The following is a 72,089-nucleotide window of genomic DNA, read 5'->3' as shown; positions in this document are numbered from 1 at the left end:
ATGCCCGCCTGCGTCGTTCGCCTCGTCGGTGTCGAACGACGCGTCGTGTTGTCGTGGTCGCACTTGCATGGTTGGTGTAACTTGGACTGCTTCGGACTTCTCGGCGGCATCGTCATGGTACGTTGTAGAACTTGATCCTAGAAGTCATTGAAGTTGAAGACCTCGTCCGCATCGAGTGGTGCGTGCTTGTCGATGTAGGGGTAGTGGTCGTGGTGCGGCTGGAACATCAGCTTGCCCGCTCACGTCGTCGATGTCAATCGGCGTGTAGTGTTGGTGTACGTGCGGAGCCATTGTCGTCGATGGCGTCCAGACTCAGCCTCTTGTGGTGTGGCAGCATCGTTTGGTGTAGCCTTGTGCTCCTTCGGTGTAGCGGTAGTAGTGCGGCCATCGTGTGGCCAGACTTTAAACTGCATACTCGACTTCGCGCCGCACCGTAGGTATCCCGGAAAATACGCCAGCATATCCAGAAGGATACAGTTTTAGACGGTGGCCGTCCAGTGCCGGCACCATATCTCTGGACTCTCCAAACTGCTACGTACGTGACTTCATGCATGACGCATGAATTTTCACGCAAACAACGTACTCAAGGCCACACTATTATTTTCATCTTATAATAATCAACACACATGTAATAAATTCATATACATGCATGTCTATGAGATGTTTTAAATGACCAAAAATCCTTCAAACAAATGCCCCCCACTAAGGCGAGTCTGGATGACGCGTAGCGAGTCCGGACTCAGCTTGGTGAAGAAACAAATCAGATATCTGGGCGCAACAAAGAAATTGCTGCCGTATCTGTCATGGACTTTCATAACTTACCGGATCGCAAAAGCATAGCCTCATCAGGAGTACCATATATACCTACATAATGCCGTACTTTCCATAATCACGATCTTGTTTGCTTGTCGTTCCTCACCCGCGCCGTCCAAGGAAATTGGTGAGTACCGGCGACCTAGCTCACGTTGGGTCACGGTGGCGACGGCCGCATAGGAGAGTGGTCTGATCGGCAACGCCGCTCTCAGCGACCTCGCGGTGAGCGTGAAGAAGATTCATCACGCAAGGATGAACCCAAGGCTCGCGGTGAGCATCTGAATAGGAAGCATCGCAGCCTCGCGGCGACCATGATGGTCAGAACGTTCCCCGCCAGGACGGTGCCAAGACCCGTGGCAACCGTGGAAATCAAGATCTTCAGCGCAAGGAGCATCCAAGGCTAAGGATAACGTAAGCCACGCGAAGACCATGACGGTGAAGAAGCTTCGCACAAGACGACTCCAAGCCCCGCGTCGACCGTAACAGCGAGTCCAGACCCCACGACACAAGATCGAGTAACGCAGGTCTCACAACAACAACGATATATAGACACCATCGCAAGATGGTTCTAAGCGATAACGACTCTAACTCCCCAAGCCAGAGCCACACCCGAAGCGGAGACTCCGCAAGAGCACATGTGACTGTATGAACCAGATGTGCTTGGCCAACCTTCTTCCAAGCCAGCTTTAGGCAAGAGGACACACGAGGAGACGGGCGTCGATTTCGTACACGAAGAGGAGTCACCCGAGCGAACGAGTACCGAGAAAAAGACCCGCAAGCATGATAAAAGCGTTGAGGTCAAGACCTCAAAGGATGATTAGAGCTACACCCTGGCGCCCCCCCTCAAGCCAGATCATTATCAAGCTTCTTCTGAGAACATTAAACCTGCGAAGCTATCTGATGCTGCGCAGAAGGTACATCTCTGATGCTGCGCAGAAAAAAATTAAACGAAGGTTGGACGTACCTTCTGCGCAGCATCAGATAGCGGCACAGGTTTAGTGTTCTCGGGAGAAGCTTGAGGGGAGCACTGCCAGGGTCCGCCAGGGTGTAGCTCTGATCATCCTTTGAGGTCTTGCCCTCAACGCTTATCATCCTTGCGGGTCTTTTTCTCGCGACTCGTTCGCTCAGGTGACTCCTCTTCGCGTACGAAATCGACGCCCATCTCTTCATGTGTCCTCTTGCCTAAAGCTGGCTTGGAAGAAGGTTGGGCCAGCTGTGCGTCGGCCGTCTGGTTCGTACAATCACTACTAGAGAACAGACTTTAGAACGATGTTTTAATTTAGCATTAGCCTCGGCATTTTTTTTTACCCCCGGGACTAAAGGTTCCTGCCCAACGGTCGTCCGCGGGGCAGGGATCTTTAGTCCTGACTGGTATTACCAACCGGGACTAAAGGTTTACCTTTTGTCCTGGTTGGTAATACCAGCCGGGACTAAAGCTTTTAGTCCTGGTTTGGGTGATGCCCCGGGAATAAAGATTAATCTTTAGTCCCGGTTTGGCCCCCTAACCGGGACTAATTATCCCGGTCTATAGACCAGCTCATTTCTTCCTCCCCGAGCCCGAGCCATTCCATTCAAACTCACTGTCTTTGTTCTTCAGCTTGCTGTTGTTCTTGCTCTCTCCCCCTCCATTGATGTTGCTCTTCGATTTTGGAGGTAACAAACTTAATCCTCTTATGTTTTATCATTAGCTTATCGCATTTTGCGATGTAGATGCATGTGTAACTTTATATGTTGGACTTTATTATGATTTTATATGTCATTTTTAGCTCAAAATCACATGATGATTTGCATATATGTTTGGATAAACAAAAGTTAAATTAGTTCATCAAAATCACGCGTCGCTCGTCCTCGCTGGAGCACGCGCCATCCTCGTCCCCGGCGGCATACGTGATCTTAGAATTAATTTTTCCATGAAATAAAAAACTTAGAAAATTGTTAGAAAATTGTAGAAAATCCGTACTAGTTGAACTTGCGGACCGTGTTCAGCTCGGCGGGCATGTTCTCTGCCGAGCGGTAACGGACATCAAGGAGGAGCTTTGATTTTACGAGGGAGAGCGGCAACGGTCGTGGAAGACCGTGTTCCCTTCCTCGTAGAATCGGAGCTCTTCCTTGGCCAAGTACGGTGTCGTCCGGTGGAGAAATGCTCGCCGAGATGATCACGTAAGGAAGGTCAACTAGTACGGATGGTTATTTATTGAAACATGTTTTTGAGATATAATTTGATGTATATTTAATAACTTCAGACATACAAATGTCATCTACAAATGTTACTATCCTTGGCAACCTAAACGCCCGCGAACTCGCCGATATCGAGCAGGTCACTTAGAATTATTTTTTTCATGAAATAAAATACTTAGAAATCATGCCTTTTATTTTTTAGAATTAAATTTTCTATGAAATGAAAAACTTAGAAAATAGTTAGAAAATTATATAAAATCCGTACTAGTTGAACTTGCAGACCGTGTTCATCTCGGCGGGCATGTTCTCTGCCGAGCGGTAACGGACGTCAAGGAGGAGCTTTGATTTTACGAGGGAGAGCGGCAACGGTCGTGGAAGACCGTGTTCCCTTCCTCGTAGAATCGGAGCTCTTCCTTGGCCAAGTACGGTATCGTCCGGTGGAGAAATGCTCGTCGAGATGATCACGTAAGCAAGGTCAACTAGTACGGATGGTTAGTTATTGAAACATGTTTTTGAGCTATGTGATTTCTATGTCATTTTTAGCTCAAAATCACATGATGATTTACAATAGTAAAATCACTTGATAGTTTGGTATTTTACTATTATACATAGTACATATTTCATGGTTTAGTTAGATAAATAAATAATTTTAGTTTTGTTTAAATATATTATTTTAAAAAATATGAAATTTACACTAGTTTGCAAAAATAAGTATAGAAAGTAGATGACAACTGGTACCGGATCCTCAGCCTCTCGTTCGGTTGCGAAACGACTGAGGCCAGAACTCCCTCTCATTATCTACGGCAAGTGTAAGCAGAAGATTGTGATGGAGTACCGAGTCAAAAGACAGAGACCCAACAAGGGTCGTGTTTTCTACAAGTGCCCGGATCACGATGTGAGTTTCTTACGCATTTGATTATTATGGCTAATTGACCTGCTTTTCTTGAATATTTTGACTAAATATTTTTTGACTTTAATTTCAGTGGGAGGGCAATGGATGCGATGGTTGGTACTAGGAGGAAGATTATGCTACATACGTGCAGAATTCGGGTGCGCTTGAGGTAGCAGCTGCTGATGATGAGGTAGTGAGCCAGCAGGAGAAGCTTATTGATATTCAACAGACGAATGATTTGTCTGTTTTAGTTACGTACGGTCACGAAATAATTATATTACTGAAGTGCATTGTAGTTTTAGTTTGTTTAGTGATAGTTGGGATTGCTTATGTTGTAGCCAGGCTTAGTTAATTAATCAACCATGTGCGTGTCATCTATGTTGTGTAATAAAATACATAATTATGTTCAAGGTTTTCATAATTTGTCGTGTAATGCAGATTATGTCACGCCATTGGATGTACAATGCCGATTGTCGCTCCCAAGACTTTATTGAGGGCGTGCACTATTTCTTAGGTGTGGCCGAGGCAAATAAGCGGGATGGTTTCATATGCTGTCCATGTGCCATATGTAAGAATTTAAAAGAATATTCAAGCTCAATGAGTCTTCATTCACATTTGCTTAAGTCAGATTTCATGTCAAACTATATATGTTGGACTAAGCATGGAGAAAGCGGGGTCATGATGGAAGAAGGTGAAGGAGAAGATTTAGACATTGATGACATTATTGCTCAGTATGGTGCCTTTGATGATACTACAATGGGGGAGATGAAGAAGAGGTAGCGACAGAAGATGATCTCGGTGATGCTCTTGGCGATGCCATTCGTGATGCACAACAAGAATGCGAAAGTGAAAAAGAGAAAGTTAAGTTCGAGCGCATGCTTGAGGATCATAGGAAGTTGCTATACCCGATGGCCGAAGAGGGGTAAAAAAAGTTGGGTACAACACTGGAATTGCTACAGTGGAAAGCAAAAAATGGTGTATCCGACAAGGCATTTGGGAATTTATTGAACCTCATAAAGAAGATGCTTCCGAAGTCAAATGAATTGTCCACCACTACGTACGAAGCAAAAAAGGTTGTCTGCCCTTTGGGATTAAAAATCTAGAAGATACATGCATGTCCTAATGACTGCATCCTCTACCATGGCAATGAATATGAGAATTTGGATGAATACCCGGTATGTAAAGCAGCGCGGTATAAGATCAGGCGTGATGATCCTGGTGACGTCGAAGGTGAACAATGTCCTAGAAAGAAAATCCCTGCCAAGGTTATATGGTATGCTCCTATAATACCACGCTTAAAACGTTTGTTTAGAAATAAAGACCATGCAAAGTTGTTGCGGTGGCATAAAGAAGACCGTAAGGTAGACAATATGCTGAGACACCCAGCTGATGGGTCCCAGTGGAGAGCGATAGATAGGGAATTTCCAGAGTTTGCAAATGAGGCTAGAAACTTAAGGTTCGCCTTAAGTACAGATGGTATGAATCCTTTTGGGGAGCAGAGCACTAGTCATAGCACTTGGCCAGTTACTCTATGTATCTACAACCTTCCTCCATGGTTATGCATGAAGCGGAAGTTCATTATGATGCCGATCATCATCCAAGGTTTGAGGCAACCTGGCAACGACATTGATGTCTATCTGAAGCCATTAGTTGAAGAACTTCTAGTTTTATGGAACAAACTAGGTGTACGTGTCTAGGATGAGTATAAACAAGAACACTTTGACCTACGAGCAATGTTGTTCGTAACAATCAATGATTGGCCTGCTTTAAGTAATCTTTTAGGTCAGACAAACAAAGGGTATAATGCTTGCACACATTATTTTGATGACCTTGACAATATATATTTGAAAATATGTCGAAAGGTCATGTACCTTGGCCATCGTCGATTCCTTCCTTTGAATCACCAAGTAAGAAAGAAAGGTAAGCATTTTAAAGGTAAGCCAGACCATCGGAAGAAGCCTCATAACCGAACCGGGGAAGATGTACTCGCAATGGTCAAGGATGTGAAAGTAGTATTTGGAAAGGGACAAGGCAGCAAATCTGTTCCCAAAGATGCTAAGGGACACGCCCCCATGGGGAAGAAGAAGTCCATCTTTTGGGAGCTACCCTATTGGTAAGTCCTAGAGGTCCGCAACACAATCGACGTGATGCACCCGACAAAGAATCTTTGTATGAACCTGTTAGGATTCATGGGTGTGTACGAGAAGCCAAAGGATTCACTTGAAGCACGCCAAGACTTGCAGGGCATGAAAGAACGAGACAATCTTTATCCAGAGAAGACAAATGATAGACGTCATTACTTAAGTCCTGCTAGCTACACGCTTAGCAAAGAAGAGAGGGACAGTATGTTCGAATGTCTAAGCAGCATCAAGGTCCCATCGGGATTCTCCTCCAATATAAAGGGTATAATAAATGTGCCAGAGAAGAAATTCCTAAACTTAAAGTCCCACGACTGCCACGTGCTTATGACGCAATTGCTTCTAGTTGCTTTAAGAAGAATTCTACCTTCACATGTATGTCTAGCCACCGTGAAGCTATGTGCATTTCTCAATGCAATTTCTCAGAAGGCAATCAATCCAGTGGAACTAGCTACTCTACAGAATGATGTGGTTCAATGTCTTGTCAGCTTTGAGTTGGTGTTCTCTCCCTCCTTCTTTAATATCATGACACACCTCCTAGTTCATTTGGTGAAGGAGATTAGTATTCTTGGACCTGTGTTCTTACATAACATGTTCCCCTTCAAGAGGTTTATGAGAGTCTTGAAGAAATATGTGAAAGTATGTTCTAAGCCTGAAGGAACCATCGCCCAGGGCTATGGAACAGAGGAGATCATTGAGTTTTGTGTTGACTTTATTCCTGACCTTGCCCCGATTGGCGTTCCTAAATCGCGATATGAGGGGAGACTTAGTGGTAAAGGAACTTTAGGGAAGAAAACATATATTGGCATGGAACACGATTATTTCAATAAAGCACACTACACAGTTCTTCAGAACTCGTCATTGGTGCATTCGTACACCGAGATACATAAGGAGTTCTTACGATCCAAGTTTTCAGGGAAGACTGAAGCTTGGATTAGGCGTTAGCACATGGAGAGTTTTAGTGGTTGGTTGCGAAAAGAATGTCAGGGCGATAACAATATTGATGAGCAACTGTATTTGTTGGCTAGGCAACCATCGTGGCATATCCTCACGTACCAAGGGTACAAGATAAATGAGAATACATTTTACACAGTTGCCCAAGATAAAAGGAGCACCAATCAAAATAGTGGTGTTCGCATAGATGGCATAGATCCAAATGGGAATATACAAATATATTATGGCCGCATAGAAGATATATGGGAACTAGACTACGCACCTAATTTTAAAGTCCCTTTGTTCCGGTGCTAATGGGTGAAGCTGACCGGAGGAGGGGTAACAGTCGACAAAGAGTATAGAATGACAACAGTGGACCTCAACAATATTGGGTACAAAGACGAACCATTCGTCCTTGCTGCCGATGTGAGTCAGATGTTCTATGTGAAAGACATGTCTACAAAATCAAAGAGAGAAAAAAACGAAGACATCAACTTAATGATCAATGAGCCAAAGCGCCACATAGTTCTTTCTGGGAAAATAAATATAGTGGGAATTGAAGACAAGTCAGACATGTCAGAAGATTATGAAAGAAATGTCCGAATTACACCCTTCATAGTGAAGAAAGATCCAAGCATCTTGTTAAATGATGAAGACACTCCATGGTTACGACAAGATCATAACCAAGGGTCATACATCAAGAAGAAATTCACTGTTGTGCCCGCATGATGCAACGATGCACTGTTGTGACATAGTTTTAGAAAGTCTACATGAGATTCAAGAATTTATGACTAGTGTTTGATAAAACTTTCTCAAATTGGAAAATGAGCTATGTAACAATTGTAGATCTTGCTGAGATGATTAAACTTGGTATTCAGAGTTTTTTCATCTGAGGTCATTTAGTGTCTCATTTGAGCAAGTTTGACCAAGTCAAATTTGGTCAAATGAAAAAACAACACTTTGACTCTAGTATTATGAACTCTAAATGACTTCAAATTGAAAAGTTTTGAATGCCAAGTTTGTTAAAATCATCACGGTCTACAATTGTTGTTTTGGTCAACTTTCCATTTGAGATAGTTTGGACGGTTCAAATTTGTGATTTTTAAATTTCGACGCCTATAAACTATTTTTCGGAACCCTAGATTGTCTCAAATTGAAAAGTTTTGAATACCAAGTTTGTTCAGCTCATCAAGATATACAATTGTTGTTTTGGTCAACTTTCCATTTGAGAAAGTTTAGATGGTTCAAATTTATGATTTTTAAATTTCGACGCCTACAAACTAGTTTTCGGAACCCTAGATTGTCTCAAATTGAAAAGTTTTGAATATTAAGTTTGTTCAACTCATCAAGATCTACAATCCTATCATTTTGGTCAAAAAACCGAGAAAAAATTGAAACATTGACATTACAATAATGTGATAATAAATTTCCATCCGAATAATATTAGTTTTATTAATTTTAAGTTACAAATATATTTTTGCATTAACAAAATACTTAGTATTAGTAACATTTATATTCTATATTCATAAAAGAAATTAAAAACTTTAGGTTACAAAATTTTCTTATTTATAATAAATAATTAGTTAATCAATAGTATTTTTTAAAATAAATATTGCAAAGTATTGAAGTTGATATAGAATTAATTAGTATTAAACAAGAAGAACAAAATCAAAATCCTGGGCCTTTCCAATTACTCTGGTGGGCTGCCAAAATTTTTAGGCCTTCAGTCCCAGCCCAGGCCAGGAACCGGAACTAAAGGGTGGGCGGAATTGCCCGCCCAAAAATACCTTTAGTCCCGACTGGTAACACCAACCAGGACTAAAGGGTTGGACCTTTAGTCCCGGTTCGGCTTACCAGCCGGGACTAAAGGATCTTTAGTCCCGGTTGGTGTTACCAGCCGGACTAAAAGGTCTCGGCCTATATATATTGAACGGTTCCTCTGTTCATCTTCTACTTTTCGATCTACAACGTCGATCTCGTCTCTGCCGCGCCCGGCCGCGTCGAGCTCTGCCGCGCCGCCGTCGTACGTCGTCTACCCCCGCCCGGCCTCGTCGTCGAGCCCCGCTCGGCGGCCGTCGAGCTCGTCTCCGCCGTACGTCGTCCTCGCGCGGCTCAGCTCGGCCCCGTGGCCGGCCAGCACGCCCGCCATCCACCCGCCTGCTAGCTATAGCTCGGCCATATTTTTTTAGATACTTTTTTTAGATAGTTTTTTAGATAGTTTTTTTAGTTAGTTTTTAGATAGTTTTTATATATGTTAATTAGATTTAAATGTATTAAAATTTAATTAGTACTTTATTTAGATAGTTTTTTTAGATAGTTTTTTATTATAGTTTTTGATATATTTAGTAATTATTATTCTATCTCTCTATATATATGTGTTAGATTTAATTTTGATTTAGTAATTCTATCTATGTATATATGTTAGGTTTAATTAGATTTAGTAATTAATTCTATCTAGATATATGTGTGTTATTTTATTTAATTGGATTTAGTAATTATATTCTATCTCTCTATATATATGTTAGATTTAATTTTGTTTTAATAATTGACACATGCATATTTTATTAGTAATTCTATCTCTATATCACATGCATATTTTATTTTAGTAATTCTATCTATATATCACTTGGATATTTTATTAGTAATTCTATCTATATCACATGTATCTAGAGAGAGATTCTATATGTATACATATATATGTACTTAATTATTTCTATGTGTATATATACATGTACTTAATTATTTCCATGTGTTGAGAGAGAGAGAAAATTGTATCTAGAGAGACATTCTATGTGTTATCACATGCATATCTAGAGATATATACATATGCACTTATTTCTATGTGTTGAGAGAGATAGAGAAAATTGTATCATTCTATGTGTATATATACATGTACTTATTTCCATGTTTTTGGATCCAAAGTGTTTTTGATTCGATTCCAAAGCCTATACCTTATTATTGTTTATCCTTATGAAATATTATGTGTTATTATATTTAATTGGATTTAGTAATTCTATATGTGTTATCACATGTATTTATGTTATGTGCCATAGTAATTCTATCTATGTGTTATCTTGAAGATACAAATGGCTGCTCCTGATGATAACTTGAATGATGACATAATGGCGGATATTATCAACGCCGGCACCAATGCGGATGTAGATGACACGAGTCAGTACTTTGCTGATTATGAGGATATCCTAAATATCCCGGTGGTTGAAGATCAACAAATTATCGCGTAAGAAAATACTGGCGAGGTATATTCGATTATCTATCATCTCTTATAGATGCATGCGTACGTATATTTATTGTTAATTGTTGTATTTCTACTCATGTCGCCGGTCTCTGGATCTACATCAACCACCGGCAAGAGTAGGAAAGTCCGAGGGCCAAAAAAGCCATTAGAGGGCCGGTTCATAATATCAGAATTCGACACCGATACCAGCAAACCATTGGGACCACATGCTCAGACATATGTCAATCAATGTGGGTTTATTGTAAGGGATAGGATCCCAGTTAGTGCTCGTAAATGGAAGCAGAAGATATCCGCTCCTAATGTTAGTTTTGTATCTGATCGTGACAAGAACCTAGCTTAGAGAGATATCACTCAGCATTTCACATTACAAGCAGATGATACTTTGAAGGAGCTAGTGAGGGATTGGACAATGAAGAAGATGGCAACATTGTTCTAGAGTTGGAAGAAGACATTGTATAAAAAGTTTATCTTGAAGAATGATACGCCGGATTTCAATGCTAAGGCGTTTGTCAAGTTGGAGTCCCATTGGGATGCCTTCGTAGAATACAAGACATCTTAAGAGAGTGAGGAACGTGTAATGAGGAATCGGTAGAATGCTCGACAGAAGCAATACCATCATCGCATGGGATTAGGTGGTTATAGGAGTGCTATTCCCAAGTGGCAGAACCTAGAAGCAGAGATTACTACCAAGGGAATCATACCTGAAATAATAGAGAAGAACTGGCCTCAACGCACAAAGAATTGGTTCTACGCTCATGGGGGAAGCCTAGACCCAGACACTGGCAAGCTAATTTTTAGCCAAAAAATTGAGAGCAACACAGAGACTAGCTCGTGCTAGGGAAGAAGTTGATAGTGGTGTTTTCAAGCCCAACAGAGAGAAGGATGAATTGACATATGCCCTAGAGAATCCCGAACACGGTGGTCGAACAAGAGGCTATGGGGCTGTTCCGTGGCTACAAGCATTCCCAACAGACAAGGATACCTACAGAAGCTGCCAGAGAAAGAAGGATGGGGAGGCAGACCGAATCCATGTATTGGAGCAATTTGTTAATGAGTCACGACAAGCATTGCTTGAATCACATGAACGAGAAAAATCTCTTGAGGCAAGAATGCAGGAGGAGATCAAGAGGCAAGTGCTGCTAGCAATGAGTCAAATGCAATCGCAATCAACGCCGGAAGTCACCATTAGCCCCGTTGGTCAGATGAAAAGCAGTTGTGCTTCCATGGAGTTGCCAGTTATTCAAGATGACGCTGGGTTGCGCTTCCCTGTTGATGACATTACCGAGCCTCTAACAACATGTGAGCTGCACATTCCAGATGGTAATAATGCATCAATCATGGTGGCTGTCGAGGTTGTATCTCCAATAGACCGAACGAAGACACCAAGAATCCATGGGTCAGTTATTCAATCTAGATATGCTAGCGTCTCGGTCGATAGAGTGCTCAAAGGTTACAACAATGTTCCTCTTGACATTGAAGACGGTGATGGGGAGAAGACACTAGGAGAAGCAGAGAAGACATTTATTCAATGGCGCAAATGCTTCATCATCATTCCTGGGGCGCCACCGCTTCCCCTACCTCACCCTAGGTACGAATGAAAGTGAATGAAATATTATTTTCCATTAATTTTCTATTGGCTTAAAAAATAATTGACTCACAACTTGTTTTTGTAGAAGGGTCTCCCCCCAGCCTAGCCTAATCATTCATTCCCCATCTCATCACAGCGTCGCGGGGGGCGAGACGACTTCATCCCCTCGGCGATCTCCAACTCCTACACCGGCCCCATCGCCTCCACAACGATCTCCAACTCCTACACTAGCCCCACCGCCTCCACAATGATCTCCAACGCCTCCACGCCGATCTCCAATACCGGCCTCATCGCCTCCACGCCGGTCTCCAACACCGCCCCCACCCCCTCCACAGCGACGCACTACAGAGACGTCTAAGGTCCCGGTGGCAAAGAAGACCCTGAAAAAAAGAGTTATTTCTCAAGAAATACTTCCTAAAAAGACTGATGAGCAAATAGCAGCCAAAGAAGACAAAAAAGTGAAAGATTTTTTTATAGATATCGAAAAGCGGAGATAAGCAAAGCTTAATGAGAAGCCGTACTTTTACATACCACGAGATCTGCTGAGGCAGAAGGTCGAAGCTCACAAGAAAAAGATGCTTAAACTTCGTAAGCCTCCGCCACTATCAGACTATGACCGCTCCCTTGTGAAGTCACATGATGAAGATAAGAAAAGGAAAAGAGCATCAGGGAAGGATGTCCCACAACTCGGACAACAGAAGCAACCAATGCAAAATCTTGTTGTTGCTAATGAATATGGTTCCAACATAGAAGTCTATCGACCAAACAACTCTAGAGAAGTGTCGGTTCAAGACCTTAATGCTTTTTTTGAACTAACTGGTTTAACCTTGGATCAATTGACGGGCAAAGCTCCAATCTAGAACCTGGAAGTTGATACCTGGAAGACTTATAAATTTGGCAAAAGTCTGTACAATCCTACGGCTCTGAATGGATTGGGTACGCAAATGTACTTGCTCAATAAGTGGTACATGCAGGCGTGTGGCAGGGGTGAGGAGTGAATCTTTATCAGATTTAGAGACCATCAGTACTTCCGTGGCGATGACATCTTACATATTAGTTTCGAAGAATTGCATCAACTATACCACATGGACGCTCTGGACAAATCAATCATTAGCTGCTTTTGTTTGTAAGTGATTCTTACTTTTATTTAATAAACTCACTTCCATGCGTACGTGTATATAATTATCCTCACATGTAACTTATATTTATATACAGATTCCAGATGTCAGAGTTCCAAAGAATACAAGACACCAGTGTTGGCTTCATTGATCCTTATATCGTATTCAAAATCGATATTATTGTCAAGGAGTAGTGGGTATCTGAAGCACAGAAGAATATCATGAGGTTCTTCGTGAAGCAGCATGACAAGACAACAATACTTTTCTCGTACAACTTTGAGTAAGTGTTAATAATAATGTAGTCTACACATTTTATGTAATATCAATACAACTTATATGCATGTACGTGTGTGTATAAACCAATGCAGGTTTCACTGGATACTCATTGTCATTGAGTTAAACTCAAGTCGGTTAGTAATCTTGGACTCGTTGAGAAAAGAGCGGGCACTATACTAAGATATGATAGACATTATCCAGGGGTAATTTTGATCTCTCGCGCACAACTATTATTGAATAGACTTTGCCATAATTTATTAACGATCGTACATTATTGATCGCACAGGGTTTGGAAAGAGTTTATTCGGCAACACCACAAGGATTGCAAGGCACCACTTAATGTAGTTGAAATACCAGTAAGTTATACTATATATACTTCCCCACGTGTTTAATTACTATATCGTACTTCAATTTACGTGTGAGATGATGAGAATAATCTTCTTCTCATACAGTGGTGTTTGCGGCAGCAACCAGGTAATAACTTGTGTGGATACTACGTTTGTGAATTTATCACTACGCACATAAGAAGAACTCCTGAAGATGTCCTCAGAGTACGTATATATCAATTTTTTTATTTATTTTTAAATGAATATATATATATATGTATTAATACTTTTCCTTTTATTTCAAATATAAGACCGAATGGTTGAAACAAAGGGTCATGCAAAAAGACCATCTGAAAGCAGTTCAAGAGTCAATAGCAGGATTTCTTCTAGAAAAAATGCTAAATCCCAACGGCGAGTTCTACTTTGATCCTAAGGAATAAATGATGTATATTAAATGTTTATTGATATCGTTATTTTCGAGAACAAGATTATGAAAGTGTTGTATATATACATATATATCTATAATATATATAGTTTCATACTTTATTCGAATATAATAATGCTCGAGATGAGAATTAGATGTAATTATATGCGTGCGTGTATTTATATTAGCAGCGTAGAATACGTACATAAAAACATATTATATATTAAACAAATATGTGTAACTGAACTGAAAACAAATTAAACAAAAAAAGAAAAGAAAAAGAAAAGGAACCTTTAGTCCTGGTTGGGGTTACCAACCGAGACTAAAGGGTACGGCCACGTTTGCTCGGCTGGAGGGCCTTTAGTCCCGGTTGGTAACACCAACCGAGACTAAAGGTCCATCTTTAGTCCCGGCTCGATGACCCGGGACTGAAGGTTCCACCTTTAGTCCCGGGATCATTGTCCCGGCACGGTAACCGGGACCAAAGGCCGTTACCGTCCGGGACAACAAGGCCATCCTGTAGTAGTGCACAACCCATAATTACATCGTACTTCATTACCTGGCGGTAGAACGCGCAAGTGGAAGAGGTAACTGGGGTAGGGCTGGGCTAGCCTTGTTGGGTTCGAGGCCACGTAGAAGAAAGATAGGAAATGACCTACCTGTGGTGATGGACTCGGCTGGCTTATTCCTGTGGGCCAAAACAGAGGAAGAGAGTAAGTGAGAAATGAGAACCTTTTCTTTTGTTTCAAAGCCATCAAAAGTAAATTTCCAAACTTATTTGAGATTAAGTAGTTCAATCTTTTAAAATTTAGAAACAAATTAAATATTTTTAAACTCACTTTAATGCTAGTTTTAAACCAAAATATTTTTCAAGCTTTTCAATCACATTTTCTTGTCCTCAGCATTTAGATCGAAGACAAACAATTACAGTGTTGCCAGGGTTGCTTCTCATTAACTAGTGATTTGCGCGCGCCCATGCGCGCGAGTCACTGGCCGTGCTTGTATCTAGACAATGGAGCAGCACTGACAGATAGTAAACACGGTATGCATTTGCCTCCACTTTTTGAGTTAACAGGTAGTCCAGCGGAGTGAGGCGCACAACGTCCGGATGGGACGGACGCTCGTGGTCAAGCATTATAGTTTTCTTTCTTTAGTTCCTTTCTTCAATCTTTTATTTCCCTATTCGTTCCTTGGCTTCCAATGCCATAAACTAGCAATGCGACCCATGGAAATAGCATGTGTCGTAAGCTTTTGTCATTGTAATCTTTAAGTTCTTTTTTTACTTGAAAACAATTTTAAAAAAAGGATTGTTTATTTGTTTAACTATAATTGTCTTCTCTCGATGCTCCACAACAGCGTCTATCGGCACGCGAACTCCATAAAGCTATTGTCTATATATAGCTTGGCTTAGAGACTTCTCCTCTTCCTTTTTATTTCACTCCTATCCTGTGGCAGTGTAATTTCTGCCTATCCAGGTAGCCTTCGGTTCTTTGTTGAGCTCGATAAATTCACTGTCCAAGTATCTCACAAAATTTCTAATTATTTAGCTATTTTGTAATTAATTTCAGGTTTGATTCATCTTGTGCCTTAATTATAGATTCGTAGTTGCATTTTTTTACCTAAACCATTACCAGATTTGTCGGAGTGCTGCTTATGCTTGCTGGGGCCATTGGTTGCCTCAAGTAGCTGCTAGCCGACCTCGTAATCTCACCAACATCAATATTAGCGCAAGCATACAAAATAGAAACTATGCAACTATCGCTGACACTAGTGAGTTGCGCTGATCTCTGGCATGCTGCTTATGCCACTCCAATGCATTGTTGTGAACCATGCTATGACCATGTTTGTTTTCCACTTATGACCACCTTTTAATAACAAAGGAAAAAAATCCAAATTATTTCCATTGTGTTGCTCGTGAACTTCTCACACATGATAATCTCGATGACGACTTTGAGCATCTTATCCTCTCTGTGGTCATCAGATCACCATGACGAAAGACATCAAATTTAGCCACAATCACGGTAATGACACATTCTATTTAATTGTTTCCCCTTCATCAATATCGATTGTGATGTGCTAAAACTTTCCTGCTTGGAACATAGTGAAAGAGTGGATCGACAATCTCAGGGCTACAGCGAAAGGATAGTTTGAGATGGTGAGACTTAGAACACAAGGGGTAAGGAGCGATGTGAGAATTTGAAGTGCTTCATTGCTTTTTATATGGACATGCCAAGAAATTGGTGGCCAGCTTGGATAGCTATTTTGCATGTGTTTATCCCTCCCATAGATGTTTCATATAGTTTTATTATGTTTTATTACCACATGAAAAACTTGAGTTATAATGCTATTTGAATTTCTACGCCATCATCTCTTTCCATACTTCAATCAGTACTGGATTTTTTTTATTTTCTTTAGATATATATGTTTTGATAGATCTAGACTAGTATAATCTAGATCTATGTGATCAATTAGTCGGTTTTGGCACTTGAGAGTGAAAGAGATGACTTTTTAACTTTTCTTATACCAACACTGCCTTTGTAGTAATGCGTGTTTTCCAACATGTTTAAATCAAACTAATACTTTTTCATTTTCAATGTTCAATTTTGATGTATTTAATTATAATTTATGTGGACTATTATTTAGGTATTTTTATTTCCAGTTCATTTGGTGATCAAACCGCTAATTATTTAGTCTTTAAACAAAATTTTCCTTTACTAATTATGTTTTACATGGACTCTTTATTTCAGTATTTTTCTTTCGAAACTCGTATAAAATCAGGTTGCTCTTTTTCCTTAATTTATTATGCTAAATTTACTATTTATTAGTAGTATTATGTATGCTCTTTGGTTTAATATAATCTGTTAGATCATCATAAAATATAACCATGCATGATCTTTTCTTTTTTCTAATTAATGTGGAAATGTTTAGACGCTCTCATCGAACGCAACGGATCCTTTTAACACTGTTGTATTAATATAATAGATAGATAGTTTCTACTGAATCTAAAATAGTATTAGGCTGGAACATTTATTATATATTGTCTTGTTTCTAAATCATAAGGTGTTTTGGCTTTTCTAAATACATTGATTTTACTTGTATCTAGACATAGGGTGTATATCTAAGTGCATAACAAAAACTATGCATCTAGAAATGTCAAATATTGTATAATTTGGAATGGAGAGAGTATTCCATAAGGTGAATGCTGGAATGCTTTTTGTAAAGTTGATCAGAACATTTTTCTCGTAAAGCTGGAGCACTTTTGTCCTCAAACTAGAATGTTTTTTTAGTTAAGCTAGCACATTTTAAATTTAAGTTGAAATGGTTTGCTCAAATAGTTATGAATGTATATCTTCAGAATCTAGAAAAATGTTCTCGTGAACCTAGAATATTAATTCTAGAACTAAAAAATGCCACCTGAATAAGCTCAAGTGAGGTTAAACATCCTGCTGTAAGAAGCACACGGTGGTAAAACTAGACTTAAATTTGGACGCTTGTTTTGAAAAAACTTTCAACAGTTTGAAAGGCTTTCAAATGTGTAATGCGTTTAGATGATGTCAGCTGATTTGTCTCTGCTCGTTCTTTACCGGATGTCTCCGTGTAGAGAGAGACACGTTTCTGTTTTTTTTTTTCTGTGCATGACAGAGAGGAAGAGAGCTACGAGAATGTATTGCCAACGCACGCTGTTTTCCTTTTCGGAATTCCAGGGAAGCACATGTCCGTACCGTCCGGACGTTTTTCTCGGCGGACCTCGATGCTCACCAAGCGAATGTTGCAATATGACGCCGTAGAAGTAGATCGGGACGTCGCAGAAATATATCCGAATGTTGTATATGTTTTAATACGTTGTAGAAATAGATTGGAATGTTGCATATGTTTTAATAGGCTATACATGTATGTTGTAAGTGTCTGTCCAAAATGTTTTATCTGTTTCTTCAAAAGTACGTTGCCAGTGTGTGTTATTTGGATTGCATATGTTTCACACATATGTTGCAAGCATTTTAGCTAGATGTTGCATATGTTTTGCAATGGTTTTTCAAGTGTTTTCAGATTTTTTTCAATTTCAGACACATGCTTTAAGTGTTTCATCTATCTTTAGCTGTATGTTGCAAATATTTTATCTGAATGTTTCAAAAGTAGATCGGGTATTGCACCGTTGCAATGGTGTCGGTGGCTGGCGGACAGCGGCCTGCCGCAGGGCTTCGGCTCCTACCCACGCTTCCTCGCGCGGTGCGCCTCGCCCTCTCCTCTTCTCTCCTCTCCCTCCACTCCCATCTCTTCCCTCCATCTCGTCATAGCAGTTCGAGCTCGCCGGGAAACAACGGAGGGGGCGCATACGGCCCTACGTCCTGGGCTCTGGGCACGCGGTGTTGGCAGGACGAGTCGTTTGGGCATCGCGGAATCTGAGCGGCCGAGGCGCACGGCACACAACAAGAGCAGCCACGGGCTTTCGGACGCGTGCGTCCGGGTGCTAGCACTTACTTTTTCTTTTTCTTTTTTTTAGAATTACTTCCTTTTCTTTTTTCTGACCAGTGCCACGCGCTTGGACGTGGAAACATCCGTCACCCAGCCTTGGGCCTTGCCCTCGTCGCTGCGATCGACCCACATAATGAAATATATAAGGAAAAAGTCTACATTACCTCCCTTAACTTTCGTGAAAATCCGTTTTTCCTCCTTGAACTTTAAAACCAGGCAAAACACCTCCCTCAACTTTTAAAAACGTTCATCTTACCTCCATGGCCCTGTTATAAGCAATTTTGAAGGTGGTTTTATCTTTTTCTTTTTTATTTATTTCGGCTGAATCTTTGAAAAATTATAGTAAATTACAGAAAAATCATAAAATGGAAAATCTAATTTTGTTGGACTTCACATGAGTAGATCTACATAATGAACATATAATATGGTATACTTTAGTATAAAGTTTTTGCTGTGGCTTTAGATCTGTGCTTTTCTGAAATGAATTGGAATAATTCATAGCTATAGTTTCTATGGTCCAATTATGATGAAATTTTTATTGTAGGCTAATTATTGTACGATTGAACTGTAGTAAAAATTTCATACTGATTGGATCATGTATAGCTTAGTTATAGATTTATTTATATTTAACAAGCATAAACCTAAATAAAATCTATAACTAAATTATACATGATCCAATGAGTATAAATTTTTTACTACAGTTTAAGCATATAATAATTAGCTCACCATAAAAATTTCACCACAATTGGACTATAGAAACTGCAGCTATGAATTATTCAATTTAATTAGAGAAAAGCATAAATCTAAAGCCACAGCAAAAACTTTGTACTAAAGCATACCATATTGTATGTTCACTGTGTAGATCTACTCATGTGGAGTTCAACAAAATTAGATTTTCTATTTTATGTTTTTTCTGTAATTTACTATGATTTTTTAAAGATTCGACCGAAATAAATAAAAAAGAAAAAGACAAAACTGCTTTCAAAACCGCTTATAACAGAGCCAGGGAGGTAAGATGAATGATTTTAAAAGTTGAGGGAGATGTTTTGCCTGATTTTGGAGTTCAGGAAGGAAAAACGGACTTTCGAGAAAGTTGAGGCAGGTAACGTGGACTTTTTTCAATATATAATCCGGTCACCCTTGACCAGTGGGCCCGTGGCGGGCTAGTCGTGGTTGAGGTTGAAGGTGCAAGTAGTGCGCAGCCCACTGATTGAGCACTTTACACACGTGCTGAAAACATCGATCAAAGGAAACTCAAAGGATTGTTCTTCCTTCACTACGACTAAAAAAACATTCTATTGTTATGGGACGAAGTATGCTTATACATTCCCTGATTTAAATTATAAGTCATTCCAACTTTTTTAGAGAGTCAAAGCATCTCAAGAGAGAATTATAAAGATTTATAAAATCAAATATGTATATTATGAAAATATAATTAATGAAGAACTAATTATACTTATTTGGTATCATAAATATTATTATTTTATTATATAAATTTGATCAAACTTGACATAAACTTTACAAAAAAGTTAAAATAACTTATAATTTGAGATAAAGGGAGTATATATAAATAAACTTCAAAGCAAACGCACGAGTACACATAATTGAAGTTACACGGCAATTGGTATGCCATTGCATCAAAGAAAACTCGGGTAATACGTACTCCCATGCTTGAGCCAGTCACAATCCTTGACTCTCCGATTGTAGGCTAGTCAGGCGCGTCTTATATCTACGCAAGTCTGTCATATTGAATTAGGCCTTTCTGCAGCATCAGCCGTGTTGAATTTGTAGCATCTTTTTTTTCCCTCTAGCACCACACTTTTTACTCGGAATTGGATGGGTGACGACTTGTGGAACTTTATTTTTATACGTCATCTAGATTCTTTTTACTCGTACTAGATGCTACGTGCATATTTTACTGCCACTCGATTACAAAGAACACAGGTGGTTTTTTTATGACACTATCTAATAGGATAGAATTGGTAGAGAGCAAGAGTAGTTATTCTTTAGTACAAGTTCATCCCAAACTAAGAAACGTAAAGTCCCATACAGTATCCTTCAGAAAAAAAGAACAATCATCCACTGCCAGTGGCCAAAAAGAAAAAAGATTGAACTAAATAAGTGATCCAAAACATTTCAGTGCATAATAAAGTTGCAATAAAGAGACACGATGAGAAGAAAGGAAATAAGGAGAGAGCCAAGCTCGGCGGCGATACGCTCACTTTGGGAGAAGCGACGATGTGGGCTTGTGAAGAATCTCACGCCGTCACTCTTTTTGTCTGGGCCAAAAGCCCACTACGAGATATCCCTCTATTTTTAGGGACGTGTTGGCGTCCGAACATTTGACGGGATAGTATTCCGTCGGACGGCCGTTTCCCGCGCGCGCTGCACAGCTTGCCCCTCGTCCGCTAATTTGTCCTGCCGACATGTGCATCGCGCCGTCGTCGCGTCCGTACAATTCGCTCACAATCCACTCCATTCGCCTCGATTCGACCCACCCCCATCCGCACACCCCACCCCCATCTGTTCGCCCCGTCGTGCCCCTGATCGACGGTCCCCAGCGCGTTGTGCGCCACGTCACTCCCCCGCGCGCCATTCCACGATGCCCGTGCCATACCACCATCACTCCCCCGCGCCACCTGACTCTCCGAACAGCATGAAACACGTGCAACATGAAACACTTGAATGCAACATACGTCTGAAATAGATGAAATATCTGGAACATACACTTGCAACATATGTGTGAAAACATATGCAACATCTAAATAGAACTGTTGGGGTTATGTAAACTGGATACCCCGAAGCTCGGCCTTAAGATTTGCTCAGGATAGTCCAGCTGGCTATAGCCCAGTTAAACATGGTCCGCCTCGACCACCCTCGCCTGAGCCATATCAGGACCGCCTCAACCTCTACCACCTTTCGACCACACACCTCGTGGTGCGTACACTCCACCAAGTACAAGAAGACGACAGCCCCTCTGACCGTCCGGGCCTGGGCCAAAGTGTTACCTCGATCAGTACCCCGCTGACAGACAAGACAATACCAGGGCCCGACAACGTCACCCCGCATGGCTCAGCACCGCCCAAATCCCGTCCAGCCTAATGGACGGTTGTACGTTCCCAATCACTACGGCATGGGGATCACGACCGGGAGCTAGCTCCCCGATTCTGACTGGATCCTTGCCCCCGACCTGACATAGCAAGGTCAAGGCAATGGGATCTCGACCCGGGAAGCAGGCAGCCCACAATAGACGGCCACTCTCCCTGTACAATGACATCACAACTTCTCCCTGAAGAAACGGATGCCAGGACAGAAGCCACTACGACGGCAAACAAGCCATACCGGGAAGGGGAGTTGGTGAACAACCACCACTCCCATTGCACCGCCATGGCCGGAAGAGTGCCACCACCGTACGCCATGCCTTGGCGTAAGGAGCAAGCTCATGACAACCATACCCCGACTTGCTGACAAGACCGGTAGGCTTGCCGACCAAGCAAACTTGCTTCTCCCTCCCTCGGGCTCCTGGCCACTTGGGCTAGGAAAATCCTACACTTATGCATGTAACCTGGCCCCCGTGGCCATATAAGGGGAGCCAAGCTTTCTTCCAAAGGATCGATTTTCCCTTCCTCGAAACCTTTGTGTCTGTAGAACCCTAGCATGCATACCCCCTGTTGTAAGCCGTTTGGAGCACTTTGCATTGAGGAACACGTACTCACGTGTCTCTAGCACTGGGCGTAGGGCTTCGTCCCAAACTAGTATAAATTCTCTATGTCCTGAGTGCTAGCCATCGAATCCCTTGAGTAGCACGACGCTAAGTTTACTAGTCAGTTCTCAAAACACCGACAAGAACACTTGCAACTTGCAACATAAAAACACTTGCTGCAACGAAAGACTGGAATAGATGAAACATTTAGAACATATACACTGTTGCAACATATGTTTGAAACATATGCAACATTCAGATCAAAACGCTTGCAACATACATCTAGAACAGATGAAACATTTTGAACAAACTCATGCAACATGTCTCTGAAACACTTGCAAGACATGTAACATGTGCAACATCCCCGATCTACTTTTGCAACATCCATATGAAACAATTGCAACATACCTGATAGCTCTGAAACGTCTGAAACACTTGAAACATATATTTGCAACATAGTGGAAGGGGAGCGCCTGTGCTGGTCAATTCCGGCTGTCGGGGTGGGAGCCGGCCTGAGAGTGGCGTCGCGTGAGCACCACTAGCATCCAGCATCAACGGCACGTGCGAGCACCAGCGCCACCATCACCGGGCTTGGGTCGGTCGGGCGGGCGGCGCGCACGACAAGTGAAGGACGAAGTGGAAGGGATAAAGATGAGTGATTTTCGTTTAATAAACTTGCGGGCTTAGCGAGCGGTAGGGTAAGCAACGAGACGTTGGGTCTGCGGGTGCATGCGACGTTTTGTGCTCGTGTCGATTTTTTAGAGTTCAACATGATATATATTTTCCTTAAAAAAAACCTTGATATATGTGCTACTCGCAACACAGCTGTTTTCCAACTTTTTGACGTGGGACCATAACTCTGCCTTTCCCTTCCCCATCCCGTCTGCCATGGCGGCGCCGCCGGAGCTCGTCGACGATGCCATCGCTGAGATCTTCCTCCGCCTGCCCCCAGACGAGCCGCATCCTCACAGGCGGGGCCTTCCTCCGCTGCGCGTTCCACAGAGCGGCCCCTCTGCTCAGCTTCCTCGACAACACGATCGGCCTCCACGGCGCCACGGCCCCTCGCTTCTCCCCAACCTCATCCACCTCCCCGTTCCCAGAAGGCCGTTCGACTGCATCTGCTGGGAGGCTCTGGACTGCCACCACGGCCGCGTGCTCCTTGGCCTGTTCGCCGAAAGGGTCAACCTCGTCGTGTGGGACCCTTTCACCGGCGACCACCATGCGCTGCCGGACCCCGGTGTGCTCCCCGGGTACTACAGCGCGGCGGTGTTCTACGCCACGCACGGCGCCTGCGACCACCTCCACTGCTGCCTCGACGGCGGCCCGCTCCGCGTCGTCCTGGCCGGCATGGACTACTTCGCACGAGAGGACGCCGGCGTGCGGGCGCGCCTCTACTGCTCCGAGGCCGCTACCTGGGTCGCCTCCATATATCTGGCCTCCAATTCAAATGTCATGCGGAAGCCCAGCGCGGTCGCCGGGGATGACGTCTACTTCCAGCTCATGGCGGACGACGTGATTCTGAGGTACATGGCCCGGAACCGCCTGTCCACCTTCGACCCTCCGGCGGCGCATGCCAACGAAGGGGGCATCGTGCTCGTGCCCATGGACAGTGATGGTTCGTCGCAGCTGGGGCTCGCCGGCGTCAGGGGCTCGAGGCTCTGCCTGTGGTCGACGAGTGTCGGCGGGGAGGGGAGGGACTGCGGGATGGGTGCGGCGCGGGGACATTGAGCTCATGACACGGATCCCCTTTATGTCCTATAGCAAAGCGCATGTCAAGATGTCCATGCAGCCGAAGCACGGCATTTTGGCCCGGCATGAGCACGGCATGGCCCGATGCATAGGGCCATACCTGGGCCGCTCTCCAGGCACGACGGGCGGCACGGCACGGCCCGAAAAATACTACCGGCCCGTTAAAGGCCCGCTACCCCAATCAAATATATATGCAGATTCTTATCTTCCATAACCCTAACTCCCTTCCATCACAGAAGAAGCAGCAGCCGCCACCTCCCATTCCGATGCCGCACATGCGCGAGCGCGGCTCCGCACACGTGGACGCGCCCTTCTCTTTCCGGTCGCTTGCTTCTCTTCCTCCTGATGCTTCTCTCCAGTTCGCCTCCTCCGCTCCATCAGCCTGCCGGCCATGTAGATCCAGCATTGAGTGCCTCCGGTCGTGCGGATCTGACGACGAGCCCGTGGGAGCAACGAGAGTGCATTGTAATCTTAATTTGTTTCAGCATTGTAATTGCTTGTGGCCTATGGCTCATTGTGTAACCAATGTTTGAGACAATATGAATGAATGCAGAAACAAATTGTTCAAGCCTGTCATTTCTCATGTCCAGAAGCATATATGCCTTCAAACTAGGCACCTGAAACTACGTCATCTTGTTCTTTGAATGCACCAGCTTTGTTGTTTTTTTCTTCTGGGATGAGCTGCTTTGGCCGGTTCCTGATCAACGGCCAAGTGAAGTGGATTCAATTTTTGCAGAGGCTTGTCCACCTTGTACATTGACTGTTGCCTTTGCATATGAGCAAGCAGTCCCAGCATTGGTCTCAATAACAACAGAGGCACTACCTCCAGCTGATGCCCTTGCAGATGCTTGAGCACTTGACTTCGCAGATTTGTGAGCACTCTCTCCAAAAGATATCAACCTCCTCTTATGACCAGACTGCAAAATAGCAAAGCCAATTTAGGAAAACATTGATTTGATTGGACTGTGCAGGAAAACATCTCTTACGACTAACCTGTACAAATGATGAACCCTCAGGCATCTTACTCAGACTTGATGAAGTCGCTATAGATTTTCCTTTGGTTTGATTGGACCGTGCAGGTTGAATTGGCAATGGGACTGACTGACTTATTGCATTAGTAGGAGGATTATGTGACCCAGCATGTTCTTGCTGTTATGCAATAGAGACTAGGTTAGTGTCATCAAAACAGTAAGGAATGAATATAGTGCAATAAGAGGGAAATATTAAAATAAGTAAACACCATTTGTTCGGAGCATGTCCTCGAGTTGTGACCATAATTTTTGCAGCGACCACATCTAATTTTAGTACCAACTTTTGATGACTTGGTTCCTGATTTCACTGGTTCTGAAGGGTCCCTTCTCCTATTTCTCTTTGGCCGGCCTGGCATCTTTTTAACTCTAGGAGGCAATGGTTTGGGATTTGGAGAAATAGACCAAGCCGACTCATGCTCCACTGACTGAAGTACATGTTAGTATGTCTTCTTGTATGTCTCAAGTGAGAAGCACATATTTATGTAATTGTTAGGCTCTTCTGATATTTTGAATAGGGCAGCACAAGCATGTTGGCATGGGATGCCAGAGACTTGCCAGTACCTACATGAGCATGTCTGGCTTTGCAAGTCGACTGTGAACCTCCCTTTTTTCTCTCACTTCAAATCCAGCATCACCATTCCACAAGACATGGCAGTATTGTGTCCTATGCCTAATCTTGTTGAATTTCCTAATATGTTTGGACACACAGCCATTGTCCACCTTTCACTGTTACTCTTATTTTCTTGGATCCTGATGTCCTCCAACATAGTAATGATAGGCTTGAACCTTGATTCAATAATCCAGCTATTGAATGATTCACTCATGTTGTTGTCAACTGATTCACAATTTGAACCAAGTCTAAACCAAGCTTGAGACCAATGGACAGGATCTGTTTTCTCCAAATCCAGCCATCCCCGTGGAGTTTTTGCAGCAAGCTTATTCTTGTAATGATTAAACAATTGCTCATTAGGTGCCTTTGCAATCTTCCAAAACCTCTTTTGGTACTCTTGCAGCCTATGTTTCTTTCTCCAGTTGGCATAGATGTGGCGTGCACACATCCTATGCTCAGCCAATGGAAAAAACAGAGATACTATGCTTAGAAGGCCCTGCACAAAATGGATAGAAATGATTTAAAATCACTAATTTAAAATGGACTGAATTTAAATGGACACAAATTTACCTTCTGTTGGTCTGTTATAAACACCCAGCCTGCTGCTCCAGCAAGTATGTTGATATCTTTCTGGAGATGCCCAAGAAACCAATTCCATAAATCTTTATTCTCATATTCCACAACAGCCCATGCAATTGGGTAAATTTGATTATTTGCATCCCTGTCTATAGCTGATAACAACTCACCTTTCAATGGCCCCTTCAGGAAACAACCATCAAGCCCAATTACTCTCCTGCATCCTTCCAAGAATCCTTTTTTACATGTATCAAAACATACATAAAATCTCTGAAACACATGGTCCTCTTCCTCTGGGTCAAGGGCAACATGCACACTAGTTCTAGGATTACTACGCTGCAACTCCAGAGCGTAGTCAAATAACTTTGAGTACTCACCAGTCTGAGTATCCATTATTTTCTTCATTACACATGCCTTTGCTCTCTTAATCATTGTGATTAACACATCCACTCCCATGTCCTCTTGTACTGTCTCCTTCATTGCTCTAGCCTTCCAAGATGGATTAGCCTTGATAGTACTCTCATATTTGTCACATATCCTACTTGTAGACAACCTTTTATTTTTAAGCTCAGGACAACAAGCATGGTTGGGATTATAAGTTACAATCTGAAACCAATCAGTCCTTGAGTTATGGGAAGCATATAGAAGCCAAGGACAACCTTTCCACCTACAAACAGCCCTAATCCTTTTCTTCTCATTCCTCTTGTATTTGATATTTATCTTCATCTTCAGTGCATACCTTTCTATAGCATCCTTCAATTCATCCTTTCCTCTAAAGCACATGTCAACTGCAAACTGTGGAGTTTCAGCAGAACTGTCAAATATTGGGAACCTGCACTTCCTTCTTTTGAAAACACCATCACTGTCCTCATCATATGACGCATCACCATCTGAATCAAAGTATTCAACACCATCTCCACCTTTTAAGACATGATTATTACTGTCCAATGGAATATCTCCACCTTGTATGCCATCCACCTCAATTGGGTTGTCTAATGGAATATCTCCTCTCTTCTTTACTTCTGACATAAAGTCTTTATAGTTGGGTCTTATCTCCCTAACTTCGTCATCTTCATCAGTTGTGAAACCTGTAGCATCACAACCACTCTGATTCTAAATCTTCTTCTTCTTCTTCTACATTCAGACCATCCTGACCATGAGTTGGACCTTCCAACAACATGTTACCACCCTAAACAAATTTGTCCCTATTTTGGACAGTTTGATCCTCAGCAACAGGTTCTACATGATCCAAATCCATGATATTTTCATCTCGAAATAGGGCAAATACATCCTCATCTGCATACTGTGTTCCAGATTCTTCATTCCCACCCATGTCAACTGATTCAATGTATATATCTATAGCTCTAGCAGTTCCCAACTCATTAATCATGTCCAAACATGACTTGCCATCTACAAGTAACCTCATTCCACTATTCAATTCAGCACCATATGGCAACCAATGCATTCTAACAGATCTAGGAAAAGTTGTGTGATCCAACAGGTGTCCTTCAAGTTCTGGGATAGATATCTTGTCCTTCTCTATGTGAGACGCTCCACAATCCCCATTGCAATACAACATCTTTAACCCATCAAGAACAAAGTCCCCATTAAAATGAAATCGAACTTCCAGTACCTCAAATTCAGACATTGTTTTGCAGCCCTACAGATCAACTATATGGTCAAATTCAAACATTCTACAAGAAAATCAAATCCAATCGCAAAATTAGTGAAGTGCCACTTCATCTCACCTGTTGCAGCAATTCCACACTCCTCTTCCTACCTCGTGGCTGTAGATGAGCCGGAGTCCGCCTGCCCAAGGTCGATGGGCGTGCCTCCACCAAGAGAAGGGATGCGCCTCCACCAAGAAAAGGGTGCGCCCACTGCTGTCCTCCCCATGCCAAAACCCTAACCTACCTGTGCAGCCGCCATGGAGAAAAGAAAGACAGGGCGAGGCCGAGAGGAAGGAAAAGAGACGGACAGGAAAACGCCGTGACCGTCCACGCCAGGTAAAGGAATTAGGGAAGGACAGGTTAGACATTTTCCATGTGCAGCTGTCCACGTGTCCAGCAATCATGGAGAATGAACGAGATTGAGTTGTAAATCAGAAGATTAAGGACTAAAGTGGACGTTTTGATAGTTCAGGGGCCAATTTGAGCCTTGCGCGAAAGTTCAGGGGCCAAAATGGCTATTTCGCCAATTGGTGCTGGCCCAGGTCGACCTCATGCTGTACTTACTACTACTAGCTTCTGCCGCTTCTCCCATCTCTCGCCAAGTCTCCTTACCTTCGAGCATCCTCTCCACCTCGCGCATCGTAGGTCTGTCCATTGGGGAGTGCTGTGTGCAAAGGAGCACAATCTGGATCAGCGATTCTACCTCGGCATGTATGCAGTTCTGCTGTATATCTGGATCGATGAGCTTCACCTGGTTTTTCTCCTTTAGTAGTCCCTTGACCTGCACAAATCACGTATACTCGCTGTTATGCCAACCAAAACAGACATTTTATCACAAGGATACGACTAAAAGAAAAATCTCACACAAAATCAAGGTGTTCAATTGAATTGAAAAAAGAAATAGAATATACACCCATATGCTAGTTTAGCTAAGCCCTGCTCCAGTTCAGAAATAATATATTCTTCATTAGACGCTACTGAATGTCTGAATCTCTATTTGCTTATGGATGAAGTGATTAACAGATCTTTTTTTTAATAATAGTATAGAAAACCTAAGCATCCAACCCCAATGCAATATCACTGTATCAATCTACAAAAGAACATGAAGACCTTATTGCAATTTGAACTGAATAAATGGCATTAGTAAATTACCCAGTCAAGTAGCATGACATCCTCATCATGGGCAGGGTGAGCAAGATCAAAGGCACGCTGTCCTGTAATGAGCTCCAAGAGCATAATTCCGTAACTGTACACATCAGTTTTCTCGGAGCATCTTCCTGTTGAAAGATATTCAGGTGCAATGTGCCCGATTGTTCCACGAACCGCAGTAGTTATATCGGTAACTATGTGATCCATCGGTTTGGCCAAACTGAAGCCACCCACCACTGCTTCAAAGTCTTCATCTAATAAAATATTCGATGCAATGACGTCTCGATGGATAATCCTTTGAACACACTGGTCATGTAAATAGGATAGACCGCGAGCAGAACCTAATGCAATCCTTGTCCTCGTTTGCCAATTTAAAGGGGGTTCAGACGGTTGCCGTTCTACAGAAAATAAACCAAAGCAATAAATATTTCGGAGTTGGAAATGTTGTTAAGAAAGTAGAACAAGCTGGAATAGAAACAGCAATGAAAAGGCTGTATGACTGGAGTAAACAAGATAGAGTACCTCTTAAACGTGATGCAACACTTCCATTAGCCATATATGGATATACAAGCACCCTTTCTGTGTGTAATACAGAATCCAAGAAGACACAATAGATTTCTGTGTGCAGCCATACTAATAAGCTCAACTTCTGTTTGAAACTGTAGTTCCGAACGAGGTGTCCGCTCCTCCTTCATTCTCTTAACAGCGATTAAAGTTCCATCTGGCAGCCGTCCTTTGTAGACTTTGCCAAATCCACCACTTCCAAGAAAGTTCTTATTGCTGAAGCCATCTGTTGCCACTCGTAGTTCTTTTAACGAAAATCTTTTAAGCTGGCCAAGCTCGGCTGCCACAAGTAGTTTGTGGTCCTCTGTGGTTTGTTGTCGACACCATGCAAAACATATTGCAGGAATAGCAAACAGAAAGGCAGCACCAGCAGCCACTCCATCAGCAGCAGCTCCAATACAAGAGGAACACCTTCCTGCATGAAGTAACAAATCAGCACCAAACTCATAGAAGGAAAAAAAGATGAGGAAGTAGGTACTGAATTACTAGCTTCACACAAGATTCTTATAGTCCCAGTGAGCTACAGGTCATGTATTTCTTATATAATCCCACATTAGTAGGTTAACATCATAGACTCAATCACACCATAATAATCTTCGCGCCAGGGCAGCTGGCAGGACGGAAGCAGGGGAGAGGACAGCTCAGCTTCACTAGTGAAACCGTTTTTTTTTTTTTTGGGGGGGGGGGGGGGGGGGGGTTCAGCTCTACGAACAACTTTCTCGGTGAAGCTAAAGCTGTTTTGTAGATCCATTTGGCAAAACAGCTGCATATGGTAAACCAATAGAGCAAAATGACTATAATGCCCTATACTTTTTTTTCCTTCTTTTTTTCCTCATCTCCTTCTCACGGTCACGGATCTCTTGTTTGTTTCCTCCACTCGTCTTCTGACAGGTAACGCGCGAGCAGCGCATCTCGGCCTTCTTCAGTTCTTCTTCACGAACAAGCTCGCGCGCCATAGCCTTCTTCTCCACACGGTCGCTCGCATGCTCTGGCAGCCGAGCCACTCGTGCCTCGGCGGCCGCACTTGCTCGTCCGTGTCCCTGCGCGGTGGCTGCGCCCTCCCGTGCCCTAGCGACGATAGCCGCGCACCCCCTGCCCCAGCGACGACAGCCGCGCCCCTCGTGCCCAGCGGCCGAGCCCAGTGGCTGCGCCGCTTGCGCCCAGCAGCCGAGCCTAGGTGCCCGTGCTGCTCACGCTCGGCGGCTGTGCCCGCGCGTGGCCCCGATGATGACTGCTGCGCCACTCACGCCCAGTGGCTGAGCCCCAATGGCCACGCTGCTCGCGCCCGCTCCTGCCCTGGCGACGACGGCCGCGCCGCTCACGCCCAGCGGCTGAGCCCCATCGGCCTCACCGCTCGTACCCTAGCCACACCCCGCGCATGCGCCGCAAAGGGGCAAATTTGGATTCCTCATGCAGTGGGGTCCACTTGTGTAAGCTACTTTTTTCAACTTCATCCCACCTCATTCCTTTGTGAGAGCAGAAAAAAAGGAGATTCACCCAAGCTGTTTTTCAGAAAAGGTGTTTGGCAAAAAAATAGCTCATGAAGTTGTTAGTGAAGCTGTGCCAAACAGGGCCGAAAAGACAGCTATGGATGGCCACAGCCACGTCTGAGTACACAAGGGCTAGCAGTGTGGAGGCATGAAAGCTAGCGGAAGGGGGGAACCCTTAGAGAATCTCCTGGGCTCCTACTCTACTTTTAAGGGCCAATGGCAAAAAACTCACTCCACCAGGCCCCCTACTCATGCCCCTAGAAAAGGGAGGCCGTCAAATCCATCCCAAGCCCCTTCTCCCACAAGTGGAGTAGAGGCCCCTTCTGTGTCATTTGTTCAGTTTTCCCACGTGCACCGAACATCGGCCTCACGCGCTGCTCGTCTGCGCACCCTCCCATCCTCCCTGCGCCTGCCCCCCTCCCCACCCCACACCCCCAGGAGCACTGGATCCGGCTGCCCATGCAGCATATCTACCACCTCCCAGTGGCGCTCCAGCTTCCGCCCTCTCCTAGCACTGCAGCAACTGAGATTGGCGTTGATGCTATTAGATAGAGGGAATTAAATTGGGTGGACCTTGGGTGCACCCAATTCATGTGCACCCCCATGGTAGATGATCGACACGTGGCAGAACAGGATCACATGGACACCAGGCAGCATGCGTGGAGGCTAAATTTAGAAAGCCAAGGACAACATGCAGGGACTCAGGTGTTGCAGATTTTGCTAGACGTAGGATTTGGTCACATGTACATGTGTCAACAATCCACCATGGGAGTGCACAGGAACTGGGTGCACCCAAGGTCCACCCAATTTAAGCCTCTATGCCTGCGCCAGGTTCTTCTTGCTGGGCCTGTGTGCCCCTGTTGGGCCTAGCACCCAAATGGCTAGGATATACAGATTGATCTTGATTAGGCAAGAATCACCGTTGATTGGTTCTGTTTCTATAAACCTAGGTCTTCCTTGCCTATATATGTGTACCATCATATTCTCCATAATCAATCTACTATTTGTAGCCTAATCAATCTTACAGATGCACTATCCAAATATGTTTCATGGACAATTTAAGAAAAATAAGTGTTGATGCACTATCAAGACAAAGCTGCAACTTGACGGTTAGTAACTAGTAAGATAGATAGGCTCTAAAGTCTTCCTAACTTAATGGCCGTGACGGCTTTAACCTAGCTGTGCAGACGGTTACTAGTACCACACACATGAACAATACCCAAGCAAATGTTTAACAGATATTAGACAGCGGACAGGCTGGCACGTCGAGGATTGCCTCACCAGCCACACTATCCGCTATCCGACCAAGAGGAGGAAGACATTGAGCACCTCCTTTCAACTTGCGTCTTCTCCCACCAGTTTGTTCGCTGCCCTCGTCAAGTTCGGCCTGCAAGCAATGGCACCAGGTCCACAGGATGACTCCTTCCAAAGATGGTGGCACAAGGAAACATGAAAGGCTCCAAAGGCGGTGCGAAAGGGCCTCAATTCCCTGGTGATCCTCCTAGCGTGGACCCTGTGGAAACATAGAAAGCGGTGTGTGTTTGATGGAGTGACACCGTCGGTCTCGATAGTGCTCCAGGAGGCAAGCGAGCAGACACATCTCTGGACTTTGGCGGGAGCGAAGGCCCTGCGTGAGCTGCTAGAGCAAGCTGGATAGGCAGTCGGCTTGTAGGGGCTGTATAGAATGTTTAACGGGCGCGTTCATGCAAAAATACTAACCCCAGCCGTGCAATCGGCTTTGTAATCAGACCTTTTTTTCTATTTATCAATGAAACGCCACGCAGCTCTCCTGTTCCTTCGAGAAAAAAAGCAAACGTTTAACCTGTTGGGCCCTTCATTCCTGGCCCTGGCCCATAACATAGGATAAATCGTATTGCACTCAAAGGTTTACATAAACATAATAGTCAAGGATCCGAACAAATTACCTAGTGATTGCACAGAAACTGTATAGTTTTTTGGAGGAGGTGGAGGAAAGGGGCTAGCACCAGGAGTAGGTTCTGTGGCACTGTGCCCACATAAGTTAGGGTTATTCGCAGATCTGCAAAAATAGACAAGTGTGAATAGCAGAAGCTTCAATGCTGAAAAATCGACGAATTCAGCTTTACCTGATGGTAGTGGATAATGAAAATGAACCAGCTTCTCCAGACAAATTGTTATTTGGCAGATCCCTATAATTCAGTAAAAACATTTAATTTGCATTGAACAATTGCAAATGAATATTAAGGATAGCACCTCTATTCACTGAGGGCTCTAGGCTCTAATACATACATGTACATGGGTGTTGAATATGCACCAAAGGCCATACTACCATGGGAAAATATCCTAATCAATATACTCTAACCACACCCCCCCCCCCCCAAGCCGACAACTAGACTTTAGCACTGGAAAGAGAAACTGTTGTCGACTTTCTAATTTCTAATTTCCCATGCAATGATGGAACCACCAAGAATGTAGGAAGAAAAAGATTGATGATTAAAGGAATCACTACCGTAGATTGCATCATAGTATGCTTGAAGCTATGCCTAGATAGCATCAGCAAAAAGTAGTCCTACGAACATGCATGTAATAAAACATGAAGAAGATGAGTATTATAGATCAGAGTAGGAGCAGAAACAAACTTTGAATATGCATTGGATAAGAAATGTAAGCATAAGTGACGCCAAGATAGACAAGATTCCCAACAAGATAATACAGCACATGAATTGAGGAAGATCACCATCAGTGGGGTTCAAGATGGTATTGGTAGTGCACTTGTCAATGAGAGAAGCACGATCATGATATCACGTGTATATTTCTCCTAAGATAGGTACAAGCCCTTGACAATAAAAGAAACCACAATCCTTCATACAAAATGCTCACACTGAGGCATGCTACACAAGGGCAATATAATAATAGTCATCGGTGATGATGATTACTTCATTACCATAAAGGACAAGAAGACTACTATGAGTAAAAACCACAAGATCACGAGTGCTGGCGGAAAAACTAGCATCAACAAAGCGCTAAAACAATATTCAAGAAGCTACCTTAAGCCCATAAAGAGGGACAAAATGATGACCATGCCCTTCAAAACAAAATACCCTAGTGGTTGCAGGTCAACATCCTCACACAATTCACCATTAAGAAAAAACATTTTTTCACATCAACGCCATAGCCAAAAGAATGGCTATACACTGGCCATAGAAAGAAGAGTATGAATCATGGTGGTGTGAGCCACATCATATTCGCAACCAAACTCTTGTGAAAAATTTTCAAGCCATAAAACAAGCCTTACGATGCCCAAGATATGGCGGGTCATAACCTTATAGACCCACTTGTTCATGGTAGGAGGAACACATCAAAAAAGAGGAACAACATCCCATGTGTCAATGCGCTCAAGGGAAGCAAGCACCTCCACATTGTGTGTTGCCATTCCAAATGAATATTGGCACCATGATAAGAGCTCAGCTAGGGAAAACGGAACCAGCAAAGCCAAAGTGCTCAAGTGACCAAATCAACAGATAATAGTTAAGGGCACATCCAGGTAGCTCAGGAATAGGTTCTTATAACAAAGGTGTCTCGCCAGAAGATAAACGGGGCATTAGAAGAATATGGATATGGATCATCAACATAATCACCTTCGAACGACACATCGACATGCATTATAGGTGGTCGGTAATGAAGAATAGTAGCAAGAGGCACCTCATATGAGAGTTCTACAAGTACGGAGGACTCAATAGAAGAAGGCACATTGGTAGAAGAAACCATAGGAAGAAGACCCAATGAAGGTGTCAAATGCACGGATGCCAAAGTAAACAACACTAAATATGGAAAAAGCATAAGAGTTTCGAGAAGTTAGAAAAGTGAATTGACTGGAGCATCAAAAGAAAGGTGATGATAGTGGAGATGAGAGTCATTAGAACAATGATACCTCTTAGCAAGTCTTTTGGCCAGCCCCTCAATTATGTACACAATGTAAGGAGCATAGAGGAGACTCTTTCTTGGGTCATTTGCAGCAATGGTTGTGCATGAGGATTGAGGAGCCATCCTAGCAAAGAGAATTGGGGATGTGGATAGGATAGATGTAGACTCTCCAATTTTTAGATTGGCTATGTCACAAAAAACTGGTTGAGATAAACACAATAAACCTTATGTTGTTCTCTTGTTTCAGTCCATGTGGACTAGTACTAAAAGGATGTATCCAATGATGTACTTTAATATAATAAAACCAGTATTTGAACTTTGGTATGACTGATTGCAATTGAAAAATGTATAGACGTGCTAGCCAAGATATCTTGGGACTATCGCACTTGTGCAATGGTCATGGATTTCTGTCAAGGAAATCAAGGTCAGTTTCAGTTGACCTCCTAACCGACTGAAAAAACGTAAGACTCTTAACTCAAGACCAGGACTAGACTGACCAACTACTAAATGACTTTGTCAAACAATTAGAGGCTCGATACTAACTGATATAAATGATACATAGGATTACAATCAACAATACATGGAGAAATGCAAAGGAAGGAAAATAGGCTCTATATACTTAACATGCTTATCAAAGAGGATTCTAATGCCAAGGAAGTCTTAATGACAAAAAAAAGTTAGCAACGGTCCAAAATTCTAAGATGGGATGAAATAAGTGTATGAAGTGTTTATTCACAATCAAGAGGGGGACTGTAGGTTCAATCCCTATGGATTGGAAGGAAAAAATAAACTAATAACCCTTGCTAGTCCAAGGGGATTTGGTCAAACCCCTCTCTACCTAAGCACGGGCATAAAGGTTATAGGAGTTAGTGGGAGATATTGAAGAATAAAAAGATAAGAAGCCTTATGTTCTCTTTACTTGTGACAAATACATACCTAGTGTCACCTTGCCTGCTTGTGGCTTCCCCTGAGCCTATTTCTTGAATTTCTTGTTGATTATCCGAGGACTCCAATGACACAGTAATCCTAGTGGCAGCAACCATTTACCACTTAAAACTCATATGGGAAGAATAAAGGGTATGGAAAGAGCAGTCATAAGTGGAGGCTAGAGGAAGAGTCTACACCTGTTATCAGATCTTTTGCTTGTATCTTGCTTTGAACCATTTTCACCAATTCCATATTGTTTATCAGAGCCTTCATTTGTGATCACATCTGGAACTGGATTGTGATTTTCTAGAGTTCCCTGTTTTTCTTTTCGAGCTGCAGGACTCCTTTCTTTTTCACCATAGAAAGTCCAATCCACCAATTTTATGTTGACCCTATGAGGGCTAAAGGCAGCCTCCAATGCAGACTGTGCAGCCATTCTGCTGGATTCATCAGCACCAGTGTTTCCTATTTTTGCAGAGATCTCTTCGAGGCCTGTTAAGTGTTCAAAGCCAGCATCTACTGGGCTGTATTGCACCAACGTGTTAGCATCAAAGCCTAGCTTGAGCCTTCGAACATTGGGCATTGTTCCTTTCATAAAGGAGATGCAAAGTGCAGAACAGATGAACTTGAAGTGTTTGAGAACTGGGAATCCCTCCTTCAAAAAAAGGATCCGTTCTGCTGGCGCAGTCCGGACATACAGCAAGAGAGCAGAGAGAGCAGGCAGTCCTTCAAGGATACCAACATCATCACTCGATAGGCCCATAACTTGAATCTTTAAAATCCCAAGTAGGCGTAGTTTTCCAATCCACTTGGGAAGGGTGGAAAAGATGCAAATCCGCGGGGACAACTCAAGCTTCTGAAGAAGTGCTGGAGGAGAGGACACACTGCTCAATCTATCACAAGAAATAGCATTGCTTGAAGTACTGGCCTCCAGAGTAGCATTACAGGAGGCTGCAGGTGACATAGTTAGAGACTTGAGACTGTTAAGTTTCGAGAAAATTGATCCCAGGCACTGCAACTTCTCCTCAAGATTGTCAGAAGGCATTGTAGAACAAGTGAGACGAAGATCTTGTAAATTGGTTAGCTCTCCTAGGTTGATCACATTGTCTGCTGAATTGCTCCTTAGATCGAAGCACCCTAATGCTTGAAGGGTTGAAGAGATGTCAATTGGCCAATACCATTCGGCAGGTTTGTGTCACTAGGAAGACTGAGGTGCAGCAGGCCTGGTAACTGAACAATATCTGGTGGAACCTCACTTATTCTTGAATCTATTCTTAGTGTCTCCAAATATTGTAGATCTTGCATTTTGGTTTGCAGATCCATACTGACATTACATACTATCTCCAAATATCTCAGTCGAAACAATTGGCAGATAGCAGTAAGGTCGAAACTTTTGTTATCTTGGTCACCCCAAAGATGAAGGATCAGGACACGAAGGAGCCGAAACTCTGCTATAGAAGGCAAAGACTTCAAGAGTCCAAAAAAGACAAGTGACTTAACTTGCAACAGTCTTAATTTTGTGGTCTGTGCTGCATCTTCTGCATCGCCAAATTGGAGAGACAGTCGACGAACCATATCAGCAAGTCTTATATTGACCTGAGAATGGTCGAAGTTTTCTTCTATGGACTTGTACCTAATAACATCAAGTATCGTGTAGTGCACTGTACAGGATAGCGCCTCACCAATGCAATTGATATCTACAGGTTGGATCATTCCCTCATTAACAAGCTCATCAAAATAGGTACTTGCAACTTCCTCCTTGCCTTTCCCTTCTTGCACACAGATAAAACCTTGAGCGATCCACTGCTTTACCAAATCATCTTTCCAGATTATGTGGTCCTCTTTATATATACTAACATATAACATGCAAGCTTTTAAATGACCAGGAAGATTGTTGTAACAAAGGCTAAGTACATGTTTCATCCCTTCAATAGTTGGATCTGTTCTTAAATTTGACCTCAGTGATCTCCTTATGCAGTTACATTGCTCTACCGAGTTATGTTGTCTTGCTAAAAGTCTTGCTGTAGTTATAGTTGCTAGTGGAAAACCACCACATTTTCTTACAATTTCAGATGAAACTTCAAACAGTTGTTCATTGTTTTTAGATTGATTGACAGGAAATCTACTAAAAAATATTTTTTCTGACTCGTTGTCACTGAGAGGTTCCATCTTAAAAATATGCTTAGAGTTACGACCAGAACATATCTGAGCCACAACATCAATTTCTGTTGTAGCAAGTACTCTACTGCAACATGTATCATCCGGCAAAGCACGACGGACAAATATCCCACATTGATGGGGCCCATAAATCATCAATTATAATGAAATACCTGCAAGAAAATTATACTTTTTTAATGGAACAAACACCATCTTCATAAGATCTGATATTAAAATATTGGGAATTACGTGGACCAGATCAAAGTTCAGGGGTTATTTCTGGAAGAGGACTTCCCTTTGGAACTAATCAACATGTCATGTACAGTTCAGGTATATGATATTATTTTCTTGAAGCAATCTTATATGTCCAAATAACATAGAACTGGAGACATATGGTGATCATGAGTTCATGACTGACTTATCTTCACTTTCCCATAAACATATCAAAATTTGTATTCTTAGAATTCAGGCATGCATATATATAAACCTTAAATTTTGGTCACTATCTGTGCTCAAATGGAACTATTATTTGATATGCATCATCGTCATATAGTGTTCAGGCACACATTCCTGTGCCAAGCCAAGGCCCAAGGGTGCCACCACGATGAAAGTTCTTACTGTGCTTTGCCAAGCTGAATAGGTGCTGGACACGGATAGTATAGCATGTCTTGCAGCACCTCCTGTGTTGCCCTTTTTGTGATCATGCCAAAGAGTTGTACAGCATCTGCTCCCGCTTGTTACTTCTCCAACCAGATTTGGTTATCCTCCCTCCCTCCTTGGCAGCAGGACACAATCTTCAGTGATTGATGGTCTCCTCATATCGTTGACGAGATTTCGGTTTCCTGATCTGTATTATGGTTTGGCTCATATGGAGCAAAGAAACAGTTGTATTTTTTGATGGCACAACACCATACACAAAAAAATTGGAGCATGTACGTGATCTGTGAGAAGGCCAATGTCTAATGCAGAGCAGGGGCAAGGGAGTTGCACGCTCTGTTAGGAAGAAGAATATAGTGGTACTCTGAGATGAGGCCTTTTAGGGCATCTTTGTTCGTTCATCCCGCTCTTTTTGTTTTGTGGTGCTGTTTAGTTTGTGTCCTGTATGTGTACGTCTGTCTTTTCATGTTTGTTTCATTGGTATGTACTGGATCTTTTTTTCAGTAACAAGCAACTCTCCTGCCAGTTCGAATAAAAAAATGTCATCATGCATTTGTAGTACCATCCAATGTATCTTATGCTGGCATTAATCACACAATAAACTCACCAAACAAACACGGCAACAAATTAATCAAGGTCCTCGATGGGGAAAACTTCACTGATATATATCCGTAACAGAGATGGATTTGGCCTGGTGATACTTTCTTCTTATTGGAATAGTCTTATCTCTTATTACTTCAATGGAATTGATTTTCTTTTGGAAAAGGAAAATAGAAGTTTCAGTTCCTATATAACTCATGCATCTGAATATAAGCTTTTCTTGTTTGTTTCTTATAAACCAATTCTTTCTTATGATTAGCATCTGCTGGAACTTATATGGGAATCCACTGTTAAAGGAATATGGAATACTTTGGGTAATGTACCCTGGGTTTTTCCTGGTTCTTTATAAAGACTAAATGAGTGACTTCCCAATAGAACGTTTTTTTTAATGAACCCTAAGTAGACTAAATGAGCAACTTCCCAATAGAACATTTTTTAATGAACGCTAAGTATAAATTTTCTAATATGTTCACAGAAACTTACTTCTTATCTTGCAGGTGTACCCTGATGGTACCAGTGAGATTACCGAGCTCTGTATCATTGGGTAACCATTGTCGACGAAAGTATGATGGTGAGAAATCTCCTCATGTCAGGCTTCTTAGATGACCGCACAAAAGCCCGGCAGTCGAATTGCCTTCCGAGTTTGCAGTACAGCTCTTTTGCAAGAGTCGTCTTGCCAACTCCCCCAAGCCCAACAATGGACACTACTCTTAGTTGCCGCTCTCCATCTCCTGTCAACCACTTGCCAAGCTTTTCCATGGAGCTGTCAATACCAACCAGACGCTTGGCCCCCACCCCATACAGTGGTGGAATTGGGGGCTCATCCGAATCAATACTGATTTCTGGGATCTGGAGATTGCCAAGAATGTACCTCTTATGCCGCTGAATCGCCTCCTCCAATCGAGCCCTGAACCGTGCGGTCTCGTGGGAGATCCACCGGCTCCGGCTCAGGCCCTCGCGGAGCCTAGCCACCCTGCCACCACGGAGGTTCTTCTGGGCGGTGGCGGCGGGGTGGAGACCGTGGATGAGCTCGTCGAGGAAGTCGTCAATGTCGTACGACAGCTCGCGCACCTCCTTCAACCAGCACCTGTCCGTCGAGGCCGGGGCCTCCACATCCGACGGCTCCATCAGGAACTTGTCCATCAATCCTGGAGGCGCTCCTTGAGGAGGCGAATCTTGTTCTTCTCCCCATTAGGCAGCCGCATCCCGGAGTCGGCCTCCGGCGACAGCAACTGCTCTAGCTTGGCAGGGAGGGAGCGGGCGATCCCGAGCGAAACACTCACCGGAGCCTCCATTTTCGAGAACACGAAGAGTCCAAGAGTAATGCCAAATCATAGAGGGAATGTATCAAAAAAAAAATACCATCAAAACTTTACTACTCCGTAAAATATCACCGAAACAACGCAACGTCATCTGGATATAGCATTCTGTCACGTTTGGAACAAACGCCGTCGCCTCAGTCAAGCTCCTCCCCTTCTCCTTCCTGAGGCGAGTGCGGCCGATGTCTCTGCTCCAGGTGGGAACGTTGCTGTTGCATTCCAAAACCGTCCGCTCGTCTCGCCAGCACCGTGGTCAGCGACGTTGCTGCTGCTGCTGCCGCCGCCGGCGAGGCTCTGGCCGGTCTCCCCCGAGTTGCCAGTAGCGGTCTGCGCCTCTGCGGTTTCTGGCCAAGGCCGCCCACGAAGCAGTCCATGGAGAAGGAGCGCGTGATGGGCCACTGCACGGCGCCGGTCTTGGTCGGGAACTTGCAGGAGCTCCCGTACCCCACCCTCGGCGCAGCGTCGATGCGCCGCGCATCTACGAGCTACAGGTCGTGGCAGGACGTGTCGTGGTCGTCGCGTGTGAGGTGGACGCCGCCGGTTGCGTCGGTCCGGCAGAGCGGGCAGCTGACGTTGTGGTGGAGCGCGGCAACGGCGTCCGGGTCGAGCCTGCCCGGGAGCTTGGCCTCGTGGTCAGTGAAGAAGACCGCAGAGACGCACTCCAGTGGTGGTCCTCGCGGCGCGCGCGGTGGAACAGGCCGGACCCGCCCCCCGCCGTGGAACCAGCCGTGGACGACGAGGAAATAGTAGCTGATGAGGATGAGGACAGTGTAGGGAGTCACCGGCGGCGGCGTAGGGCCTCGTACCAGGGAGCTCGGAGCTCAAGCCCGGCGCCTGTCCTTGCCTCGAACGCTGGTGACGAGCACTCCAGCGCCGACGCCGTACGCCGCCGGAGCCGCGCTCGCGGCTCACCGAAGCCACCTCCGCCGGAGCTGCGCCGCACCAGCTCGCGATTCCATCCGCAGCAGCCAGACGCCGGAGCTTGCCGCCATGGGCACCAGGGCCTGCCAGTTTCCACGAACGGGCGTGCGGCCTTCTGGATGAAGACGCCTGATCGCCGATGGGCTCCCTCGCGGCCGGACGTGCTTGCGGCAGGAGAGCCCGGCGGCGCTAGTTGCTTTGTGGGTGGAAAGTGCGATTAGCCTCTCCCAGGGGTCCTGAGGCTCCTTTATATAGGCAGGCAATTAGGGTAGCAGCTGGCCTGTTGGGCCACACGCACGCGCCGCCGGAGTTCGTTAGCAGAGCGAGATATCCGGCGCTGGCAGCTTGCGTACTTATCTCCACGTGATAATTATCCTTCGTGATCAAGTTTCAAGAAGGCCAGTTGAGATATTTGCTGGCTGCGTGGACGTGTACATGGCGATTGTATTCCATCCAAACACCGGGATCAACTAGCATCTCGCCTATGCAGCGCATGACATGCGGGCCTAGCAAGATGGAGTGCTATTGAATAATTTGAAGGAACAAGATATATACGCACATATATCTGACTCAACGATTTGCAGCCGATAGACATACATGCTAGCCGTATATACCGAGGGTTTTAGGATATTCCGGCCAGATCACGTACTGATCGAGTCGCGCCAGGCTACACCATCCTGTTGATGTACGCCTTTGCAGAAATATACAAACCATGGACCGGCGTACGCACGCGTCCTACAGCCAGTTTCATACTTATCATGACTGACACCCTACTGAAGACGTTCTCTTTACCGAGAGCCTCTGGGTTTATCGAAGGCTAGATCTCGGACACTCGGCAAAGGAGGTCTTTACCGAGGGCCAGTCCCAGGAGCCCTCGACAAAGCTAGGCCCTCGGCAAAGAAGCCTTTGCTGAGGGCCTGGCCCTCGGCAAAATAAATCTTTGTCGAAGGCTTAGTCCTCGGCAAATTGGCCCTCGGCAAATATGGCCGGATGGGTCACGGCGGCCACTGACGTCAGTCTTTGCCGAGTGTCCGCCGTCAGGCACTCGGCAAAGATTTTTTATTTTTATTTTTAATATTCTTTGCCGAGGGCCATTGGCCAGGCCCTAGGCAAAGACCCCCTTTGCCGAGGGCCAGTCTAGACCCTCGGCAAAGAGTTTTTTTTGTTTTTTTAACCCAGTTTTTTTTTGTGCTATAATACATTATTTAAATCTTAATTTTAAAATTTGGGCCAAATTTGACTTTTTTTATATATTTCCCTAATTTATTTTTTTTCGTTGATTTTTTTTGAATATTTCAAATTTGAACTGCAGGTGGATGGAATAATGCAATTTAGTGATTCAAAAAATGTTATTCATGGTATGTGGTGTATGTTGAGTCCCTATCCACGAACTCGCATCAAATTTTGGGCATCTTCTTCACGTAACATGACGAGGAACTTGTCGGAAAAGTGTTTTTAAATTATATAAAATCCATACGAAGTCCGAAAATCATGAAACTTGTCGATGTGTCATATTATCGCATGTGTAGGCTGTGGTAAAAATTTGAGAAGGTTTCGAGCAAGTTGTGACGTCGGATGCCTAAAATCCAGACATCTCCACATGTGATTCCTACGAGCGAGGTCCCGCGAGCCTCCCTCCGGTTCCGCTTCCTCACAACCGCCCAGTGATTCGGCCTATGGCAAAGAGGTAAGTAACTATAGATGTTATCACAACTACTTCATAAGATATGTTGGAAATCATAAGAGAAACTGATAAATTTTCTTAATCACTTGTGCAGGGCCTGGTTGGTTTTGTCAGGTACTCCAGCACGCACCCCCGCGAGCATCCTTGGTGTTTTTGTGCAGGAAATGGTACCCCGACATTGTGCAATTGTCCGAAGAGCCGGTGGTGCGGGAGCCGGCCTCCAACTGGGACAGGTACGCGCTGGTCACGGATGACACTTACCGCAACCAGCAGGAGCGGGTATTGGCAAAGTTTTGGGTAAGTTTCTCTCGCACAACATTGCTTAATACATCTCATTCATTGCTTAAATGTTTTATTGAAATAATGAATGGATACATCGGTTTTGTATACAGAAAATTTTCAAGGCCGAAGAAGGACTTGAGGCCCAGGCGGATCGGGCGGCTGCCGCAGCTTGTAGGAAGTACGTCACCGAGATGCACCACCATGGGCGCGTCCAAGCCCACATAGACTACTACAGGTCGGTACTTAAGCAGTCCCTCCCCAAGCCTCAAGCAAGACTGATTACGCTGACCCGGGACCAGTACCTTGAGGTAGGTGAATAACATTCATAATGATTCATTTTGATATTAAGTAGGTTCAATTTCATCTTCTTATATGTCAAATACTTGATGACTTGTAGGTGATTCCTTGGTGGTGCCGATCGTATCCCGAGTGCTGGGCCATGATCGTGGACAAGTGGTTATCATAGGACTTTGTTGGCACGCACGAGAGGTAGCAGGAACAACGTCTAATGAGGCAAGGTCCAACTCATCATCAAGGCAGCCGCAGCCTCCCTGGATACAAACAAGCATACGTAAGTGATTTCTTTCATTTATTTTGATGCTCAATTCTGCTTGATTTCTCATCATCTTCTCGTCTTTCTCGCAGGAGGCTGCGCACCCGGGCGAGGAGGTCTCGGAGTTCTCTGCGTGGGCTATGTCCCACATGGACAGGGTGTCGTCCTCTGTCTCCTTCGACCCGGCTACCCCACCCCAGGTGTACTCTGACCCGAACGTATACACTAAAGTCCAAGAGTACACGTCCTCGGTAAGGGAGATCTATGGGGAAGATTACAATGTGCGCACTGAGCCCATTGATGCAGAGACGATCATGAAGCTCGGAGGAGGCAAGAAGCAAGGGCGGTTGTGGATTGCAGACGGCGCCATCGACTCCACCATTGTTCCCTCCCTCGACGTTATCCGAGCACAGAGCACGAGCTCCAGCCAGCCCATACGCTCACGGCCTTCTCCAGCACTACAGTAGGTCCAGGCACTCCAGGTAATTCCTGTTTTACTCGTCGTACGTTGATATTTACACACCTAAATTAGGTTTGCATTACTGATACATTGGAGTAAAATATTACAGGCCGAGCTGCAAGAAACAAAAAGGCAAAGTCAAGAGCAGAACGTGGAACTGACCGCACAGCTACAGGCTCAGCAGGTCGCGTTCGAGGCCACGCAGAAGCAGATGGCGGAGATGATGGTGATCGTGCAAAGTCTTAGGCAAGCATCGGGTGTACCTGTGCAGTTTTCAGCGCCTCCACCTCCTACTCTTGCAGCTACTCCTGTAAGTATGAAAGTTCACTTTTCGCTTGTACTTTGCATGTATGTCGACCTTCGTGCCGTTGTGGATGTCGGCGTTCGTGCCGTTGTGAATGTCGGCGTTCGTGCCGTTGTTTCTTGCAGGTTTTGGAAACCTCCCCGTGCATGGGAGGTGCTGCCGAAATTTTCAATTGAGTCTAATCTTTTTGTATTCCTAGATTACTAGATGCAATCTCTAAGTTCCAAAACTGTTTTTCTGGATTACTCACACATGCAATCTCTGCTCCTTTGTGCAGCCTCCGTCTACGGGTTCCAATCAATTTGGTAGTGCATCACCGGGTGATCCCGCCTTTCCTTCACCACCGTCTCATAGGCTACCTTGATGAGGACTAGTGCTAGGTGATGTGGTTGGACTTTATTGTAATATTTATGGTTTATGGTTCTGACTTGTGCTTGGATTTTATGAACTTGTCGTAATAAACATGTGAATGATGATGAACATGTGACTTGTCGTTGTAATATATTGTGATTTGTGGTTCACAATTATGGTTGTGATATATTGTGAGAAAATAGGTTCTGTGTGATATATATATGTGATGATTGATATATATATATATATATATATATATATATATATATATATATATATATATATATATATATATATATATATATATATATATATATATGAAATGCTTGTGTCGATGGAATGCAAAAAACAAAAAAAAAATTCTGCCTCTTTGCCGAGGGCAATGACCAAGGCCCTCGGCAATGAAGGGTCGACCCTCGGCAAAGATTTTTTAAAAAAAATAAAATTTATGCAACATTTCTTTGCCGAGGGCCATGGTTGAAGGCCCTCGGCAAAGATTTTTCAAAAAAAAAATTCTTTGCCGAGGGCCGTCCCATTGCCCTCGGCAAAGATTTTTTGGAAAAATTTTGCACATTTCTTTGACGAGGGCCATGGTTGGCAGCCCTCGGCAAAGATTTTTTTAAAAAAAAGAATAATTCTTTGTCGTGGGCCCCCGGAGACGGCCCTTGGCAAAGACTCCGTCCCAGACGCCGGCGCCGTGACGACTGCTTTTCTTTGCCGAGTGCCGCTCCAGCCCTCGGCAAAGGCTTTGTTGAGTGCCCGATAAAGGGTTCTCAGCAAAGACCCTCTTCGCCGACTCAAAATTCCTCGAGAGCTCTTTACCGAGGGCCGCCCTCGGTAAAGCCTTTGCTGAGGGTTAATGGCCCTCGGCAAAGAGGCCGTCTGGCACCTGCTAGCTATTTTCCATTTACACGTCGAGGCGCATTTACGCGCATGCATGGCACTGTGCTACGTATAAGCCGGTGCAAATGGTTGCTAGCTTCTTTGATTGAACGTATACATACTTGTTAGCTTGCTAGCTCCTTTGCCTGCACGTCGAGGTGCACTTGTTAGCTTGAACGTATACATACGCGCATGCATGGCACTGTGCTACGTATAAGCAGGGTGGCAGCCGGGGGCACTGGCAGCCCTGGTGCCCATGGCGGCAAGCTCCGGCGTCTGGCTGCTACGGGCGGAATCGCGAGCTGGTGCGGCGTAGCTCCGGCGGAGGTGGCTTCGGTGAGCCGCGAGCGTGGCTCCGGCGGCGTACGGCGTCGGCGCTGGAGTGCTCGTCAGCAGCGTCCGAGGCGACGACCACGACGCGTCCTGCCGTGACCTGTAGCTCGGCGATGCGCGGCGCATCGACGCCGCGCCGAGGGTGGGGTACGGGAGCTCCTGCAAGTTCCCGACCAAGATCGGCGTCGTGCAGTGGCCCATCACGCGCTCCTTCTCCATGGACTGCTTCGTGGGCGGCCTTGGCCAGAAACCGCAGAGGCGCAGACCAAGGAGCCTACTGGCAACTCGGGGGAGACCGGCCAGAGCCTCGCCGGCGATGGCAGCAGCAGCAGCAACGTCGCTGACCACGGTGCTGGCGAGACAAGCGGCCGGTTTTGGAATGCAGCAGCAACGTCGCTGACCACGGTCCACCTAGAGCAGAGACAGCGGCCGCACTCGCCTTAGGAAGGAGAAGGGGAGGAGCTTGACGGAGGCGACGGCGTTTGTTCCAAACGTGACAGAATGCTATATCTAGGTGACGTTGCGCTGTTTCAGTGGTATTTTACGGAGCGGCAAAGTTTTGATGATATTTTTCGGATACGGTGATCTTTCAATGCTATGAGACCAATTTTCCCAATCATAGAAGACGGACTATCTGACCGCAGCGTACATCATGTTCGCTTGGCTGAAATCTGATGTGGCTGGTTTTTTTCCCAGAGAAAACGCTGTAGCTGGCTGATAATCTCAAACGAACAGGCTCTTAGTCGGTACTGAAAAGATATCACTGGTAAAGGCTGCTCTCTCCGGGAAAAAAAATCCTATAGATCGATGAATAGTTAAATGAGCAGGTCCACCAACTTTAAAAATATATTTATATCTATATATCTTATAAAGCTAATCTTTATTATAAGTTTTTTTTAACGGTCACCGGGGGATTGAATCTCCACCTGAATATATATTGACATATCATCAACAGCCTTGTTTTTAAGAAAAATAAGACAAAACCCTTTCGTCCAAATAATTTTGGAAGACCAGACTAAAACCAATCCTCATTATAAGTTACTTCCACTAACTTTTAACCTCTTAATATAACTAGTTTTTGATAAGAATGGATGTAAAAACATGTAGATAATTTAATGCATATATACAACAGCTTTATCTTTAAAAGAGTTTCACAGCAACACGCGAGTTATTATCCTTCTAGTTTCTAGATTCATAGACTTATTAAATGGTGCACCCACATGATCGGTATGATCCAGAAATAGACAAGCAATACATCGTTTAACAAGTTTAGCACCTATAGTGCACCGTTTGGCACAAATCTTTTCCCGATCAACTTCATATACCACTAAAATAAACAATAGACCAAAAGTGCAGGAAGATAAGATGCTTCTTAATTATACATGTACCCCCTCCGTTCCAAAAGAATGCAATTCTGAAATAATATCATATTTTAGTGTCATATCAAGTTTGACCAATTATAAATAAAAAATATAAATATTTATAATATCAAATAAACACCATTAGATTAATTACGAAATCTATTTTTTATAATAAATTAATATGTAGTCATAAATGTGAATATTATTTATTAAAAACTTGGTTAAACATGAAGCACTTTAACCGGCATGCAACATATAGTTGCAACCTTTTAGAGCAAGGTTAATAATACAGTCGGCTTGCTGGCTGTAAGGTTCTTTGCAGCCTTCTCTCAGCCAGCCCATGCAATAGTTAGCTCTTCATTATTAATATATGGTCCACTTATCTCTCTCACAGATTTTTTTGGTTCAAGTCAACTGTGAGCTTACGGCCTGCTTCTCCTCTTTCTCCTTCCCTCTCTTCTCCACCTAAGCATTCTGTGGCAGAACCTTCTAAAAAATCGGATCCACGTGCACCTATCGTTGTCTTGACAGACCTCTGATAACGTATACGAGTTCCCAACAACTTAACAGATCTGTCGGGTGTCCTCGGGAAACCCGAATCATCCACGAATCTTTTTCGAACAGGATCCCAATCACAGACATTGCAAATTACAACAGTTTATTCAAATATATACATCAGAGTAAAATATAGCGGAAGTCTTAAGATACATAGTTTACAAACCAGTTGTTTCAAACTTACAAAACCATAAGTGTCATACAACCATAGTAGCGGGATAAAATTATATTAACATTATTTATTTCACACAAACTAGTGCCTTGTCCAAAGGCCATTCATCATTCCTCATCGTCATCGATTTCAAACACTGTCATGCAGTAGGGACCAAAACAAGCCTGCACATGCGACTCACCTGCAACAAGGGTTAACAAACCCTGAGTACAAAAGTACTCAACAAGACTGACCCGACGAAAAAGGGCGAAGGTCTTAGGGATGCAGGTGTTGGGTCAAGGTAAGGATGTAACAAGATTCAAAAGTTCTTCGCCAAAAGCTTACTATTCTTGATCCTATTTTCAAGTTTTACCCCTAAGTACTTTAGTTTATTATCTCAAACTAAGTGTTCATATCCCATATTCCAATCCTTTTCATTCCATTCCTTTTTCTCATGTTTTAGTAATTCACCAGTCCTGCATTGCTTCTGTAATGAATCGAGTCTCCATATCCATAGAGCACCGGCAATTCGAATTGATTCAAGTCCCAGCTGAGGATTCCTTATCACACGACATATGTAGAACTTAAGCTTGCATATATCAACCTCGCTACCGGATCCTCCCATACTAAGCCGTCTCCACGCCACCCAAGAGCACAGCACACCTCAAATCCGGCCACATTCCAGCCACGAGGGTACACGCTACTCCTGCCATCTCTCCACTCCTAGTGTGTGGGCATTCGTCTTAGTATCGGATTAGCCGAAGTAGGCTTACCGGAGTATGTGACCAGTACTACAAAGTGTCTCGTTCAGAAGATCCATAATGAGTGGCCTTTAAGCGACATAGTCAGCAATATTACCCAACAGTCAAGATAAGTCACCCAACTAGTCTCTAGTTCATTCTATCTTCTTTCTTTCTTTGGCCAGTATGCCATCTTTGATTGTATCGAAACTTTTACTTTGAAAGCCTACCATAAAGCATACTATGCATTCTACGCCTTTGTAAATGAAATCATCTTCAAGGATGGTAAACAATTAATAAGGTAGGCAATGCATCAAGTAGGTAACATTTGAATTAATCAACTTAATGCAATAGGTAACATAGGTGATAAACTTTTCAAAGTAAACAAGGTAATGGTTTAATGCATAAACCGGGGCTTGCCTTCGTTGACGATCTCGGGTTCCGGATCAGTACCATGAATATCAAATCCCGAGGCAACCGGGGATCCTTCCACAACTTGTTCAACTAGGATCGGTTCACTCTCGGATTCTATACGAAATAATGACATATGCTTCAACATGATGATAATGTAAACATGATGCTTTCATGGTACATGAAATATAACAACACCTCGAATACAACTGTCCTTCACAGTACAGTTGCAAGCCAACAAAACCAACTTGTAATTCTACCATCAAGGACCACACAAGTGACTTGACCAAGTTGACCTTGAAACCCTACTGGTCACAAAACATGACTAAAACAAGATCAAACACTAATCTAACACTTAGGGTTTGCTTATATTTATTTTTGAATTAATTTGGAAATAAGCCCAAAAATGAACTTGTTCCAAATGACCTCAAAATTTTATGTAAGCTTCCTCATGACAAATTAGTGTACCAAAACAAATTTCATAATTTTTGGAGTTATACGGTGGCCTACAAAAATCATGGAAATTACTTTTATCAATTAATTGACTGAATTATTAAACATTAAAAATTTATTCAAATTTCAAGTTTCGTATTTTTAAACCATAATAGAACATGTAAAGAAGCTACACATAAATTTTTAGAATTTTTAGAGCTATAATTATTTTACTATAAATTTCCAAAGTTACTGCACTATTCACAATTCAGAAAATATCAAAACCTCACTGTTCTCTCTCTCACTGACGACCCGACCCCGCTGTCAGTGACACAGACAAGGCACACGACGGCGCTGCCATCATCGGTCGGCCAAAACACGCCGGCGGTGATGCTCCAACGAGGCAGACCGCACCAGCTGATCGGTGGTGGAGCAGATCAGAGGGGAAAAAGGAGGGCGACGACGGCGGCGGTGCTCCTATTTTTAGCAGAGAAGGATGCGTCTGGCGTCGACAGCTCACGGACGAGCTCGCCACGGAGGCAACGGCGTGTCACCGCACGAGAAAGCGGTGAAAATCATCAGCGGCGGTAGCTGCGTGGCGCCGGCGGCAAACAGGGAGGTGGCGCTCGGCTTGGTTTTGATTTTTGAAGTATTTACAGAATTGCCACTGTGTTTATTTTGCAAATTACTCACAAATTTTCTAAAGAAGTTGAAAATCTCCAAAAATGAAAGTTGCTCAACTTTTCAAACTCTACAACTTTGTTTTAATGAACATTTTCAAATTCTAGCTCCATTTTGAAATTTGAATTTGGGGTGCATTTGAGCATTTAAATCATTTCAAAATTACTCCAAAATTTATATGTAAACTTTAACAACTTTGAATACCAAAGTTGATCCTTATAAAATAAGCTTCAACTTTGCTTTTTGTCACACCCCCAAATTCCAAATGGATTTTGAATTAGACAAAAGGGGCAAAAAGGACTTTTATGATTTGAATTTGAATTCAAATTTGATTTGTTTACCTTTTTACTTTAACTTTGATTTTTGACCAGTAACATGGCCCACTAGGGTTATTTGAGTCAAATGACACATGGCCTCATATGATCACATGAAATTTGACCCTTGTGGTCATGATCATTATTTAGAGTTTTGGATCACATTTCATCACATAAAATAACAACTATGAAATAAAGCTTATTTAGTGAATGCATTCAAAATTTCCTACTTTATGAATGCTTTGCAATGCATATGATGACATGTCAATTTTTAGTGCTAGGTCAAAACACCAGAGGTGTTACAACCCTTCCCCCTTAAAGAAATCTTGTCCCGAGATTTAAAACCTAAGGCTAAGTAATGGAAAAGGAAATGTGTTAAGCTAACACATCATAACTTTATTCAAAAGGCTAGTGAGGGGGTTTTCCATTCTATTGACAAACAAGACAAGTTAGAATATAGACAAGGTATTGCAACTAGATAGAAGCGAAGAAGTCGGGAAAGTTTTCTTCTAAGTAATCTTCGGACTCCCAAGTAGCTTCTTCTTCAGTGTGTTGGTTCTATTGTACTTTGTAGAACTTGATTGTATGTCTTCGAGTGACTCGATCTTTCTGATCTAAGACTCTAATGGGGTACTCGGCATAAGTCAAATCAGGTTCTAGCTCTACATCACCAAAGTCGATCACTTGGTCAGGTACTTGAAGACACTTCTTTAACTGAGATACATGGAAGATATCATGCACAACTGACATGTGATCTGGTAGCTTGACGCGACAGGCGACCGGTCCACATCGTTGTTGGATTTGAAAAGGACCGACATAACGAGGTGCCAACTTTCCCCGAATCCCAAATCGATGAACTCCCTTCATCGACGATACCTTGAGGTAGACATGATCTCCCACTTTGAATTCTAGCAGTCGTCTCCTCTTATCAGCATAGCTTTTCTGTCGGGATTGAGCTACCTTCATATTAGCTTGTATGAGTTTAACTTTCTTTTCAGCTTCCTTAACCACATCCGGTCCAAAGAACCAACATTCTCCAACTTCTGACCAATTTAAAGGTGTCTGGCATCTACGGCCATACAATGCTTCGAATGGTGCCATTTTAATGCTCTCTTGATAGCTATTGTTATATGAGAATTCAGCTAAGGGAAGACATTCATCCCATTTAGCACCATAGGAAAGGACACATGCTCTTAACATATCTTCAAGAATTTGATTTACCCTCTCGGTCTGTCCATCTGTTTGTGGATGATAAGCAGAACTACGGGTAAGTTTGGTTCCCAAAGACTCATGTAGACTTTTCCAAAACTTGGATACGAACAATGACCCTCTGTCAGAGATAATGGTCTTGGGTGCCCCATGCAGACTGAAGATTCTATCAAGATAAAGCTTTGCATACTATTTCGCTCGATATTTATCTCTGACCGGTAAGAAATGAGCTATCTTGGTTAGGCGATCAACAATAACCCATATTGAATTGTAGCCTGCAGATGTCCTAGGCAATCCCATGATGAAGTCCATACAGATATCTTCCCACTTCCAAGATGGAATTGGCAATGAATGTAATGGACCTATAGTCTTCAAGTGAACCGCTTTGACTCTCTGACAAATATCACATTTGGCCACATACTGAGCTATTTCTATTTTCATTTTGGTCCACCAATATCTCTTTCTCAGATCATGATACATTTTGTTGCTACCTAGATGAATGGAGTATCTTGTAGAATGAGCTTCATCAAGAATCTACTTTCACAGCTCTAGACTTTTGGGTACTATCAATCTATCTTTGAACCTACGACATCGGATTCATCAATATTGAAACATGTTGGTTTTCCATATCTAACTTTATCTTTGATATGGGCTATACCCTTACTTTTCCGTTGAGCAGCAATGATCTGATCTTTGATAATGGACTCAACTGCAATATTGGACAGGGAAACTTGTTCTATGATTTGTAAATTCAGATGCTCCATCTCTTGACACAATGTTCGTTGCATAGGTTTCACAGTCAGACAATGGCAATGACCCTTGCGACTCAGGGCATCGGCAACCACATTAGCCTTGCTCGGATGATAATGCACTTCTAAGTCATAATCTTTGATAAGTTCTAACCATCTTCTTTGCCTCATATTCAACTCTGACTGAGTGAAGATGTATTTCAAACTTTTCTGATCCGTATAGATATGACATATATTGTTCAATAAATAATGTCGCCTGAAAGGATCAAGATGCCCAAGAGGGGGGGTGAATTGGGCTAATTCTAAATTTTCTTGCAATAATCAAATCCTATGGATAGCCCAATTAACCCCTTGTGCCTAGAAAAGTATTTCTATCAATCTAACGCACAAAGGACTTGCAACCTATGTTCCAAACTTACTCTAGCATGGCAATTCTATGAATGTAAAGACAAGTATTGAATTGCTCAAAGTAAATACTCAAAGTAAATGCTCAAAGTAAGGAGAGAGAGGAACGCGACGATGTTTTGCTGTGGTATCGGACAGTCACCACTCCCCACTAGTCCTCGTTGGAGCACCCACACAAGGGTGTAGCTCCCCCTTGATCCGCGCAAGGATCAAGTGCTCTCTACGGGTTGATTCTTCGATACTCCATCACGGTGAATCACCCAAAGCCGCTCACAACTTGAGTTGGGTCACCCACAAGCTCTGTCGGGTGATCACCAAGCTCCAAATCACCACCAAGCTGTCTAGGTGATGGTGATCACCAAGAGTAACAAGCACGAACTCTCACTTGACCACGCGAAGCCTAATGAGAAGATGGATGCACACTTGACTACTCTTGATTCACTAATGAGGCTACTCTCTTGGATTCTCAAATCTCAATCACCTCACTAGGACCTTGCTCTTCTTGGCACTCACAAACATGTTTCTTAGCTGTTGGAATGAGCAAAAGTAACTCCACACACGAGTGGAGCTTCTATTTATAAGGCAGCTTGAAAAACGAACCGTTATGAGCTTCTGCGGGATGACCGGACGCTCCGGTCATGTTGACCGGATGCTCCGGTCAGTTCAACCCGCATTTCAGTGATAATGTGTTGACCGGACGCTGGCAGGGTCTGGTCAGCACTGACCGGACGCGTCCGGTCGCATTAAACCCTTACTGGAACCTTACTGTACTCGACCGGACGCTGAACCAGGGTCCGGTCAGTACTGACCGGATGCGTCCGGTCGTAGATTCCCTTCTCTAGAACCTTACTAGAGTTGACCGAACGCTGCCTCTTAGCGTCCGGTCACTTGACCTTTCCAGCGTCCGGTCGCACCGAACGTAGTCTGCTGATCAAATGAACTGACTGGACCCTACAGCCAGTGTTCGATCGCACCAGAGCCAGCGTCCGGTCAGCATTTGACCCTCCATTCACTTCCAACTCTTGATCATATGTGAATGAAGTTTGCTCCAATGGATCTTAGGCATTCGTAGGAGCCACCTAGAGCTAGTTTTAACAAGTGTGCACCACACCTAACTCACTAGACTCACCTAGGTTAAGCTACCCATCCATACCCCCCTTAATAGTACGGCCAAAGGAAAAAACAAAGTCCTAAACTACTCTAAGTGTCACTCCAACTCCAATCGACACTTAGAACTAGTCATCCTTAACCTTGTCATCCATCCTTTGAAAACCAAAACGATTTCCATCGTAGGGGCATGACCACCTCGATTGCCCCATCGATTTCCATTACCATGACCTAACTTAATTGCCTCTGTAAAACACACGTTAGTCATAGTAATCTTGTATTGTCATTAATCACTGAAACCCAACTAGGGGCCTAGATGCTTTCAATCTCTCCCTTTTTGGTGATTGATGACAATACCACCTCGAGTATGTGAAAGAGTGAGGTTTTTTTACGGGCTTGGTTCATATAAGCTTTTGTCAATAGGAACAAAAGTGTTAGTCAAGCTTATATGACCCAAGCCAACACAATGTACTCAAAGTATATGAATTAAGTATGAGTACGAGTAACAAAGCTCATTTGCATCGGAGTATAGACGTGGAAGCAAAAGCAAATGAGTATAACACAAGTGATATGACATATAAATAATGTAAAGTAGAAAGCACACATGTCATATATCACAATCACATAGATATCACTATCACATAGATATAATAGTATGCATGAAAGTAACACACGAATGCATAATAGTAATAGTGTATCACACAAATAAAACTCCAAAAGTATATAATAAGCTAATAATAAATAACTAGCTCCCCCTAAATGTCGCTCCCCCTGAGCCTACATACTCGAACCCTCTCCCCCTTTGGCGTCAAACACCAAAACCTAAGGGTCGGTCGGCGGGGCTGCAGCGGATGAGTCGAGCGCTGAAGTACATGGAGCAAGCTAGAACTGGGTACCATCATCATCTGACCCTGAGCTCTGCACTGACTGACCCTCTGTGGCAGGAAGTGACACTGAAGCGGTCTGGGTATGAGCTGGGGCAGGTGCTGCCTGTGACGCTGCTGGTACATCTATAGGATCTGATGATGCGACTGAGCTGGGAAGCCTCTGTGTCGTCACGGCGACGGGAGCTATAGTAGAAGGACCAGTAGCATGCATATGAGGCGGTGTAGGCATGCCGATCAACTCGCTGAAGGATGCTCCAAGACTCCTGGAGACTGACGTGTCAGGCACAAAAAGCGAGGCTGACTGGTCCGGTGTGAAGCCCGTCTGATATGGAGTGAACTGTGGGGCTACCACTGGTGAGGACAACCACTGGGACACCTGAACTGTGGGTGAACCAAATGGAGCTAGAGGCTGTCCCTGACTCTGAAGCCCACTAGGCTATATAGCTAGAGTCGTCGAAGTGGTAGCAGGCTGAGCAAGCTAGGGCGAAGACTGTGGCTGTGGGGCCCCAAGAGCTGTTACTATGTGCTGCATGAAACCCATGAGCTGCTGCTGCATCTGTAACTGCTGTAGGTGCATCTGCTGCTGCTACTGCCTCTAGAACTCATCCTGACGAGCCTGAAACTGTGCGAAGTTGGCAGCTGTCTCCTAAGCCTGTCGAGCCTGATCCTGCTGCATCCGCTCAAGAATAGCAATGAGAGCGGGGTCCATCTATGGTGCAGGTGGAGCTGAGCTAGAACTGCCGGCCTCTGCATCGTGTCTGCGTGGAGGCATCTAAAGAATCGGCAGATAGTCATCATCCGAGCCGTCACTAGACTCTGTCGCCTCCTGCTGTGCCTCAACCTGCTCCTCCTTAGTAGCGGCTATGCCTCTGATGATCTCGTCCTGCTGAGCTGCTGACTCTAGAACATCTGGACGATGGCTGGGCTGAGTGGGAGCCTGTGGTGTGCTATGCCTGATCCTCTGTACCATGTTATATGCTGGGAACTCTGTAGTGGCACCTCTGTATTCAGCAACCATCTCTGGTGTCCTGACTGACACAGCCTTCAGCATAAGAAATGTAATCCAATGTGCATAGGGAAGCTGCCTGCGACCCTTGAAGCCCTCAATAATAGTATCCTCCATCTCTGACAGAAGGAGGTCCCAAATGTCGAACACGATCTGCTGCATCAGGGCATTAAGAAGCCAGAGCTGTAGGCGAGTCAGACCCTCTCTGTATCCCAACCTAGGAAGTAGTATCCTCCTGATGATAGCCTCAAGCACATGAGCTGTAGGAGTCAGGTCACTGGGGTTCCTCCTCGACCCCTCACCAAAGGGCTCCTTGAAGCAATGTCTCACAAGATCTGTAGGTGGCACCAAACCACCATGAGGATGCCTGGGAGGCTGCTGCTGTCCATAGCATACCTCATGTAACTTGACAGGCTGCTCCTGTAGCCTCAGTATCTCCTGGGCCCTAAAACTCATCATCCGGTAGTCTCTGCCATTGAATGCAAAATGTATGAAGTTGTGCTGTGGATCAACGCAGAGTGAAGCATAAAACTGCCGAACCCAAGATGGTACATATAGTCCAGTCCGACCAATCGGGTCTGTCAGCCCCGGCAAATATGACAAGTAGGGGTGGATATGCTCTCAGGCTGCTGCCACAATAGACTCTATACCGCATACCCGCTGAGATCTGAACACTGCCCCACTGTTGAGATAAGCATTATAGAAATCCTCCTAGAGTGGTGTATAGAAACCCTCTGCTGCTCTCTCATCCCTTCATAGAGAGAACCACATGTCAAACTCAACAAACCTTAGCTGGCGAACCTATCTGGCTTTGGCGGCCCTCAAGTCAAGGTGTACCACTGGAGGTGGACCCTGTGGTCTGGGTGGTGGGTGTAAACCCCTGCGCTGTGTAGCTGGCCTCGGTGGACTGTAGCACTGGTATGACCAAAGCGGCGTAGCTAGGGTGCCAGCTCGGTCTCCTTGGCCTACTGACCCTCCTGAGTCTCCTGAGCTGGCTGAGGCTCTGCTGGTGGGGGCAGCTGGGATGGCTCCTGCTGAGACTCCCCCTGACGTTGAGGCTCCTCAATGGCTAGACGATGTCTTGCCATCATGACAGTCCTAGGTGGACTACCATGAAGTCACTCAATCTCCCTCAGTCTGCCCTACGCATCTAGTGCCAGCTGATCTGCTATGACAACTCCACTGTGAGTGCCGCCTCTCTCGGCACGGTCTATGGCCTCTACGACTGCTGCTGGTCTCGCTGTCTCTGTGTCGGGGTACTTGCGCTTCTTGGATGTCACCTGCTTTGTTGCTTTGCCTTTCGATCCTGAAGGCTGGTGAGGCGGGGGCCTCCGGTCATCATCACCCAGACCACCACCAACGTTCTTGGTGCGAGCCATCTGATCTGACAAGAGGGTGAACTGCCACTGATGAAGATCAACTGTCAAACTGACACTCCCAAGGCTTGGCCTCGATCCTTACTCGTGAGCTTAGCTCCGAGTTGACTGCCAACTGCCACAAGAACCTCAACGGCACCAGCTCGCTGCACGATAGAATAGATGGATATACGAATAAATATAATATATCTAATACATGCGAAAGACCTAGGAAGTAAGCAATGTAGGTGCGAAATTGAGACGATGGGCAAGCTACCTGATGATCAGCGATCCGGAGAAAGAAAAGACGTCGCGTGGGGAACCTTGGAACCGACTAGGGTTAGGGTTACGAAGAACAGCGATGAACTGATGGCCCTAGATTATTTTGAAATCAGTGCATTGTATTGCAATTTGATCTAAGCAAATCAAAATTGGAACAAGGATCTAGCCTTACCAAAGAGGAGGTAGGCCTGGGGCACTGGAATCAGCCTTGAGTGACGCTCGGTGCCTAGGAGCCAATGACAGCGCTAGCACGGAGAGGCACGCGATGGCTTGGGCGCACGGCAAGGCTCGGCAGCGGGCTCCTCAGCGGCGGCGTGGTGGCGAGCGTGGCTGGCGCAAGGAGCTTGGCATGGGGCTACGACGGCACGGTGGCTTGGGCGCGGGAGAGCTGGAGGTGGCAGCTAGGGCGATTAGGGTAAAGAAAAACATGGTTGGCCTTCGGTTAAATGAGGTCCCCAAGCGCAACAGATAAGGAAACAGAAAAGAGTCCTAAAGCTGCGTGAGATCCACTGACTGGACGCTCCAGTGGTAGCGACCGGACACTACCACCCAGCGTCCGGTCGATTCCAGAGAGGTCCAATTCCTCTGGAATCGGGACCGGACGCGTCCGGTGGTCCATGACCGGACTTAGGCAGGGTCTGGTCAGTACAGCTTGATTCTCCTTCAAACGACCGGACGCTGGATCCCTTCCTGACCGGACGCACAAACGCAGCGTCCGGTCACTCCTTCACCAGCAGTTCACCTCCTATGAACTGACCGGACGCTGGACAACAGCATCCGGTGCAGCGTCCGGTGCACCTTTTCCAGCAAATCTTCAAAGTTCCTGCGCGCTGCCTGTTCCCAATCAAGTCCCAACTAGAATAAGATCCAAATAAACACCAATTGGGACTGATGTGAGTGACCTCTCTCAAACCCTCATATTTTTCAAAATATTTTGCCTTAGGCTATAATTCTTTTTAAGAAAATAGCAATAAGAGGGCAAATGGAACAAAACGACAAAACAACATTCATGCATATGCAATACTTGTAAGTAAATCTAGTTGCTTGTCAAGTTTGATCCAAGGTTAAGCTTCTTCACACGCTTTTCGGCGGTTATCTTAACCATGTTAGACAAGCCCTATATGCATTGCCAAAAATTAAACATGTTGTATATTACAATGAATACAAGGGACAACACAAACTCAATTTTTAGTGAAGTTGCTAAAGTCAAGCACATTGAGCTCATTCCGCAATCTACAAAATGTAGCCTCATCTAGTGGTTTAGTAAAGATGTCCGCTAATTGATCTTCGATTCTTACATCTTCTAATGATATATCATTTTTAGCAACATGATCTCTTAGAAAGTGATGACGGATATCTATGTGCTTGGTACGAGAGTGTTGAACCGGATTATTTGCAAGTTTTACCGCACTTTCATTGTCGCACAAAAGAGGTACTTTTTCTAGAACTACACCATAGTCTAGCAAAGTTTGTTTCATATATAAAATTTATGCACAACAAGCACCCGCGGCAATGTATTCCGCTTCGGCAGTGGACAAAGCCACCCTATTTTGTTTCTTAGAGGACCAAGACACAAGTGATCTACCAAGCAAATGGCACCCTCCGGATGTGCTCTTTCTATCCACTTTACATCCGGCGTAATCCGAATCGGAATAGCCAATTAATTCAAATATAGCTCCTTTGGGATACTAAAGACCAATGCTTGGTGTGTGCTTAAGATACCTAAGGATTCTTTTTATGGCAATTAAATATGTTTTCTTAGGACTAGCTTGAAATCTAGCACACATACACACACTAAACATGATGTCGGACCTAGATGCGGTTAAATATAACAAGCTACCAATTATAGAACGGTAGAGAGTTTGATCAACCGGGTTACCTCCCTCATCTAGGTTGAGATGTCCATTGGTAGGCATTGGTGTCTTGATTGGCTTACAATCATCCATCTTAAATCTCTTGAGAAGATCTTTTATGTATTTCTCTTGAGAGATAAAGATGCCTTCTTTCATTTGCTTGACTTGAAAACCAAGAAAGAATGTAAGCTCTCTAATCATTGACATCTCGAACTCCTTCGACATCAATTCACCAAATTCTTTGCATGAGTCTTCATTTGATGATCCAAAGATGATATCATCAACATACACTTGACAAATGAAGATATGCCCATCAAGCTTCTTGGTGAATAGTGTGGTGTCAACCTTCCCACTGGTGAAGCCCTTCTCAATGAGGAAGTCCCGAAGGCGCTCATACCAAGCTCTTGGGGCTTGCTTAAGCCCATATAGTGCCTTGGACAACCTATAAACATGATTAGGATATCTAGGATCTTCAAACCTAGGAGGTTGATCAACATAGACTAGTTCATTAATAAAGCCATTTAAAAATGCACTTTTCACATCCATTTGATATAATTTCATTTCATGATGTGAAGCATATGCAAGTAGGATACGGATGGCTTCTAATCTTGCAACCAGTGCAAAGGTCTCTCCAAAATCCAAACCTTCAACTTGAGAGAACCCCTTTGCCACTAGTCTTGCCTTGTTCCTCACAACAACACCTTGATCATCTTGCTTGTTGCGGAACACCCACTTTGTTCCAATGACTCTTGCACCTTTTGGTCGCTCTTCAAGAGTCCAAACTTCATTGCGAGTGAAGTTGTTCAACTCTTCATGCATGGCATTGATCCAATCTGGATCTTTAAGAGCTTCTTCTACCTTGGTAGGCTCATAGCAAGAGACAAAAGAGTGATGAGCAATAAATGAAGTTTTTGAGATCGAGTCATTACACCCTTTGATGGACTCCCTATGATGAGATCTTGTGGATGATCTTGTAGGAGAGGTGTATTTCTTCTATTGACCACTTGAGGAGGGGGTTGTGGAGCATCAACATCTTGTGCTTGTACCACCATTTGCTCATGGGAGACATGAGTCTCTTCATTTTCTACTCTCCCATCTTTTTCACCATCTTGTGGCACACTTGATGAAGAAAGTTGATCAATGACTTGTACATCATCTTCATCATCTTTTGGCTTGATGTCTCCAACCAGAATGTTCTTCATAGCCTCCCTCAATGGTTCATCACCTACATCATCAAGATTCTCATGTGCTCCTTGGGAGCCGTTAGATTCATCAAATTCCACATCATATGTTTCTTCAACCAAGCCAGTGGCATGATTAAATACTCTATATGCTTTAGATTTCGATGAGTAACCAACAAGAAAACCAATATCACAGCATCTTTAGAACTTCCCTAGGTGCTGCCGCTTCTTTTAGATGTAGCATTTGCAACCAAACACCCTAAAGAAGGAGACGTCCGGCTTCTTCCCATTGAGCAACTCATAAGGTGTCTTGCCAAGGAACTTTTGAAGGAATAGGCGGTTTGATGCATAGCTTTGGGGTGTTATATTCATCTAGCATTGTCCTTGCAAGAGTGATCAAAGTCCGGTTCTTCCTCTCAACTACACCATTTTGTTGAGGAGTATAAGTTACGGAGACTTCATGTTTGATTCCAACTTCATCACAATAAGCTTTAATGTTTGTGTTGTCAACCTCTTTGCCATTATCACTTCTAATTTTCTTGAGCTTCACTTCAAATTCATTTTGTGCTCTCTTGGCAAACTTCTTAAAGCAAGATGCAACTTCGGATTTGTCATGAAGGAAGAACACCCATGTATACCTTGAATAGTCATCCACAATCACAAGACAATAGAGATTCCCTCCCAAACTCTTGTATGTTGTTGGTCCAAATAAATCTATGTGTAGGAGTTCTAGCACTCTTGTGGTTGACATGAAAGCTTTGGTTGGATGAGTGTTTGCAACTTGCTTGCCGGCTTGACATGCACTACAAAGCTTATCCTTCTTAAACTTCACATCCTTCAACCCTCTCACCAAATCATTCTTCATAAGCTTCTTGAGTGAGCTCATCCCAACATGAGCAAGTCTTCTATGCCATAGCCACCCAAGTGTTGTTTTGGTGAATAGGCAAGTCTTCAAATTTGCATCTTCGGAGGTGAAGTCCACTAGATATAAGTTGTTGTATCTAAATCCATTGAATATCACTTGATTGTCATCTACCTTGGATACAACAACCTCCTTCTCGGTGAACAAGCATTGGAAGCCAAGATCACATAATTGTCTAACGGATAGCAAGTTGAAGCTCAATGAAGCAACATAGAGCACATTGGAGATGGAATGATCATTTGATATTGCCACTTTGCCCAATCCTTTAACCTTGCCCTTTGAGTTATCTCCAAATGTTATTTTCTCTTGTCCATCTACCTCTTCATCTAGTGAGGTGAACATACAAGGATCACCGGTCATATGTTGAGTGCAACCACTATCAATAACCCAATGACTTTCACCAGTCTTGTAGTTCACCTACACATAAGAGATTGTTGTTGTTGAGCTTGAGCCTTTTTCTTCTCTACACTTGCCACATATCCAATGCCACTTCTATCTATCTTCATGACGGTGTTCATGAGTAGCTCACTTTGGAGATGCTTGCCTCTAGCAAACTTGCTCAATCCCACCTTGAGATGCTATTTCTCCATCTTGAGCTTCTTGTTCTCTTCCTTGAGAACATCATTGTTCTTCTCTTCCTTGAGCTTCTTGTTTTCTTCTTTGAGCTTCTCATTTTCAAGGATCAACTCTTTGTCATGATCAAGAGTTTCTAGCACAATGATGTTGTGGCTTTTCATCTCTTCAAGATCTTTCATGAGCTTCTTATTATCACTCTTGAGCTTGACATACTCATCATAGTCATTGCACTCAACCACTTGCTTGCCTTTGCTACTAGATCCATGCTCAATGCTCTCATCAATTAAATCATCACATGAAGTAGCTATATCAATCTTGACAACATGGTTAGTAGCATCATGTGGCTCATTTGGTAAGAATTCTTGAGCAATAACAAGAGTATCATGATTAATCTTAAGAGTAGTGAATTCATCTTTTAGCTTGTTGTGGCTAGTGATGAGTTCATTGTGGACCCACTTAAGTTTATCATGTTTATCTTTAAGCTCTTTCTTGGAAGATTTGAGCTCCTTGAGTTTGGATGATATAGCATCATTAGTTTCTCTAAGCTCATCATTAGCCTTTTCCAATGTATCACACTTAGCTAAGAGGGAATCATTTTTAGCATCAAGCTTTTCATTTGTAGCTCTACTCTTTCTAATGATCTTAGTGTATTTTCTTAGTATTTTAACAAGATCATCATAGGTAGGTGAATCATCATCATCGCTATCGCTATTATCATCACTATCTTGCTCATCATCACTACTATCATCACTCTTAGTTACCTTGCGTTCACCCTTGGCCATAAGGCATAGGTGTGTAGAGGATGATGGCGATGGTGTCGGTGAAGATGCAAGATCAATAGTAATGGCGGCCACCTTCTCATTGTCACTATCATCATCAGATGATCCACTTGATGAATCAATGTCCATGAGCCAATCACCGACAATGTAGGCCTTTCCACTCTTCTTCTTCTTGTGGAAGTCCCTCTTCTTGCCATCTCTCTTCTTGTATGGCTTGTTCTTTTTCTTCTCATCTTCATCTTCATTGCTTGAGTCATCTTTCTTGCCCTTGTTCTTGTTCTTGAACTTATCTTTCTTGGGCTTTGTGCATTGATGAGCTAGATGGCCAAGTTTGCCACAATTGTAGCAATCCATCTCGGAGATTGGCTTTCTTCTTGAGCTAGTGAAGAACTTCTTCTTGCCGTCAAACTTGATGCCACTCTTGTTTAACTTCTTTAGCATCTTGGCGGTCTTCTTCACCATGAGAGCAAGACTTTCTTCATCATCTTCTTCATCGCTTGAGCTCTCATACTCAAGTCTTGCTTTGCCCTTATCTTGGCTAGCTTTGAATGCTAAGTCCTTCTCTTTCTTCTTTGTAGAGGATGAGCCATCTTGCGGCGTGATGTGCATGTACATCTCATGAGCATTGATCTTTCCCAAGATTTGTGTCGGTGTAGCGGCGGAAAGATCACCTTGATGTAGCACGGTCACAATGTGCCCATATTTGTCAATGGGGAAGACACTCAAGATTTTTCTCACAACGTTGGATGGTGACATTTGAGTAAGTCTAAGCCCATTAACTTCCTCTACAAGAACATTTAAACGAGAATATATCTCATTAGCACTTTCTTTGGGAAGCATTTCAAATGAATTTAGCTTTTTCATAACAAGATGATAGCGTTCCTCACGCTCACTCTTAGTTACCTCATGGAGCGCACAAACGTCCAACCATAGTGCATGGGCGTCTTTGTTGTTCCTTACATGGTTGAACACATCTTTGCAAAGGCCTCTAAAGATGGTGTTGCGAGCCTTTGCATTCCATTTTTCATAATTAACCTCATCGCCTTGTAGTTGTGCGGGATTCCTAGGTCTTGGAAAACCATGTGAGGCGGCTCTAAGTATTCCAACGTCTAGAGCTTCTAAGTACGCCTCCATGCGGATTTTCCAATACGGAAAATCATCCCCCTCGAAGATAGGAGGAGGTCCATCCCCGTGAGACATCTTGCTCTAAACGGTTAAGCTTAAAAAAACGTGAGCACGAGGCTCTGATACCAATTGAAAGGATCAAGATGCCCAAGAGGGGGGGGGTGAATTGGGCTAATTCTAAATTTTCTTGCAATAATCAAATCCTACGGATAGCCCAATTAACCCCTTGTGCCTAGAAAAGTGTTTCTATCAAACTAACGCACAAAGGACTTGCAACCTATGTTCCAAACTTACTCTAGCATGGCAATTCTATGAATGTAAAGACAAGTATTGAATTGCTCAAAGTAAATACTCAAAGTAAATGCTCAAAGTAAGGAGAGAGAGAGGAACGCGATGATATTTTGCCGAGGTATCGGAGAGTCGCCACTCCCCACTAGTCCTCGTTGGAGCACCCGCGCAAGGGTGTAGCTCCCCCTTGATCCGTGCAAGGATCAAGTGCTCTCTACGGGTTGATTCTTCGACACTCCGTCACGGCGAATCACCCAAAGCCGCTCACAACTTGAGTTGGGTCACCCACAAGCTCCGCCGGGTGATCACCAAGCTCCCAATCACCACCAAGCCGTCTAGGTGATGGCGATCACCAAGAGTAACAAGCACGAACTCTCACTTGACCATGCGAAGCCTAATGAGAAGATGGATGCACACTTGACTACTCTTGATTCACTAATGAGGCTACTCTCTTGGATTCTCAAATCTCAATCACCTCACTAGGACCTTGCTCTTCTTGGCACTCACAAACATGTTTCTTAGCTGTTGGAATGAGCAAAAGTAACTCCACACACGAATGGAGCTTCTATTTATAAGGCATCCTGAAAAACGAACCGTTATGAGCTTCTGCGGGGTGACCGGACACTCCGGTCATATTGACCAGACGCTCCGATCAGTTCAACCCGCATTTCAGTGATAATGTGTTGACCGGACGCTGGCAGGGTCCGGTCACCACTGACCGGACGCGTCTGGTCGCATTAAACCCTTACTGGAACTTTACTGTACTCGACCGGACGCTGAACTAGGGTCCGGTTAGTACTGACCGGACACGTCCGGTCATAGATTCCCTTCTCTGGAACCTTACTGGAGTCGACCGGACGCTGCCTCTCAGCGTCCGGTCACTTGACCTTTCCAGCATCCGGTCACATCGAACGCAGTCTGCTGATCAAATGAACTAACCGGACCCTGCGGCTAGCGTCCGGTCGCACCAGAGCCAGCGTCCGATCTGCATTTGACCCTCCATTCACTTCCAACTCTTGATCATATGTGAATGAAGTTTGTTCCAATGGATCTTAGCCATTCGTAGGAGCTACCTAGAGCTAGTTTTAATAAGTGTGCACCACACCTAACTCACTAGACTCACCTAGGTCAAGCTACCCGTCCATACCCCCCTTAATAGTATGGCCAAAGGAAAAAATAAAGTCCTAAACTACTCTAAGTGTCACTCCAACTCCAATCGACACTTAGAACTAGTCATCCTTAACCTTGTCGTCCATCCTTTGAAAACCAAAATGATTTCCATCGTAGGGGCATGACCACCTCGATTGCCCAATCGATCTCCATTACCATGACCTAACTTAATTGCCTCTACAAAACACACGTTAGTCATAGTAATCTTGTATTATCATTAATCACCAAAACCCAACTAGGGGCCTAGATGCTTTCATCGCCAAACCTTGAGTGCATGAACAACAGTGGCTAATTCAAGATCATGGGTGGGATAATGTTCTTCATGCTTCTTGAGTTGTCTGGAAGCATACGCTATGACTCTGCCTTCTTGCATAAGAACACAGCCAATACCAATTCTAGATGCATCACAATAGATATCAAACGGCCTCTCGATATCAGGTTGTGCTAATACTGGTGCAGTTGTCAGCAACTTCTTTAATGTTTGAAAGGCCTTCTCACATTATGCCGACCATACAAACTTAGTTTGATTTTTCAGCAGTCTAGTAATCGGCGTTGCAATTCTAGAGAAGTCAGGGATGAACCGACGGTAATAACCAGCCAACCCTAGAAAACTACAAACTTGATGAATAGTGGTAGGTGCTCTCCAATTAAGGACTTCTTCTACCTTGCTCGGATCAACAGCTATACCTTCAGCAGATAACACATCACCTAGAAATTGTACTTCCTCTAACCAGAACGCACATTTGCTGAATTTGGCATATAAATTGTGGTCTCTTAATCGTTGTAGAACAATACGGAGATGTTCCGCATGTTCTTCTTTGCTCTTAGAATAGATAAGAATGTCATCAATGAACACCACTACAAACCTATCCAACTCGGGCATAAAAACTGAGTTCATCAGGTACATGAAATGAGTCGGGGCATTGGTCAGCCCAAAAGACATAACTAAATACTCATATAGACCATATCGGGTAGCAAACGCTGTCTTCGGCACATCTTCCCGTCTGATCTTAATCTGGTGATAGCCTGATCTCAAGTCTATCTTCGAGAACACCTTAGCTCCTACAAGTTGATTAAAAAGCAAATTAATTCAGGGTAAGGGGTATTTGTTCTTTATGGTGACTTCATTTAACGGCCGATAGTCCACACATAACCTTAAGGTTTGGTCCTTTTTCTTCACGAAGATAGCAGGGCATCCCCAAGGTGATGAACTGGGTTGAATGAAACCCTTGTCTAACAACTCTTGTAGTTGCATTTTTAATTCTGCTAGTTCTTTGGGTGACATCCTATATGCTCTTCTGGACATAGGTGCAGTTCCTGGTTTCAGATCAATTCTAAACTCCACATCTCGGTCTGGTGGCAGTCCATGCAGATCATCGGGAAAGACATTCATAAATTCACATACCACAGGAATGTTCTCGGCTTCTTCAACAGTAGTTGCACAGACTGTTCCAACAGTACTCTTAGGAAAGGGAAGTTGGATGAGAAGTTGGGTTTTGCTGCCAGGTACATTTACCCTTATGGTTCTACGCATGACATCTATGACAGCCCCGTGTTGGGTTAACCAGTTCATACCAAGGATCACATCTATATCTTGATCCTTTAATATCAGCATGTTGGTAGGGAACTCATGTCCTCCTAAATCAATAGGTACATGCTGAACTATCTCCCTTGTACAGATTCGTCCCCCGGGTGACTGTACATGATAGGGTTCTTTTGTTTCCCCAATAGTTATCCCATGCTTCACAACAAATGTACGATTGATGAATGTATGGGATGCACTAGAATCAAATAAGGTAATTGCAGGGTGATTAGCAACGGGAAACATACCAATCATTACTGGTTTTCCTTCTGGAATAGATTCCACCTGAGTATAGAAGACCCTTCCAGTTTTCTTCTCAGCCTGACCTTTCTGACTGTTCTGAGCATTGCCCTTATACTGATTCTGAGCTTGAGCAACAGGGGCTTTAGGTGCATCAGGATTACTCTTCCTAGGATACGGACATTCTCGGGAAAAGTGTCTGGGTTTACCATAATTATAACATGGATAATTGTGATTCTGGGGAGTAGCAGCGCGGTTTGCATTATTTGTATTATTTTGCTGCTGCGGTACTTGATGAGGATAAGGCATATTAGTTGTAGGGCGAATAAAGAACTGCTACCTGCTTTGGCTTTGTTGTGGGCAGAATGGTGCACGGCCATGATTCTGAGGATGGTAGACCATCTTTTGATGCTTTCCACTCGATGATCCGGAAGCAGATATTCTCTTTTTCTTCACCTCCTTGTGTCGGCGGTAATTCTCCTCTGAAGCGATAGCAATGTTGACTGTCTCATGATAAGTTGCGTTGCCACAAGTTGCCATCATAGTTTGAAGTTTAGTGTTTAGGCCTCTCATGAAATGATTCTTCTTCTTCCTGTCAGTATTCACATACTCTATAGCATACTGTGACAGGTGATTGAAGCGCCCAACATAGTGCATCACCGGGTGCTCCCCATGCTTAAGAGCCAAAAACTCTTCTAACTTCATGGTCATCACACCATCTGGAATATAGTGTGCCCTGAAGGCATCCTTAAACTCCATCCAGGTGATTTGGTGACCAGCGGGCTGTACTGCTACCAAATTTGCCCACCAAGCACAAGCAGCTCCTCGGAGTTGCTGTACCGCAAACCTTGGTTTCTGAATCTCGGTACAGTGAATCAGCTCAAACTTTTGCTCTATTGTCCTAAGCCAATCGTCAGCTTCTAAAGGCTCTTCTGCCTTAGAGAACACAGGCAGACAAGTGTCGGTAAAATCAATATAGGTTGACTCGTCATTTCCATTATTACGGCGGCCACAATTAGGGTGTGGTGCCTGTTGATTCTGAGCCATTTCCCTTAACAACCTAGCATTCTCTACCGTTGCATAGACAAGTGCAGTTATGGCATCTGCCATAGTCAGAGGCATTAGTGGAGGATTTGGGATATCATCATTGTCTTGCAAGGTACCCACACCAGTTCGGGTGTTAGGACGAGGCATCTGTTAGAGAGACACATTTATTTACTTTATTACTTTATTGAAAGCAGTAAAAGTTTTCATGCTACAAAGGGTCACTTATTTATATTACATGTCTTGTATCCCACAAGACAACCCTGGTTTACTAGAAAAGCAGTAAAGGAACTATTACTACTCTAAGCTCTCAGTCATCGGCGTCCGTGTCCATATCAGATGAAATCTCATCTTCATCTGAGAAGTACACTAACTCCTCAGGGTCCTCCTCCTCTTCTTCATTCTTGACTTCTCCTGGATTTACAATCATTTCTTCATCTGTAACTTCACCATCCCCATGAGGAGGATGAAGTTGAGCATACAACATGTGGACATTCTCATGAAGAATGGCATTGTCCATCTCTAGGTCTTCTACGTAGAACTCCAACTCATGGACGCGTTCATTGGCCGCATCCTCTCGTGTCTAGGCTTTATTCCGTAGCTCCATGGTCATGGTGATGCCCCTTTGCATTTCCGCCAGCTTCTCTTGATCTTTGGCATGAGCTCAACGAAGAGCGTTGAGCTCCTTGGTAAGGTTCTCGATGTTGGCGAGGTTGCTTGAAGATCCTTCATCTCCTAGGGTCTTGGAACTTCCTTCACCAAGCTCATGGTTTCGTGGTGCCAACTGATGACGAGGGACTCCGTGAGGTTCGGTGGACTTGCGTGCGGTTATCTTGGTCTTTGCCATAGCCTGTAGAAGTTAGGGTAGGACTATAAGGATACCTTGAGGATAAAGAGGGTTAGCAAGAATGGGATTGACATTACTTACCCAACCACTTTTAAGGGGAATTATTATGCAAGGTGTTCAAGCATGATGCACGAATCGATCTTACGAATCCGAGTACAAAAGATTTATACAATCAAAAGTACTAGATTTTTAATACATAGGACAAACCTAATCATATTATCCGCCACAAACTTTCAAATAAGATAAGATTGAGGCTAGATCAGAGGTAAGAAGAAAGAAATTTGAGCTCAAAATATTAAGTTTAATTTCTTTGATCCAAATTAGCTTAAAGGTTTTCAAAAGTAACCTACAATGATCTTAGATAGGAACTGCTCTGATACCAGCTGTGGCAGAACCTCCTAAGAAATCAGGCCCATGTGCACCTATTGTTGTCTTGATAGACCTCTAATAGCGTACACGAGTTCCCAACAACTTAACAGGTCTATCGGGTGTCCTTGGGAAACCTGAATCATCTACGAATCTTTTTCGAACAGGATCCCAATCACAGACATTGCAGATTACAACAGTTTATTCAAATATATACATTAGAGTAAAATATAGCGGAAGTCTTAAGATACATAGTTTACAAACCAGTTGTTTCAACCTTACAAAACCATAAGTGTCATACAACCATAGTAGCGGGATAAAATTACATTAACATTATTTATTTCACACAAACTAGTGCCTTGTCCAAAGGCCATTCATCATTCCTCATCGTCATCGATTTCAAACACTGTCATGCAGTAGGGACCAAAACAAGCCTACACATGTGACTCACCTGCAACAAGGGTTAACAAACCCTGAGTACAAAAGTACTCAACAAGACTGACCCGACGAAAAAGGGCGAAGGTCTTAGGGATGCAGGTGTTGGGTCAAGGTAAGGATGTAACAAGATTCAAAAGTTCTTCGCCAAAAGCTTACTATTCTTGATCCTATTTTGAGTTTGACCCCTAAGTACTTTAGTTCATTATCTCAAACTAAGTGTTCATATCCCATATTCCAATCCTTTTCATTCCATTCCTTTTTCTCATGTTTTAGTAATTCACCAGTCCTGCATTGCTTCTGTAATGAATCGAGTCTCCATATCCGCGGAGCACCAGCAATTCAAATTGATTCAAGTCCCAGCTGAGGATTCCTTATCACACGACATATGTAGAACTTAATCTTGCATATATCAACCTCGCTACTGGATCCTCCCATACTAAGCCGTCTCCATGCCACCCGAGAGCACAGCACACCTCAAATCCGGCCACATTCTAGCCACGAGGGTACATGCTACTCCCGCCATCTCTCCACTCCTAGTGCATGGGCATTCATCTTAGTATTGGATTAGCTGAAGTAGGCTTACTGGAGTATGTGACCAGTACTACAAAGTGTCTCGTTCAGAAGATCCACAATGAGTGGCCTTTAAGCGACATAGTCGGCAACATTACCCACCATTCAAGATAAGTCACCCGACTAGTCTCTAGTTCATTCTATCTTCTTTCTTTCTTTGGCCAGTATACCATCTTTGATTGTATCAAAACTTTTACTTTGAAAGCCTACCATAAAGCATACTAGGCATTCTACGCCTTTGTAAATGAAATCATCTTCAAGGATGGTAAACAATTAACAAGGTAGGCAATGCATCAAGTAGGTAACATTTGAATTAATCAACTTAATGCAATAGGTAACATAGGTGATAAACTTTTCAAAGTAAACAAGGTAATGGTTTAATGCATAAACCGGGGCTTGCCTTCGTTGACGATCTCGGGTTCTGGATCAGTACCACGAATATCAAATCCCAAGGCAACCGGGGATCCTTCCACAACTTGTTCAACTAGGATCGGTTCACTCTCGGATTCTACATGAAATAATGACATATGCTTCAACATGATGATAATGTAAACATGATGCTTTCATGGTACATGAAATATAACAACACATCGAATACAACTGTCCTTCACGGTACAGTTGCAAGGCAACAAAACCAACTTGTAATTCTACCATCAAGGACCACACAAGTGACTTTACCAAGTTGACCTTGAAACCCTACTGGTCACAAAACATGACTAAAACAAGATCAAACACTAATCTAACACTTAGGGTTTGCTTTTATTTATTTTTGAATTAATTTGGAAATAAGCCCAAAAATGAACTTGTTCCAAATGACCTCAAAATTTTATGTAAGCTTCCTCATGACAAATTAGTGTACCAAAACAAATTTCATAATTTTTGGAGTTATACAGTGGCCTACAAAAATCATGGAAATTACCTTTATCAATTAATTGACTGAATTTTTAAACATTAAAAATTTATTCAAATTTCAAGTTTCATATTTTTAAGCCATAATAGAACATGTAAAGAAGCTACACATAAATTTTCAGAATTTTTAGAGCTATAATTATTTTACTATAAATTTCCAAAGTTACTGCACTATTTACAATTCAGAAAATATCAAAACCTCACTGTTCTCTCTCTCTCACTGACGACCCGACCCCGCTGTCAGTGACACAGACAAGGCACACG

General features: G+C 43.7%; 3 pseudogenes; 1 reads left to right on the top strand and 2 right to left on the bottom strand.

Annotated features, from left to right (window-relative positions):
* The first annotated feature begins 23,006 nt into the window (after positions 1 to 23,006).
* LOC136503761 (uncharacterized) lies at positions 23,007 to 24,081 on the top strand (annotated as a pseudogene).
* Positions 24,082 to 24,234: 153 nt separating this feature from the next.
* On the bottom strand, positions 24,235 to 40,496 carry LOC136504841 (disease resistance protein RGA5-like; annotated as a pseudogene).
* Positions 40,497 to 40,661: 165 nt separating this feature from the next.
* On the bottom strand, positions 40,662 to 41,512 carry LOC136503760 (uncharacterized; annotated as a pseudogene).
* Between the last annotated feature and the right edge of the window lie 30,577 nt (positions 41,513 to 72,089).

Source organism: Miscanthus floridulus, chromosome 14, assembly GCF_019320115.1.
Source record: "Miscanthus floridulus cultivar M001 chromosome 14, ASM1932011v1, whole genome shotgun sequence".
Classification (NCBI taxonomy): domain Eukaryota; kingdom Viridiplantae; phylum Streptophyta; class Magnoliopsida; order Poales; family Poaceae; genus Miscanthus; species Miscanthus floridulus.
The sequence above is the reverse complement of the archived record's forward strand: the minus strand, read 5'-3'. Positions and strand labels throughout refer to the sequence as shown.